At 35.4% G+C, this 72089-nt stretch overlaps 2 protein-coding genes and 1 non-coding gene across 5 annotated transcripts; 2 read left to right on the top strand and 1 right to left on the bottom strand.

Moving 5' to 3' along the window:
- Positions 1 to 3045: 3045 nt before the first annotated feature.
- Positions 3046 to 3152, bottom strand: LOC145580412 (small nucleolar RNA R71). Its single transcript, XR_014099460.1, has one exon. It is a non-coding gene; the product is annotated as a small nucleolar RNA R71 (small nucleolar RNA).
- A 23169-nt stretch (positions 3153 to 26321) lies between these two features.
- On the top strand, positions 26322 to 32018 carry LOC145579230 (uncharacterized). Of its 3 annotated transcripts, none has more exons than XR_014099095.1 (7): positions 26322 to 26460; positions 27137 to 27167; positions 28657 to 28938; positions 29976 to 30025; positions 30111 to 30163; positions 31107 to 31581; positions 31708 to 32018. XR_014099095.1 is itself a non-coding variant. In XM_081636476.1 (7 exons), the coding sequence occupies exons 3-7, from the start codon at positions 28697 to 28699 to the stop codon at positions 31733 to 31735; spliced, it is 726 nt and encodes a 241-aa protein (XP_081492602.1). In that variant the 5' UTR covers positions 26322 to 26460; positions 27137 to 27167; positions 28657 to 28696; the 3' UTR covers positions 31736 to 32016. The 3 variants fall into 3 exon arrangements, 2 of the variants coding, with proteins under 2 accessions (XP_081492602.1, XP_081492603.1); XM_081636476.1 differs by having other exon boundaries at positions 31107 to 31459; positions 31708 to 32016; XM_081636477.1 differs by having other exon boundaries at positions 26335 to 26460; positions 27059 to 27167; positions 31107 to 31459; positions 31708 to 32017.
- A 3827-nt stretch (positions 32019 to 35845) lies between these two features.
- Positions 35846 to 46569, top strand: LOC145580233 (uncharacterized). Its single transcript, XM_081637654.1, has 10 exons — positions 35846 to 36311; positions 37318 to 37361; positions 37685 to 37802; positions 37892 to 38009; positions 39470 to 40080; positions 40994 to 41279; positions 41361 to 41640; positions 43964 to 44128; positions 45105 to 45581; positions 46018 to 46569. The coding sequence occupies exons 1-10, from the start codon at positions 36134 to 36136 to the stop codon at positions 46282 to 46284; spliced, it is 2544 nt and encodes an 847-aa protein (XP_081493780.1). The 5' UTR covers positions 35846 to 36133; the 3' UTR covers positions 46285 to 46569.
- The last annotated feature ends 25520 nt before the right edge of the window (positions 46570 to 72089 follow it).

The raw sequence follows: 72089 nt of genomic DNA, 5'->3' as shown, positions 1-72089 counted from the left end.
ATATTCCTCAAATTTTGGGACAATTCAATCATTTATTACACCAACCCTACATTCTCTCACATTTGAAAAACACCTGATCTCGGAATCCGAGAAGATCTCATTTCATTTTCCGCACCTTCTCCTACTCACATTCAACTACTAACTTGATCGTCGGAGGCGGAGCTCCTACCACCCGGAGTCTCCGTTGTTTTGCAGGTACAGACCGAGTGCAACCAGTCTTCGATCCGTAACTCTCCCAAGGGACAAAACACCTAAAACAGATGGGTTTGTTGTAGTTTATTGTACTAGCCAAGAACCTAACACTGTTCAACCCACCCAAAACATTCAAAGTAAAGTTGTTAAGCCCACTGAAGTTAGGAGAAACCCTAGGTTTAAGCAACAAGTGGCAAATAAACACAAGGATGAGACAGAACACACAAAAAGGGGGTGATAAGGTTGTAGAGCATACTGAGAAAACAACAAGAAAGAAATTGTTCTCATGGAGTGTGAAAGGGAAGAAGAAGCAAGGTGAAGAGGAAGGTACATCTGGGAGAAGTAAGGTGAAGGGAAAGGGACAGGATCTAGATAAAGAAATTGTTCTCATGAGAAGTGGATAGTGGAAAGTGGAAAACAAAGGGTAAAAGGAAGAAGAAGATAAAGAGAGATGTTGAGTTGGAGTCAGAATCTAGATCTGGCTCCTCCAGCTTTGACTGCTATGAAACTGAAATAGAGTGGGAAGTAGGGGAAGAGGAGGGGGTAGATGAGGATGCTGATTTTAGGGAAGATTTGGACAGCACTGTTAAGAACATACTATAAGAAGTGAATGTAAGTTTACAGGGTGTACAAGATAAGAGTGAACATGAAGTGCAGAACCATGAGTTTATGCTTCAAAGTGAACTGTTGAGCAAAGAAGTTATTCTAAAGAGAGAGTTCACTTCTGATTCTGAGGAGTTGGATAGCTGATAAGTCTATTTTATATATATATTTATTCCCCGTTCCACGGTCATATTTGTGCTTATTTGAGCTCTGCGGAGCTATTTTTATTACTAATATACGTTTTCTAATGTTTTTGTAGAGTTGGTATTATTTTGTAGGAATTTGCAGATTTATGACGATTCCCGAGCTTATTAAGCCACACTATAAAGACATTGGAGTCGGATCGTATTTTATGACCAAATATTATTTGCCCAAGATTAAGCTAATTAAGTTTAGTTTGATGATTAAGGGCTCGATCAAGTGAGATCCAAAGTTTCAATATTAAAGTATTATCACAGATCAAACTAGTGTTGTCGATCAAGTGAGAAAGAATGAAGATTTGGGCCCAAGAAAAAGAAGCTGTCAAGATCCATCTCATTACTCAGCTAACCGGGCCCAATCGAGAGAAGGAGGCCACGAGTTTAGATAGGCCCGATTGACGTTAGGCTGCTTCAACGAATGGGCTGCCTACCTTGGGCTCGCTAATTTCGGGTTTTGTTTTGTTGATGTTTGTCGGTTTAGGAGTAGTAATTTATGGGGAATCAAACTCCATAATTTCCTTATAAAAGGAGGTAGTAGTACCGTAGGTTAGGGAGTTAGTTTTTTTTCCTTTTAATTTTCTTTTATTCTTACTTTCATATTTCCGTAACTTGCTTAGTTAGGATTTTCTTGAGTTTTTGTTTTATCTGGCTTTTCGTCTATTTTGTCTTTAATACTAATTACTTTTGCTTCAAGTTAGTTTTATGATTATATTTTTTATTTTACTTGGTAGTTTTCTTGAATATTGTTTATTATTATTATTATTGTTTTTATTATGCTTTCTTAATTGCTTTATTTAATTGCTTATTGATTTTAATTATGCTTTGTTTAATCGCTTTGATTAGTTTAGTTTTAATCATGCACGAGTAGTTTAATTCTAGGGTTCTTGGGGATCCATAATTAATATGAAGGGATAAGTTATTATTGTTGATTGTTAATGTTTTGGGTTAATTTCCTATTGATTGATTTAATGTTATGCAATTAGATTAGCGCTGGTTTAATTGTATGAGTTACGCAACATTGGTTCGAGATTCGAGAGATGAGAATTGATGTTTAGGCTTAGTGTCAATAGGCAGGTTAATTTATAAATGGTTAGGTCGAGATTCGAGAGATGAGATTTAATACCGGTAAATTAACTCTGTGATTGTAATACGTAGCGAAAGCCCTTTATGATCTGGTTAATTGATGCATTGATAATTGATTGTTATGTTTTATCCTAGAGTATTACTTATTGGTGAACCTATGCCCTAGGTCTTTTATTCATTGTTTTTCTCCTACTTTTATTTCTCCCTACTTTTATTCTTCGTAGTATAATTCCTTTAAATAACAACAATTTGGTTACTTAATAATTTAGATTATAATTAATTAATTAGGAATAAAAAGATTTGTTTCCCTATGGATTCGACCCTACTTCCCTATCTACATTAGTTAGAGGACTTAGGTAATTACTTTTGATTAGGTGATACGACTTTAGCCTGTCAAAATTTGGCGCCGTTGCCGGGGAAACGGTTTTATTTTTATTTCTGATTATTTTTGTAGTCTAGATTATTTTTTTATTTTTTTTTTTTTTATTTTTTTTTTTCTCGTCTCAGAGAACGCAAGTTCTTTGAGATAGTTTCTCATATTTGTTTGTTTAGTACAGATCAGGAATCAAGCATGAATCCACCACCACCACCTCCACCTCGCAAGCTTAGCGATTATTCGCAGCCGTCCCTGACGGATTTTCCACATCTATCTCCTACACCAAATCTCGAGGGAGTACAATTCGAGATCAAACCCCAGTTTATTACTATGATTGAAAGAAAGCAATTTAGCGGAGCTAAAGGTGAAGACCCAAATCTTCATATTGCAGATTTCTGTCAATATTGCAACACCATTAGGCAAGCTGGGGTCACACAAGACCAAATCAGGGAGATTCTTTTTCCTTTTTCTTTGTGTGGTAAAGCTAAATTATGGTATAATGGATTGAATAGAACTGCACTTGGTATTACTGACTGGGATACTCTTGTTTTGAATTTCTATAATAAATATTACCCTGCAGAGAGGACAGCTTTGTTAAGGAGTTCAATCCTAAATTTTTCCCAAGAAGCGGATGAATCTTTATATGAAGCTTGGGAAAGATTTAAGGATTTGCAGAGAGAATGTCCCCATCATAAACTAGAACAGTGGCAGATAATCCAAGCTTTCTACAATGGGCTTGGATATAATTCAAGAATGATTTTGGACTCTGCAGCTAACGGAAGATTTATGAATTTGGATGTGAATATATCGAGCAATGTTGTCGAAGAGATGGCTATTCATAACTCCCAATATGGGAATCCCAGAGGATTTGCAAATAAGGGAAAACATCAAGTCGATTCTATATCCTTTTTGCAAGCACAATTGACTTCTATTAGCCAGAAATTAGACAATATTAATAATTCTAATTCATCTTCCGTTGCTAATGTTTCTGCTATTGGTACTAACCCTGTAATATTTTGTGAAAATTGTGGTCTTGTAGGTCATTGGGCGCAGAATTGTAGGAGCTCACTTGAGAAGGTTAATGCTTTTCAGGCATATAAGCAAATTAGTCCATACTCCAACACCTACAATGCAGGGTTGAAAAATAACCAAAATATGTCGTACAATAGTACGAATGTGCCTAACCCCCCACCACAGGTACAACAACCACAGCAGAGGTACTACCAACCTCCACATCAGAGACCACAACAGGTTGTTACTCCTCCATTTGATTCTGACCTATCAGACATCAAAACGATGTTAGCTACTATGCAGAAGCAGATGCAAAGTAGAGATGCGCAAATTGACTCATTGATAGCACATAATAAAATGATAGATACTCAGATTGCGCAACTTTCCTCTACTCTGCAAACTCGCCAGCAGGGAGCCCTACCATCACAGCCAGTACAACCTACAGAATATGCGAATGCAATTACCCTGAGGAGTGGTTCACACTATAATGGGCCTCCTATGCCCAAAGATGATGAACCTGTTATAACAAAAATTGCTAATCCTGATTCCGTTATACCAAATGATGTTGTTACTAGCCCTGCAGGGCTCCAGGGTAGCACTAATATTTCTGGTAATTCTTTGCAGGGTAAACCCCAGGATAAGAGTGGTGATGTACAGAAACCAGTTATCAAACTTCCATTCCCTAATAGGCATTTAAAGAGTAAGTTGGATAAGCAATTTAGTAAGTTTCTGGAGATCGTGAAGAATTTGCAGGTAACGGTTCCTTTTACAGAATTAATTACTCAAGTTCCTGCATATTCTAAATTTATGAAAGAAATTTTGACTAGAAAAAGATCTATTAGTGAGGTAGAGACAGTTGCTTTTACCGCAGAATGTAGTGCTATATTACAGAATAAATCTCCACCTAAACTAAAAGATCCGGGTAGTTTTTCTATTCCATGTCATATTGGTAATCTGATGATTGATAAAGCTTTATGTGATTTGGGTGCTAGTGTAAGTGTTATGCCATTATCTGTGAGCTCTAAATTAAATATAGGTAAATTAAAATCTACCAATATTACTCTGCAAATGGCCGACCGTTCTGTTAAATATCCTTTAGGTATTTTAGAGGATGTTCCTGTTAGAGTAGGTAAATTTTATATACCTGTTGATTTTGTTGTTCTTGATATGAAGGAAGATTTGCAAATTCCGATTATTTTGGGTAGACCATTCCTTCATACTGCAGGGGCAATAATTGATGTGAAAAGTGGTAAACTTACATTATGTGTAGGGGATGATAATATTACTTTTAATTTAAATAATGTTCCTAAAAGCCCCATGTTAGAGGAAAAGTGCTATAGTGTTGATGTGGTTGATGTAAATAATTTTTCTAATAAGCCCCAAGCTCTCGTTAGAGATCCCTTGGAGGCGGTATTTTGTGTTGCATCTTCCGCAGGAAAAACTATAGAAAGAGCTCTAAATTGTGTAGGACTTGGGTTTGAGGATGAACAAGTGGAGAAAGAGAAGCAAGTTGTAGAGTTTGAGGCCGTAGTGAAAGTCTCACCCGATTGGGTGGCATTTGCTCAAACAAGCAAAAATACGAAGGAAATTAAGGCCAAGAAGAATTCTCGTGCAGCAAGTCGTAAAACACGACCTGGTCGTAGCTTGGAGGCGGGCCCGGTCGGGCCACGCTCGCCCGGTCGGGCGCGAGACTGCGGCAGCAAAACTGGGCAACTTCAAACAGCCATAACTTTTGCGTTTCTTAACGAAATTTTGCGTGTGACCTATCATTGGAAAGATTTTCAAGTCTACTTTCCAATGCAATTGGAATCACGTCATTATCATTTGTATAAAAAACGTTATGAGCAAAATAGTGGACCTGACTCGTTTTTGCCTCTTCTCTTACTAACACTTTGTTTCTATTTTGTCCAAAATTGTACCAAGGTGATGCATTGCAATGTTTGGGATGGTGGAGACAAGTTTGATGATGAAGGGTAGTCACTTGGATTACAAGCTTCCCTTTAAGCCAATGAGGACATTGTCTGATTTAGCTTGGGGGGATTTCTTGTATATTTAGGTACTCTTTCTTTCCCTTTTCTTTTTATTTTTCTTTGGTGTGCTTAGTTTAGCTTTTAATGCTTTCTTAGTACAGTTTTATTGCTTTCTAGTATAGTTTTATTGCTTTCCTATATGAGAAAAATACAAAAAAATTAAAAAATTAAAAAATCCAAAAATACGTTCCAATGAATTGTAAATCATGCTTCCCTGTGCCCCATACTTGAGAAAAACTTGTTTTGATTCTTGGTTTTTGATGATAAATATTGAGGATTAGTTGATCATGATTTGATATTTGATTGCTTGGATTCCTAAACTTGCGTCAATTTTGTCCAACTACATGTGAATATAGTGCTTGACTAGTTGATTTGGTTAGGAATGCGTGATTAGTTCCTGGTATGTCAATGAATTTGAGTATTGGTTTGCAACTATGAGTAGTGTTTCATAACTCACTATTATGCACATGTGGAGGACGAAGGCATTTGTTCTTTTAGGTAGCCTTTAGATTTATTTAGATACATTTGTTCCCTTCTTGCTACCCACGTTGTTGCCTTGACTTTTTATTGTTTATTAGCCACATTACAAGCCTATTTAGCCCCATTGATTACTAGTCCCAAGCTTGGCTTGGGGGAGCTATTAGTGAGTGAGGTGAGGGAGTTTGTATTGTGCACATTATTTGCACAATTTGGGTGGGTTTGAGAAGTTATTTGTTCTTGATCATATTTTTGTTTTGATGAGTTTTATTGTGTATATATTTGAAAAATAAAAGTGTGATGGAAAAGAAAAAAAGAGAAGTTCAAGAAAAAAAAATGAGAAAATAAAAAAGAAAGTGAACTTCTAGAAAAAAATGAAAAAAAGAGCAAAAAGAAAAAAAAGGTTTGATGTTCAAATTGTCTAAGTGAAGGTTTATCAAAAGAAAGAAAGAAAAAAATTGAGTTTCATTGTAAATATTTGAGTTTGATGTTTAAAGTTTGTTTATTCACTCTAGTTTATATTATTATATTTTTTATGAGTGAAATTTTGTAAGTATTGGGTTGGTTTATATTGTTTGGAGTATATTTGGTGGTTTGTGTTGGAGTTAGTTTTGTTGGAGATGTGTATGATCATTATATTTGGTCATGGGTTTATTAGGATATGGCTCCCTTTTAGCATAGCTTTTCTCTCACATATTCCCAAATTTATCCTACCCTTTTACCCTAGCCTTACATTACAAGCTTAAAAGACCTTTTGACCTTGTGCATAGAGTTGTGTGGATGTGAAAGTGTTGTTTATCAATGCAAGTTATGACTTGACATATTCCGAGCCGACTATTAGGTTGAGTGTATGTCTTTTTAAACACACGAGTGTGTGAGTTTGGGAGGGCATTGTTCACATAAAGGGGTTGGGATGGAGAGCGATCGAGTACATCTTTTACTCGCCACATAAATGAGAGTTGAGTGTGTGAGCACTAGTCTTGAATTCTATATGCTCTTGTGGTTTGCTCTATTTGACAATTGTTAGGGAAGCTTGGTAATTGAATGGATTTGATTGGTTGACTTTGATACATATTTATCGGATTTACCTTGAATTATATTTATTGATTTTAATTGTATTTGGGGTGAAGTATTGATTTATTTATTCATTGCTTTGCTTAGGGACAAGCAAAGGTTTGGCTTGGGGGAGTTTGATAAGTCTATTTTATATATATATTTATTCCCCGTTCCACGGTCATATTTGTGCTTATTTGAGCTCTGCGGAGCTATTTTTATTACTAATATACGTTTTCTAATGTTTTTGTAGAGTTGGTATTATTTTGTAGGAATTTGCAGATTTATGACGATTCCCAAGCTTATTAAGCCACACTATAAATACATTGGAGTCGGATCGTATTTTATGACCAAATATTATTTGCCCAAGATTAAGCTAATTAAGTTTAGTTTGATGATTAAGGGCTCGATCAAGTGAGATCCAAAGTTTCAATATTAAAGTATTATCACAGATCAAACTAGTGTTGTCGATCAAGTGAGAAAGAATGAAGATTTGGGCCCAAGAAAAAGAAGCTGTCAAGATCCATCTCATTACTCAGCTAACCGGGCCCAATCGAGAGAAGGAGGCCACGAGTTTAGATAGGCCCGATTGACGTTAGGCTGCTTCAACGAATGGGCTGCCTACCTTGGGCTCGCTAATTTCGGGTTTTGTTTTGTTGATGTTTGTCGGTTTAGGAGTAGTAATTTATGGGGAATCAAACTCCATAATTTCCTTATAAAAGGAGGTAGTAGTACCGTAGGTTAGGGAGTTAGTTTTTTTTCCTTTTAATTTTCTTTTATTCTTACTTTCATATTTCCGTAACTTGCTTAGTTAGGATTTTCCTGAGTTTTTGTTTTATCTCGCTTTTCGTCTATTTTGTCTTTAATACTAATTACTTTTGCTTCAAGTTAGTTTTATGATTATATTTTTTATTTTACTTGGTAGTTTTCTTGAATATTGTTTATTATTATTATTATTATTGTTTTTATTATGCTTTCTTAATTGCTTTATTTAATTGCTTATTGATTTTAATTATGCTTTGTTTAATCGCTTTGATTAGTTTAGTTTTAATCATGCACGAGTAGTTTAATTCTAGGGTTCTTGGGGATCCATAATTAATATGAAGGGATAAGTTATTATTGTTGATTGTTAATGTTTTGGGTTAATTTCCTATTGATTGATTTAATGTTATGCAATTAGATTAGCGCTGGTTTAATTGTATGAGTTACGCAACATTGGTTCGAGATTCGAGAGATGAGAATTGATGTTTAGGCTTAGTGTCAATAGGCAGGTTAATTTATAAATGGTTAGGTCGAGATTCGAGAGATGAGATTTAATACCGGTAAATTAACTCTGTGATTGTAATACGTAGCGAAAGCCCTTTATGATCTGGTTAATTGATGCATTGATAATTGATTGTTATGTTTTATCCTGGAGTATTATTTATTGGTGAACCTATGCCCTAGGTCTTTTATTCATTGTTTTTCTCCTACTTTTATTTCTCCCTACTTTTATTCTTCGTAGTATAATTCCTTTAAATAACAACAATTTGGTTACTTAATAATTTAGATTATAATTAATTAATTAGGAATAAAAAGATTTTTTTCCCTGTGGATTCGACCCTACTTCCCTATCTACATTAGTTAGAGGACTTAGGTAATTACTTTTGATTAGGTGATACGACTTTAGCCTGTCAATAGCCCTAGAGGTTCTGATGATGAGCAAGACAATTGTCCATGGTTTCGTGCTAATAGACTTCAAAAAAACCCATTCAATTGCTTAAAGGGTAGAAGCTCCTTAATAACAAATTGTTGAGGAAAGCTTTAAGGGTTCATGCCATTGAGAATAGGTATGTGTAGACACCTAAAAATGTCTCCCCAAAACCAAACCCGATGATGAACAACCTTTCACCACCATTATTGTTAGGGTTGAGTATTTAACATTTGGATTTCTTAATCCATGTTTCCATTCAATACATTTCATAAACCAATCCAATTCATAGCTCATTTCCCTAAACCATAACTTACTTTCCACTTTTTGTATCCACATCACAAAACCGAGAGAACCTGATTTTGTGGCCCTATAATTTTGATCCAATTATTATTTGGTTGGATAGTCCTTGAAATAATCTTTCCAACAATATATCATAAGCCCAATTCCGATTTAAAACGAAGAAGATATGAGCAAAATACTAAACTCGACCCAAAACCGACACCCTTTCACTAAAATTGTCATATCTTAAAATCTACAATTTATTTTGACCTGATTCTAATTTTCTTGGAAATAATACTTGATAAGCATTCCAATGATATATTATATGTCTTATTCAGAGTTATGGATCAAAAGTTATAGTAAATTTAAAAATGCGTAAAAAACTGGAATTGTCGCGCAACAGCAAAATTGCCGCGTTACGGCAATATCTGACGTGGCACGGCAGCTGGTACCGTGTCACAGCAGTCTGTACCGTGTCGCGGTACACTTACCATGACATGGTGCACTGTACCGTGCCACGGTGGACACTACCGCGTCGCGGTGCCCTGTGCCGTGTCACGGTACATGTTTCGTGTCACGAGATGATCCCGTGTTTTCCCCGTGTGCTAGACTTCACGCGCTTTATCCTCCGTAGGTTAAATCTTTCCCGCGTCACACCAAAGTACCCCGCGTCACACTAAAGTATACCGTGTCACGGCATTTCTTGCCGTGTCGCGGCATACTGCTGATGTGTCGCGGCAACCTTTTTTAGGGTTTTTATCTTTTTAGGGTTCCGTATGTTCCCTCTGCTCATTTTCCCTATAAATACCCCCCTCCTTTCTACAGTTCGGGGCACCAAATCATTCTCTCTTCCTCTCTTTTACACTAAAAATCATTCCCTCAATCTCTCATATTCTAAACCTTAAACCTATATTTCTAATTACATCATTCTTCCCTTAAGCACTCTAAGGAGTCCATACTTAACCCGAGGTTCCGTCCTTAAACCAAGGCGTGAAAGGTAAAATTGACTGAGGGTTTGGACCAAATCAACTCTACTTTTTATTTAATTTAATTTCAATTTGATTTATACTTTTATTGAAGTTACTAACAATTTATTCATGATGTAGCAATTTTAAAGGAACGCGTGTAATGTGAGTAATTAATTATTTTAATTACTTATTTTATTTTTATATTGCTAGTATCATGATTAGGTTAATTTATATTTAATTTGACTAACAATTTATTGTTAAATTGCTTTCAATATTAATGTTTATTCTATTATTATTAATTGATCACCATATTGCATGTTTAAAAGGAATATGTAACTGAAAATCACGCCTAATAAGATAATTTGGATGACTGATTTAGGTTCCTTTTTAATCTTGTTATTAAATCAAGTGATCACTAATATTTTAGAATTATGTGTTGCATTAATATTCAACCAATTTAGCCTAATAATAGTTTGAAGAAAATTGAATATTTTGTTTGCATGCCTTTGAGATCGCAGGAATCATTTTTCACTATAAGAATCGAGTAGAGGCCAATACGAGCGAATCTGACTCCATGACTCACTTCGTACCATCATCCTTGATCCTCCTTTCGTGGTTCCGAACCATATGGAGTTAGTAATCTCATGGATTATGAATGGGGTGTAACCTTTAGGGGTCAACTGTTGTTGCCTATCGTTGTCCCTTAAACGTGGTTGCCTTTTATGATCCGTGAACGGTTTACAAGTTCCTTAAAAACTTATTGGCGGCTCCCTACTATCGTTGTCCCTAATCGTATATGTTAATTCCCACTTCCTAAGAGTGCCAAGCATATTCACACATGCTTAACGTAGGCGCACTTCAAACGCCGCCTACAGTATGATATTGGTGTTTGCACAATGATAGTAGCAAATTAACCATCCAGTGTAGGAGGAGGTGTCTATAACACCCCAATAATTCTCCCTTTTCCAAACCACTTACTTTAAATAAAAATAGAGGAGAACCATTGACATGTTACCGCCACGTGTTAAAACGTTAAAGCTTTATCAAAGTATCGCAGCGAAAATCCAAGTTAAATCTTAAAATAATATAATTTAGAAAACCAATAAGTCAAAGCTTACAAATTGGAACCATAAAGGCCCTTATTAAAACCAAACCAATATTCAAAATCCCAAAACATAATTAAAATAGTGAAACATAAATAAGTTCAACACAAAGAACGAATACTCTCAATCACACCAATCCCTTGACAATGCGTATGTCAAATCCCCGAACTTCACATCATCAAGCTAACCTGTGCAATACGCTCCCCAATAATACAAGTGTAATAATTGGATCATCACAGGGTCATTGAAAGGCGAAGGCCATGACCAAAAGAAACACATACAAAAGCACGCAATCAGCAAAGCTGAGTACATACAAGCTACAACGTACAAAACCTAGCATGCTCAATTAATTAAAGTAAATAAACATACAACACGAATTCATTAATCAAGACTCCATACTTGAACAATTCAATTGACTCAACATACTTACTAACCAATTCCAAACACTTGACTCTTTATATTTAATTTGATTAATTTAATTTGGAGTAAGCAATAGACGAGGTTGTCCAACCCACCAAATCATTTTGGTCCCAATTGACCATTTAAAATAAAATTTTAGCGCAATGCAAGAATGGGCGCGACTCCATTCTCACAAAGTTAGTCTAGGATCCATCTAACTTTCATTATAAAATAAAAATGTAAATACCAAAAGAGAAAAGGACATGTTGATCAAACAAGCCTCGAAAAGCCACGGGCTACCACCGTGTACCCCAACCCATAATTGTCAATACTCTAGAAGTGCACACTTTCCAGAGTTTTATTGCTCATCCATGTTTCACTTTACGTGATTACAAATTTAATTAATAGCCGACTCATTCAACCATACATAACAATCATACATCAATTCACTTTTTGTCTTATTTAGGACAACGGTGATCACATCACAAATTGACCTTTAATTCTATTAAACTTCCAAATTATCCAAAATTGTTGAACATAGTCAACCCACCTAGCCATTTCGGCTTAATTCACTTTTACTCAACATACTAACAAGTCATGCTTGAGTAATAAATAAAATAATAATAAACTTGTGGAATAATTAATAAATTCATTCCACTTAAACCATTTGATTCCAATCATTCAATAATCAAAACATGGTTAACAAACCAAAACAATAAAAATATGCTTGTATCAACATTCCATACAAACAATTAATCCAATATAATTCAACATGCTTCCATTGATGAGTGTCATTTATGGCACTCATAGGGTAGTCTTTTAGGTTATTTCTTTCCCTTTTTCATGCTTTTTTCTCTTAGTTTTGGTCCTTTTTCCTTTAGTTTCTCCTTTTTCCTCTTTTCTTTATGATCCTCGTGTTTTTATCGTGTTTTCCTTTATTTTGCTCTTTTTCCCTTTTATTTCCTTCCTTTATTTACTTGTGTAGGTATTGTGAGATTCACCTTTGCAAAGGATGCAATTCGGGACCTCAATGATCAAGCAAGGAAGAAGCATTTGGCTAGAGAGGGCTTAGAGAGGTCTCCAAGATATTTCCAGCAGGCCGCGGGCGCGGGCCATCTTGCCGCGGGCGCGGGCCCAAAATGCTCAAAAATGTCAAAATGAGGCAGGAACTCGCCGCGGTTGCCCCGAGGGCTTCCCGCGGGCGCGGGCAAAATGGAGAGGCCTCTCCACTCAGAGAGACCGCGGCCCCTGATCAGCCTTTGGGAGCAGAGGATCGTCCCGCGGGCGCGGGTCCCTGATGCCGCGGGCGCGGGTGCTGCCCAGATAGCCCGCGGAGGGTTCCGTACCCATTTCTCCGCGGGCGCGGGAGCTGCCGTTTTCTTCTTAGATTATAAATAGAATTGTATTTCCTTTTTGAATCCAACTTTTTGATAATATTTCATTAGCTTAGTTTTAGAGAGAGAATCTAGAGAGAAGTTAGAGAGAAGTTCTTGGTTTTGGATTTGTAACTCAACATTTGATCAATCAAGTTTGGATTTCTTCATTTTCAATCATCAATATTAGTGAGAATCTCTTCCTTCTTTCATCTCTTACTTACTTGCTATTTGATTTTTGCTTTATGCTTGTTTTTTTCTTGGATTTGAGTTTGATATTATTGAATACTTTGATTTCTATTAGATTTTGATATAGAATGATGATCAATACAATTTCTAGTTATTTGTTTTTTAATTCCACCATGATTAGTGAGTAGATTAGTTGCTAGGGAAAGGGGGAAGCATGTTTGATTAATGGAATTGCTAGTTGATGCTCTTTGATTGGTTGATTTGTTGCAATTAAATTGGTTGACATAGTTTTGCATGAGATTGATTAGATTAGGATTGATCACCCTATAAGATTAATCTAGATTGCATTGCAACTCTTAATGACATGACCAATTGATTTGAAGGTTGCTCTAATTGATTGAGTTTGCTTGTGATTCTTCTTGGTTTGCCTTTCATAGTGACCACTAGATTGGCATATAGGAGATAGCATTTGAACTCTCTTGATTGCTACTATTGTTTGTCCATTGCAATACTTGAATTAATTGATTGAGCTTTAAACTAGCATTATCATTGATCTTGCATGTGGAACCCATATCCCTAGTGTTTCGACCCTTGATTACTTGTTAAATTTGATCTAGTTCACTTTAGTACCAACCATGATCTCATTTTCGACTTCGAGGTAGCTTGACTTAGACTTTAGTTTTCATCATTGCATTCCCTTGGATCGACCTTTAACTTGCCCTATATTCATATAAGGTTGGTTAGGTGTTTACAAATTTAGTTTGACTTGGGGAAAGGGTAGATAACGACATGCATTTTCCTCTTGTCATGCATCCATAATTCCATACAAACATAATCAATTCACCAAAACATGTCTCATAAACATAAGCACATGAATTAATTAAATGTATAACCAAACAATTCCATCAAAGTGTTCTCTAAACATGAAACTAAGTAGTGGTCGGCAACCTACAGGCGGCGCCGGCAGGTTTGGGCAGTGGTTGTCTTAGGCGGTAGGGAGCTTGCTCACGTAGGAAGTAGGAAAGAAAAAAGAAAGAAAAAAAAGAAATAAAAAGGAAAAAAGAAAAGAAAAATAAAGGAAAATAAATAAAAGAAAATAAAGAGAAAAGAAAATAGACTAACCTTTTATGTGGGGAAAAATTTTGGGGATGTATGGGGTATTTATAGGAGAGAGAGTTGTAGGGTAAGTAGGAATATTAGGCCCATAAAATTAATGGGCCAATTAGGTAAATGAAATGGACTAGGCTTTATTTGTATGACATAAATTGTAGAATGAAGGCTCATAAAATAATTTGTACTAAAATAATTTTCGACCCAAATTAATAATTTGAAACTTTTGAAATTAAATTCCGAAAAAATACAAATACATATTATAAATAAAATAAAATTTCATTTATAAAATATTTAAAAAAATACGGGGGATTACAGTGTCAGTGCAAATGGAATTCTAAAAAGTGTAGGCTGCCTAAGTGTACTTGTGTAGGGGGCAGAAGATGCCATTTTAGGGTGGTCGCAAGGAGGTCTGTTGTAGGGAATATTTCAAGCATTATAATAACCCCAAACTTGAACCCCACTGTGATCATACACTAAAGTACGGTGGCGTTCCAAAGGGAAAGACAAAGAGCAAAAAGAGTCGCCAACAAGTTTTAAGGAACTTGTAAACCCAAAAGACAATCCAAAAGGACCATCAACTACTCCATAAGGTCTTGAACCAAACAGGGTTCGGGGATGAAGGTACGAATCCAATCTACAAAAGAAAGGACCCGCCCTATAAAATAGGCCTCTACTTTGTTCTGCTCGTATTCATGCGCGCTTTTCGAATAACATACAAACATTATATTAATCCTACCCTGTTTATCTATGTTGGTTGAATATTAATGCACAAATAAGACTATTATTGGCGATCACTTGAATTAAAATCACATTAGCCTAAACCAAATTATTAATTATCTTATTAAGCGTGATTTCAAGTACAAATTCCCTTTAAACCTGCATAAAAGGCGTGATCAAGCAATAACAATAAAACAATATAATATCAAGCAACATAATAATAAACAATAAATAATAATCATGATAACCATAACGATGATAATAGTATGATAAGGCATAATAAAGCTTGATAATAATAGCAAGATCCTAGGCATGATACTAACAAGATTAATAACCAATCCTAGCATGTCACTAACAATAAAGATCAAAGCTTTAAACCTAACATGGTACTAACATGATATTAGAAATAATAAAGGCATCATAAACATGACACTAGAAAGCAATAAAAACATCCTAACATGATACTAGGAATTAAAATAATAATAAGCATGACATCTACATTATGAAAGAAATAGGGAGTAAGCTAATCTACTTACTTTGAAGCCTCGTACCTCTTTCTAATAACAAAATACACAAGTTAGTAAACTTCAATGAAAATAATAAACAATAATTAAAGAATCAAATTAAAATCAAATTAAATAAAGTTTAGACTAGTTTTGGACCAAACCCTCAGAAAATATCAACCTTGCACGTCTAGGGCGAAGGCAACTTCGAACTTGACTAGATGACTCTAAGTCTAATGTATGCGGAATATTGTAAAACTAGAAAAGAGAGAAAGAAAGCATAAAGTGCTCAAGAGAGAAAAGAGAATTAATTGTTGATGATTGATAATTCATCCTTCTGAAAACAGGAATCCGGACGCTATTTATAATGAAAATAATCCGGAAAAACACGGAATTTGATAAGGAATAAAACTCCACGCTGTCGCCAGGAATGGACTCTGTCGCGACGCGACAATGTCTGTCGCGAGGCGACAGGGTCTGTCGCGCGGCGACAGAGTCTGTCGCGTGGCGACAGACTTGTCGTCTGGCGACAGCCTGTATAAGCGCGTTTTTATCTTTACACGGAATCCGATCTTTAATCAACTTGATCTACGGAATCCGTACAGAAGATAAAATACGTATTTAAGATAATAAAACAATATTTTATTCCAAATAAAAAAAACCTTTAAAGATAATTAATTATTAATCCTATCAATATTAGAATTAAAAAGAACTTTCTAGAAACTTCTAGAAAACTATAATTAATCCTAATAACTTTAGGAATAACAATTAATATTGGGCCCTCCTCTAGATCATTGGGCCGTATTAAAATAAAGCACCGGGCCCAGTTTAGTATTTTGGCCATAACTTCCTCAATATTCATCGGAATTGGGCTTATAATATATCGTTGGAAAGGTCTTTTCAAGCCCCATCCAACTACACTATTATTGGACCCTTATCAAGGACCAAAATAAACTGAAATGGATATTTTCAAATAAATAAAGCCATTTTCAAAAACAGAGAGAAAAGAAATTAATTAAAACTAAACCGCGACACTTGACTTTCGAATCACTTTCACCTAATTCGATTATGTTTCGACGCACAAGGCATTCATCACTGGGTTTGGTTTTGGGGAGACACAAATGGGTGTCTACATCTGTGAACCAAGATTTTTGGCAGATTAAGAATTTGAATTTGAAGCACAAGTGTATAAGGGTAAGAAGAAATCTCAATCTTACTGTTGAGTTTTTAGTTGACAAGTACATTGAGAATGGAAAACTGACCTAGGGTGAAAGTTAAAAGGATTCGAAAGAAGGGTTTTGGTTGATCTTGGCATTGAAATTACATATAGCAAATCTTGGATGGAAAGGGCAAGGGCTAAGCTAATGATTTATGGATTAGTAGCAGAACAGTATGCAAGAGTGTGGGACTATGGGAAGGCTCTCGTGAAGTATAACCATGGAACACAATGTAATGTGGTAGTTGATGGGATAGATCAGATTGAGCCCCCATTATTCTTGAGAATGTTTGTTTGCCTTGCACCTATGGCAAAAGGCTTTCTCTCTAGCTGCAGACCACTAATTGGGGTTGATGGATGCCATCTCAAAGGTCCATATCTAGGTTAGATAATTGTTGCAGTTGGTAAGGATGGCAACAATAACATACATTTTCCCTATTGCGTGGGCTACAACTGAAATAGAGAACACGGAGACATGGGTTTGTATTCCTTGATAGTCTAATAAAGGCCATAAAAGATGAAAATCAAGGCTTGGGTTTTACCTTTATGTTAGATAGGCAAAAGGTAAATATATGAACCCTATCCTACATATTATGTCACCTAGATATTTCATACTTTGTTCAGTTGACTGATTTAGTGTTTACTCTATGTCAACAGGGCTTGTTAGAAGCTTTGCAGCAGGTTGTTCCTTATGCAAACACAAGGTATTATGTGAGACATATATGGGCTAACTTCAAGTTACAATTTAGTGGAGCAACTTTCAAGGAGCTATTCTGGTCAGTAGCAAGGGCTACAACATTGATATGCCTTGATTATTGTATTCACTTGGGTTTATGAACTTCTATGTCATTTTGTTTGTTTCATGTATGTGAATTTGTGGGACTGTGTGGTTTCTGATGTGTTAGTGAATTTGTTGTTTTCTAATGTGTTAGTGAATGTGTGTGAGTGTGTGTGACTGTGTGTGACTGTGTGTTGTCTGATCTGCCTCTGTATGTGTTTGGATGTGTGTGAGAGTGTGTGACTGTGTGTTGTCTGATTTGCCTCTATATGTGTTTGAATGTGTGTGAGTGTGTGTTGTCTGATCTGTGTCTGTATGTGTTTGAATGTTTATATTTCTTTTGTAGTTTGACTTTGAAGTAGTAATGGAGTCAATAAGGTTCTTGTTTGAAGATGCATTTGAATATCTTGGTGACATCCCACATGAGCATTGGTCTAGACATGCCTTCAGTACCTTCCTAAAGTCAAATATGTTGCTCAACAACATTTGTGAGACTTTTAATGCTGTAATCAAAGAAGCTAGGGATAAGTCCATTTTGACTCAAATGGAGTGGCTAGAAGGTATATGATGAAAAGAAACAACGACAAATGGGAAAGTTTTCAGAAAATGGAAGGAAAGGTAGCTCCATACGTCAAGAAGGCATTCCAGAGGATAGAACCAGCTGCAAGGCATTGCATTGTGCAGGTTTCTAGAGGTGACAGCTATGAGGTGGAGCTTAACTCTGATATAGTAACAGTTGACCTAAGCAAGGCAACATGCACTTGCTATCATTGGGACCTAATTGGTATCCCTTGTGTCCATGCATATGCATGCATCATGGACAAAAGGGCCGACCCAGAGGATTATGTAGACAGTGCTTACCTTGTGTCAACATATATGTTGGCATATAGGTTTGAAGTAGCACCTATGCCAGGTCCACATCATTAGGAAAAGGTGAAGTTGAGGCAACCACTCCCACCAGCCATCAAAGTACAGCCTGGGAGGCCTAAGTCCAAGAAGAGGAAGTTGGAGCAGGGAGAACAAGGTGGGCAGAACCAACAAGTCCAACATCCATTGAAAAGGAGGAGCACATGTAAGAATTGTGGCTAGCTTAGACACTATACTAAGACATGCAAAAATGCTTCTGTCACACCAGTAGCTATGTCTTCCCCAAAGAAAGAAGGTGGTAGACCACATTTGAACACTTCTTGGGTGAATGACCAGAGACAAAAGAAAGCAGAGAGAGATATAAAAAAAGGTAAGAAAAAGGGTGATACATGAAGTATGTGCTATTTTGAGTTTTGACAAAAAAAAATAATAAATTATGTGTGTTTTGCTTTATAGAGTGCACTTGGTGGTACCCCTTGACCAAATAGTATTGAGTGTAAGAGGTTCCCTCAAGAAGAGCAGCAGAAGAAGCAGCAGCAGCAGAGTCAACAGCAGAGTTAGAAGCAGAATCAGCAGCAGACTCAGCAGTAGAACCAGCAGCAGACTCATCAGCAGAATCAGCATCAAACTTAGCAGAGTCAAGCTTCATCTGTAATACCCCGTATTTTCATACGTATTTTCCTAATTAGTTAATTAATTATTATTTTCTAAAAAGGTTATTTTAGTAATCCAACTTACTATTTAAATCTTGGAGCCAAAATGATATTTGAATTTTGGCGCCAAAAGTATTTTAAAAACAAATTATTATTTTGGATAAGATTTATTATCCATTTATTTATTTTAAAAACCTGATTATTTATATATTTCGGATATTTTAATTAAGGCAAAAGCTATATTTTATTATTATTTTAATAAGGTCCGAAAATCCCATTTAATGGACTAATAATATCGGATTTCCTAGTGTGCAAATCTGATTTTATTGGTTAAATTATTTGGTGAATAATTGGTATTTTATTAATTAATTATTTTATACAATAAATATTATTTACACAATTATTTTTAATTCCTTAAAACTAGCAACATAATTTCCTAAATACTAAAGATGAGGGCCGAAAATATGAGCTTAGGAAAGCTCAAAAATTTCGGCCACCCCAAGTGGATTTTCTCAAAATTGTTTTGGTAATTTGTATTTTTAATTATTCCCTTAAAATCTTTTATTTTCCTTAATCCTATTTTTCCATCTCTTAAATCTTTAGCCATCTTATTTTCCTACCTTATATCCCCCTTGATTATTCTCCAAGTAATCCCTCTTACCATATTAATTTTCATGACATACATACCTTCCACATTCAATTAAACACAATCACCCTAATATTAAAACTTTCCTTAATTCTTTTATTCACTTCTCCAAGTAATCTCTTAAACCCTGCTTACCATAATTCTTCCTACATTTTCCTACCATAACTCATACACATGCTAGCCTATAAATACCCCTTTATTTCATGATCAAACACTCACACAATTCTCATAATTTTCTCTCAAATTCTCTCATCATTTTCTCTTATTTTCTTTTCTCCTTTTCTTATTTTCTTTCTCCTCCCTTGCGCCACCATCGAGCACCACCCCAGTCACCACTCCGGCGCCACCTGTCGCCGCCTCCGACCACCACCAGTCGCGGCAGCCACCTGCTACCGCCACCCCTCCTTGCTCTTCTCTTCTTCGATTTTTATTTTCTTTTCTCCTTTCTTCTTATTTAATTAATTATTTATATTATGGGGAATTTATAAAATTATAATAAATGGTTTTAATTAAATAAAAATTAGATTTTTATTATGTTCTTGAGAAAATAATTTTAAGGTTCATGTACATATAGTTGGGAGGTTTTAATTTAAATATTTGTGATTATTTGTTAACCTTATATTAATTAAGGTTATATTTATTTGTAGGGTGTTTTTTATCAAGCTACTTGAGGGTTCTTTTGAGGTGTTTTGCAAGGATCAAGGTACGTTAGGTGGTTAGATACCTTGAAAAAGATTGGTTTGAATAAGCATGTTTGAATGATTTCTTGTGATGATTGAATTAAATTGAATAGAATTATGATAATGAAATAAAAGTATGTTTAAATAAATTGGTTTTGATAAATAAATTGGAGTATTGATTTTATATCATGCTTTAAATGATTAAAATTATTATTCATGTTTTAAAAAGGTTTGATATTGAAAGCATGTTGAATTTAATAAAGGAGTTTGAATTAGTTGGAATTATTGGATTTAAAGAGGATTTATTGAATTGTTATTATTAATGCTTTACAAGCATGTTAGTAATCCCACATGCGGATTTGGTTTATTGATAAGGCCTTGGACTTTGTATGACCGGGTCTTTCCTCAAGAATAGCCTTGTAACATAAGGAGACTAGCTTGGGGGGTGTGCACACTTGGGAGAGGAATTGGTTTAATTGGTTTCTATTTATAGTTATTATTAAATAAAGAAGAGTATTGAAGTTTTCCGCTGCAAAGTATTGGTTTTTTTAGTAAGTTTGAGTAGTCTTGCGTAATCACGCGACGGTAATACGCCTAAGTATATCTCTACAGTATAATTATACGTATTATACTAGTAATTCCATAGAGGGAGATTTGGGGGTGTTACATCATCCACAACAACTGTCACTTCCTCTACACCAGCTACTAGATCTAGGACCAAGTTGTAGCCCATTAGACTTAGGAAGTAAATGTATTTGCACCAAACTTGTATGTTAACAGAAGGTGTTGGTTGGGGGTATTATTTTGAGCATTTTGAAGAATATTAGATGTGACATGATGTAATTTGGATGGATTAGTTGTTATGCATTTGAGTGTTATGTTTTGGATATTTGGTCAAGTTGATGGAATGCAATTTACAGATTATTAGCCTCTCATATGTGTGTTGTGTTGTTTTTTTAAAAAAAAAAAAAGAAAAACACTGCTATCATTGACAAAAGGAAATATGCATCAATATATGAAACTCAAAGGTATGACAAATTCAAACCAATCAATGTGTACAAAAATAAATTGTTCATTTCATTACTGTATTATAATTAGCTCAACAAACGGTCATCCCATCACTCCACCTCCACACTAAACCAGTTTAGTCAGAACAACACAACCAAATACTAACAAAACAGAAAACATAACAACTACAACATCTAAAAGCTTGCTGTTAGAATTGCCATTGTTGCTAATCATCTTCTTCCTATCACCACTTAGGTCCTTGCATTTCAATTTCAAAGTGTCGACCTCATTCAGCAAACATCTTCTTTGACAACTCAAGCCATCAACCTCCCTCTTCAATGAGTTGACTTCAGCCTTTATCAGCTTTTTATCAAGCACAAGTTGGTTGATCACATCTCTCTGCCAATCTGTTCCATCATCAGTGTCAACCCCATTCAAAACACTTGCACCCCTAGTTTCAGTGTTAGGGTCATAGAATTTGCAAGCCCTAAATTTCCTCCCTAGGTTCTCCCTTGTCCAGATGTCAACTTTGCAAAAGGCAATCCACAATTGCATTTCTTTTGGTTGTGGGAGATGAGTTATTCCATGACATCTTCCAACCTGCAATAACTATAAACAGATGTCAATGCAACCCATTCCATTACAAAATCTATTATACACATCATACTTAACCACACCTACTCATTGTGGTGGCTGCCCCCCATAATGAGGATAACCAAGGGGTGGCCATGTCCCATTTTGTTTCATCCTGTACTCCAAGATACAGTCAGCCAAGAAACCAGGTTCATCTGCGCTCCCAACATGTATGGTATACATGTCCTTATTAGGTAATCTCCTAATCACCTTGAATAAATCACCATCATCTTCTAAAGTCCTATACTTCCCTTTATAGATATACTGAAATGAGGGGTGCAAGAGGTCAATAGATCCTTCTACTGGGTCTTTAATGTCACGAAGTTGATCTTCAAAATCTATTGATGTATCCAACAAGTTACTCTTGCCTACTTCATATTCAATGTCAATAACAACACTCAAATACTTAAATCTCAAAACCACCTTATATATTCTCCTCCATTTCTGCCACAAGAATTGCAACAACAAATAAACATAACAAGCTTACAATAGGATGCAATCAATCATAATAGTACATGATTAAACAAACTGAAAACACCATCACACAAAAGTTAACTAACAATCAATCACAATCAGTATGAGAAACCCCAATTCATTACTGTTTTGGACAAGAACCTAATTAACAATTCACTACTTAACTAATTATTCGTGCTTTAATCAATCACCCTAAATCAGAACTACTTCGTTGTTCGAACAAGAACCCTAATTAACAAATCCCCCAATTAAAGTGCGTAATTTAAACGGAAAAATGAGATTACCTAATTCGACTTCAGCTTCTTCTTGTGGATGCGTCTGCAATTAGGGGATGGTAAATCAGTGGGAATTTGGGAGAAAATGAAATAGAAATGGCTAATTGATTTAGGGGAAGAGTTTTATAAGAAAAAAATCGGGGCTAAATTCATTTAGAAAACAAAATATAGTCGTTATTAGCCGTTAAGTGGGCCCTACACAAGATATTTCCAACGGATTTTTAAAATGGATGGTAATATGAGTAGTTAATTAATTTAAGGGGTGGTAATTTAAAATAAAAAATTAAATGGGTGGTTATTTCGAAAATAGTTACATTTTTTTTGAGAAATAAAATAGTTACATTTTTGGGTGGTAATTTAAAATTTTTCCTTATAGAATATTATTTTTTAAGGTGAAATGAACCGGCCTAACAGATACTAAAGACTAGATCTGGCAATTGGGTCGTTTGAATCGGATATGGGTTGAGTCTTTTCAGGTCATAAGATGATCGGGTTGGGTTGATTCATGCCAACATAATGAATCTAGGGGCTTGTTTGGTTGACAAAGAAATTAATTTCTTATGAGCATTTGTATTTCACGGGAATTAAAATCCCACATCAAATTTCCTAGGAATTTACTAAACTTGTTTGGTTGTTATATGGGTATTTACAAATCATTGGAATTTTGAATTACTAAGGGGGTGCTTGGTAATTAAATTCCCATGTTTTGTGGGAATTGGAAATTCCCATGATTTTACACTTCCCATATTCTCACCTTTTATGGTCTACCAAACAAGCCTTTTATTTCCAAATTCATGCGAATTTTCAATTCGTCCATTTTTTGTGTGCAACCAAACAACCCCTAGGGGTGTTCAGAGTTTGGTCTAAACCGCACCAAACCGCAAAAGTTTAGTTTACGATTTCAAAATTATGGTTTGGTTTGTGAAAATTTTCAATACAAAGTATCACTAAGTATTAATCACCACCGACTCCATCAAGTAATACTTTGTATTGGTTACCAAATAAAGTTTGGTCTAGTGATAAAATTTGCATCTCACAACATGAGGTTGTGGGATCAAATCCCACTAAAGACACTTTAGGGTGGGGATTCCCTTACCCTTCTCCCCCACTCCCAAAGTGTCTAGCCCGCTAACCAAGGCCAGGAGGATCTGTGAGAGGTTCCAGCTCGGTAGGGCTCTTCTCCTTACCACAAAAAAAAAAAAAAAAAAAAAACTCCATATTGGTTAGTGTATTTAGAATAGTTTTTTTTAAGGTAAGATGAAGGACCCTACTGAACCGGCACCTCTCACACATTTACCCAGTCCAACGCTTGAAACTAAAGGAAGGAGGTAAGGGAATCCTCCTACTCCTAAGCATTTTGTAGTTAGTGGGATTCGAATTTAGGACCTTAAACTCTCAAAGTTACAAAATGAGTTCTCCAGCTTGGTAGTGTATTTAGAAGAGGCCACCTCCATTATTCACTCTGATATACAAGACATGTATATCAGGTGGAAATTTTGGTAATTTTATGCAACTTTGAAAAAAAACAAAACAAAACAAAAACTAAGGGATCGTTTGGCATCGTTGTGGTTTTCTTTTTTTGGTTTTTTGTTTTTCAAAGCCATATGATGATATATGGCATATAATGAATAAAAAATTAGTCTAACTTATTAAAATCCTAATAATTTTGAAAAGTGGAAACACTTTTTTCTTGTTTTCTGTCTTTGGATTTTGGTTTTCAAGAAAACAGAAAAATAAAAACAAAAAACGATGTCAAGCAAGCCCTTAATATTCCCAATTCCAAATCTACTCATAGCATCACCATCACAACAACCACTACCACCCGAAATCCATTACAGGTTGTGTCAAAAAAAAAAAAAAAATCCATTACAAGTACCACCCGAAATCCATCACCACCACAATCCACACTCTTTTGATCTTTTCTCTTTGTCTTGTTGATTTTTTCTTCTTCCTTCCTCTTCTTGTTCATCCTTTCTCAACCACAATGACCCACCGCCGCTTCACGGCGGTAATATAAAGACACCCTAGTAGCAAAGAGTGTAAAATTAAGGTCATAGTAACCCTTTAGGGAATTCATCTTCTTTGCGGTGACATCTTCATCTCAGCAACATTTTTTTTTTTTTTTTTTGACAAGGATCTCAACAATAATGATGTTGCGTTGTTGCTCATGGAGATGATGGAGGAAATTCGAGCAGCCAGATGTGAGAAAGAAGAAGAATGGGTTTCCAATTTATTTATACCTAATATTATTACTGAAATTACCAATATACCCCTGAGATACATAGTTTGTATTAGGGTTGAGCAAAACTACCCGAAAAACCGAAAACCTGAAAATCCGATCAATAACCGTTAAGAAAATTAGGGTACCCGATCTGATAACCATAACGGGTTCGGGTACCCGTTTCGATAATTTGTTATTGGGTATGGTTATTGGGTATCATTTTAAAATTAAGGATTGCCTGATCCGATCTGATAAAACATTTTTTTTAGCTTTTTTTCCCTTCTTAAATCTATTTTTTTAAAATCTAAACTCTTACTTTTCTTCATAATCACATTATCATATCAATGATTAGTAATATTATTAATAATTTGGTCAAGATCATATGATATTGTTGTTAATTAGTGGTAAATGATGTCATGATACTACATAATTAAGTTTAATTATCATTATTGGATATCTTATTGGGTACCCGATAACCGATCCGAAAATCCGGGTACCAAAACTTACCGGTAGGGCTTGCAATCCCTGACCCGACCCGAACCCGACTCGAAGTTAATAAGATAAACCCAAACCCAAACCCAACCTTAACCGAACCCAAACAACCCGAATTCGATCCGATTTGACCTAAATTTCATATTTCGTAATAATATTAAGTTTTACACTATTTTTGATAGTTTCTAAGCATAACCCAAAATCTAACCCGAATCCGACCCGAATTACCACCCCTACTTACCGGTTCGGGTTATGGTTATCACTTTTAGTGATTTTGGTTAACGGGTATCCGAACTGTTAGTACTAATGGTACGGATACCCGTCCCATGCTCACTCTTGAGTTGTATATCAACCTGGTTAACTTGTACTTGTATTGAAAAAAAAAAAAAAAAAAAAAAAACTTGTATTTTCTCGTACGTAGTATCAATAACTTCATACTAAAAGTAAAACCAGAAATGACACATGTCATTTACTGGTTAAAAATTTTCCCTCCATTTATCCTTTTTTTTTCCCCAAAAACTTCAAGAAAACTATTTATAACCCATAATATATTCTTTCCCGATTGACAACAATATTCTTTCCATTATCAAAATAATACCACTATCGAAGATTCATACCGGCTGTTAGCTTTCCTTTCTCACAATAGTTTCGGGGGGAGCACTAGTATAATATCATCAATTTTTTTTTTTTGTTTCACTTTACTATTTTTGAACTTTATTTCAATTTAAAAGAGAAAATTCATTTTATAACCTTATATATGCATATACTATATATATTCGTATTAATATATAATAGCACAAATATTAATAAAAATTTTCATTTTTTTTAATAAAAAAAATTTGTAGACCTTAAACTTTATTTAAAATAAATAAATTGTATACATTTATTTATATAAAGTATTATTGAATTAGCATTGTAATTTGTTACAATATGAAGTTAGTAACAACCATGCTTAAGTTTAGAATAGTAGAAATACGTTTGCATCAAAACAAAAAAATAAGTTACGGAGTACAAAATAACACAGAGTAGTCCAAAATTGTTGAACGAGCCTGTCAGTTTCCCGCTCTCTTTACCGGCTTCCAATTGAAGCGCACTCCACGCTCTCCATTGAGGCCACTTCTGTAATCTCTATCCTCCATTGAAGCAGCTCTTGAGGTAAAATGTTGTTTCTTTTTGTGTAAATCAAATATCGATTTCTCTATCTAGGTTTTATCGTTGATTTTATTGCTAGTATACTCAATTTAGGGTTTGATTATTCAACTATTGGTTATAACTAAGGTTATCAAATATCATAACCTGTGTTTTGTTGTTAGAGAAGAAATTTATGTGATTTTCCAGCCTGAATTGATAATTGAATAAATTTTGCCTTTAATATTAGGAATCTTAGAATTGAACTGTGAAATCGGACCCTTTCTATGTGATTTTTCGAGCCTAATTTGATGATTGAATCAAGTTTGGTTGCTGATGTGTTGCAGAACCTTTTAATGCTAGAATGGGATAATGATATTGGACCTTTTTTTTTATCTCAAATCATGTGAATTTTTTAGCCTAATTTGATAATCAAATCAAGTTTGGTTGCTATTGTGTTGTAGAACCCTTCAATGCTAGAATGTGACTATGAATTTTAGACCTTTTCTATCGCAAATCATGTGGTTTTTCCAGCCTTATTTGATAATTGAATCAAGGTTGTTAGTGTGTTGCAGAATCCTTTAATGCTAGAATGGATGATATTGGACCTTTTATTTCTTGCCAGGGTTGCCGCCCCTCCTGTGTCTCAGGGATGGGCCAGCTTGTGATTGAACTTTACTAACACATGAATGTCATTCTTTAGGTTATCACTTCCTCTTGAAGCCTACAAGGAGGTGAGTTTTGTCTGTTCTTTTGTTTGTTTGTCGTTAATTGACAATTTCTTTGTTATGTATGTGCAAAAGTAATATGCTAAAAGTTTTGATATATCTCTGAATGTGATTTGAGCATAGCTAGAAGGTAGTTTGAACCTAAAATTCTTAGTTGTTTGCCTGACATAATTAATGGTCCAAAACCTTTGGTATGTTGTCGAAAAGCTGCATAATATAGTGTATAGGTATGTTTTTAAGTATTTTTCTAATTATGTCAGTTGCTAAAAAGCCTTTTCTTGTAGTGTGTTTTTGGGAGTATTTAGATGGAAATAGACCTATACAATTGGACCTGATTAAGGGTGCGTTGTATTCACCTGATTTTCACTTATTAAAACTTATCATAACTTATTAATCTTATTAAAATTTATTTTAGTTGTAATTTGTTATTGGGTTATACTTATCAAAACTTAAATAAGGTGAACTTATTAGATTAGAAATAAGTGAAAATAAGGTGAATAGAAAATTGATAGTTTAAAATTTGTACAAATCTAGGATATAGGGTTCATGTCTTGATTTTTTATGTAACACTTATAAAAATTAATGTTAACATACCATAGCTAGTTTGTGATAAGTGTGACGAAATTTCAAACCAAGCACACAATAGTATGATTCTGACACAACCTTTACATGCATTTTAGTACTTGATTACAAAAATTCCTTTTAATTTCGAGTTTTAACAAAGGTTGAAGTTTCATTTGTTAGATTATTACAAAATTTGGGATTAGTAGTAGATATGAGAAAATTAGAGATTAAGGTTGAGATTTATATAAAGGTGGGGAATGATCAAAGGGAATCTAGAAAATGAAGGCTGGTAATGATCCAAGAAAATGAATTGTTAGAGAAAATTGTGCACCAGTAGCTGTAGTGAATTGAGGAGAGAGAATATACTTATAAAAGGTGTATCTTTAGATTTTGGATGGTTTGCCTATTCATTTTGCTCGTCCAAACATTAATCTCTGTATTGAAAAGTAAAGTGTCCGGGCCGGGTGGGTCTAATGGATCTTGGTCCGACCCAACCCATTCCATTCAAAATTTAATGCAACCAAGCCCGAACCTGACTTGTTAAGTATTGACCTGTCCGCCCATGACCTGGCCCATTGAATAGGTCTATATGGAAAGAGAGAGGTAGTGAGGGAGAGCGACAATGGGTGACTTCCATTTGCTTGCCTACAAGTTTCAAAATTGCTAATTTTCTCTCCCAATTTGCTTCAATTGCATTCGGATTCAGCAGAACATTATAAGCATTCATTTGTGTAGATTCTCTATATTTTTAAGTTAGCTGAAGTTTGGGTTTCAGGTTTTCGATTTCATTAGTTGGGTGTTGGATTTTTGTTTTTGTATATATATAATAACATTGCGCTGTTTTATAGGTTTAGTGTTGTTAAGTTGCCTTGAAGATTATTGTACTTATTATTAAAATTTCTCTTATATATTTATTTTCTGGGAAACATAGGGGGTAATGTGACAGCGGCGTATAAGGGACTAAGGGAGACATGTTTGGCGGCAGAAGCAGTAGCAGTTGGGTCCGTCATTCAGTTCGTCTCTTTAAATTTCAGCATGCAACAACAACACGACCATTTTGCAATTCCACCCCTTCAAACAACAAATTGAAGCATCCGCCTTCTGACTCTGATGGTAGCAGCAGCATTAATTATTTAAGAGATTTGGACAACCTTAATTTTACCAAGGCTGCTAAGATCCTTTTCTCCACTCCTCACAAGAAGAAGAATTTTGGGTAATATGCTGCTGCTGTTGTTGTTCTCATTTTGTTGTTTTAGTGTTTTGGGTACCTTAGTTCTGTGCTGGCTTTAAATTTCAGTTCTTTGTTGAATTTGTAATGTTGTTGCCTTACCAATATCTCAAGGATAATAATGACTACACTATGATTAGCTAGCTATTTCACTCTCTGAAACAATCTAGATCTACAGACTGTTGCATTTATTATGAAGATTTTTAGGGTTGGAAACAGATTTACTGAAGTATGTCCATCATTGGTTGTTTGTGTACGGTATAGCAAAGGTTTTCCTTACATGAGAGCAATCTATTTCACCTCCTTGTTGCCCCCCCCCCCCAAGCCAGCAGCAACAATTCACGATACCCTCAATCTCTCATTTGTTTCCATTCCAGTTTATCAATTTACCCAATGGTTAATAAAAGTAATAGTTGTCAATCATAAACATTTTCCCCTTTTATTTGATACTATTTCATGGGATTAAGGCTTTGATTGATTGATTGATTTGATATCATTTCATTCTGTTTCCTCCAATTCTACCAAATGCACCCTCAAGTGTCTGGCTAACTGGGTTGGGAGCACAGTGGATGGTATGGCCTTAGCCCAGACCTGTTTCATTGCCTACCATAAGGTTGGGCATATAATATTATGCACTTGGCAGTTTGCATCTATCAAATTAAATACTGTATTTGCTTGCCTAGTATACATTCGTTCTTATAATTTCATGAGACATGTTGAGTGGTGGAGTCAGTTGGGAACTCACTTTGTGACTGGTCATGAATTCGAGCCCTACCAATTACATTTGCGTGGGAGTAGGGGATTTCCGTCCCCTCCCCTCCCCTCCCCCCCCCCCCCCCCCTCTCTTCTCTACTCTCAAGCGCTGACCTACATCATCGGATTGGCTTTACATGTGAGATATGCTGGTTCAGTAGGGTCAATGTTCAGTGTTGAGTTGAACAACTTAAGTTGAGTTTGTACTTTCTGTCTCAGGTTAAATAAAAAGTTGCTAAAAGATTTCACTAATTACTTTTCATGATCAGGCTCGATTTCCATCTGGTGCAGCTCTTTTTTGCCCTCATGCCATCACTGGGTACTGCGCTATTCTACCTTTTGTGTTTATTGTATCAAGTTGCAAATTTCAACTGCAATGTTTACAAGAATGTTGTCTGTTTCAGCTGTTTATCTCGTGGCTCAATATGCTCGTTATGATATGAGAAAAATGGAGGCGGTAATGAACTGTTTATAAACTTTCTTCATCTATACTGTTACTTTTTGTTCAATTTGTGTTATTTGAAAAAGACCTTAATTGCAAGGGCAATAATGCTTGTTATCTCAAACTAGTAGTCAATGGATTTCAACGTTACATCTTGAATTTTAGAAATCAATTCTCTGCAATGTAAGTATGACTGTATGAGTCTACATACATCTGAAACTATTGAGGAACTAGCATTACAGAATACAAACCTTTCTATGCTTAATTGGCACTTCTTTATCTTGCCCCCACCCCACCCCACCCCAGCCTTTTATTTATTTATTTATTTATTTTTTTTTTTTTTTTTTGTTTGTTGGATAGGACTCATAATTTTATACCAAAGTGCATCAGGTGTAGTTGTCTTCCAAAAGGATGATAATCTGGTAATTTATCCAGTTGGTCTCAGGAGGCCCATTTTGGCACTTGAAGAGTTGAAGAACCTCTTGTAAACTCGCTTTTTTTCATTCTGATTTCCCCCTTATTCATGTATCTATCCTAGAATACTACTTTTCATGTTTTGTGAGCGTCAAATTACTTATGACATTGTTGTGGCAAACTTTCAAAAAATCATATTCTCTGAACGTACAAAGAATATCACTTTAAAGTTTAGACCATTGCTTTTAAATGCAGTTTCCTATAATCTTCCATATGCTGAGGACTGTAATCATTACTCGTATGAACAATAAAGTAAGATTGAATTTATCTGTCTCCTCTAAATTGTAAGAGACTGTATGATCTGGCACAAGCATACTTACGATTTGCCTTGCTGACGGTAGTGTTGCCCTTAATTTAGTTAAAGTAGGCAGTTAAGTTGATCTGGGATGAACAAGTTAGGCAATTATATATTTTCAGAGTATGATGGAAATTTTCATCCTTATTTTTTGCTAAATTTCTCAAAGTAGGTCCATTTTCATGTTAGGAGCTGGAACTGAAAAAGAAAGCAGAGGAAGAACAAAAGGCAAAAGAGATGAAAGCTGCTGCTGCAGAGGAAAAAGAAGCAGAGTCTACAAGTCCGGAGCTTTTAAAGGTCAAAGAGAGGTTAGAAGCACTCGAGGAAACTTTGAAGGAAATTGTGGTGGAAACAAAGAAACGACCAAGTGAGGAAAAGAGCAAAAATGCAGATCAATATCAAGAGAGAGTAGGTCCTAATAACAGATCAGATGATAGCCATACTCCTGACAAAAAAAAACCCACAATCCAGGAGGCAGCATCACAACAGCCACAGAAGCAATGTGATAGCGAAAAGAAAGGGTCTCAAGAAGATGATAAAAAGTGAGTTAAACATTTTTAAAAAGCTAGTTTCTTGCTGCAAGTTTTTTGAACACACATCCTGTTCGTCGTGCTGAGAGTTTGTCCCCCCCACCCCCCAGCCGGGAAGTACAAAGCAGTTGCCAGTATGTGTTTTACACCTGTTAACATATTGATGGTGGAATATCAAATCAATCAAAAAATTTATTAGTGAAATAAAAGTGTAGTTGTGCTTATGCTTGGTCTTAATTTTCTTTCATATTCTGTAACAGGAATCAACATAGGGATCCTACTGTGTAAGAGCTTAAATTGCATTCTGCAGGAATCAGGACAGAGAAGCTTACCCAAAATTAATCAACAAATGGTTACCCTGGCCTTATTTTCCCTTTACACTTATATACTCTTACCATCTTGATAATCCTTGTAATTTTGCACACCTCAATTGGTGTAGGTTACAACTGTTCTTCCTTAATACCCCGTGGGAAGCTGAAGAATGGTAGGTTTGTTAATTTGGGGGCTTAAGAGGCCCAGATATTGAGGCCACCTAGCTTTGGGACTCCTTTGTGAATATTGTGATACTTCCCAAGCCAAAGACTATTCTTTTTTTTTTTTTTTTTTTTTTTTTTTTTTTTTTTTTTTGGGGTGGGTGGGCGTAAATTTGAGGTGGATAAGGGTTGTATTTGGATGAGTAGCGGTGGTTTTGGGGTGACGGTGATGGTGGGGGTGGTTTCAGTGTAAGAATCGGTGGTGATGAGGTGGTGATGAGGTGGTGGTGGTGAGGTGTTGGTTTAGGTGGAGGTGGTGGATGTGCATGAATGTTGCATAGTGAAGTGGATATAAAATCCTCTTACTAATTGTTAATTGCCAGTATAGCAAAACATATATTATCATTAATGTGAAGATGAGTTAGAATTCGAATTCCTAGTACAGAAATTGGAATAGATGAGGAAAGAAGTTGAAAATTCATGTTCATAGGTGAGTTGGATATGCAATGTAAACACCTTTGATGTATCAGGTTTGGAAGGTAGAGATGATGATCAACAATGCAGTCTGCTTGCCGAAAAAACTACGGATTTGGGCAAGCACAAAACATAGTATTTTTAGTTCAAACCTCGAGCTCGACCAAAACTAAAAACACAAAAAGGTTGTTTCGCTTGATAAACTCAATATTATTGTACGTGTTTGCGCACTAGATTTTATACAAAAGTTTGGTATGGCGAGACCCAATTTTTTTATATCACCAACATCACATTCCATAATGCCGTTGTGCCTTATCCAAAACATGTTTACAAATGCATCAAAAGAGAGATGTGGAAGAAAAACAAATATAGGACCTGTTTTCTTCAGCTTATTTTCATTTCAGTTCAGTTCTTAATTTCCTTCTCTCATAAAACATTCAGTTTAGCTCCAATCAGTTCAGTTTAGTAAATCAGAACAGACTCATAGATTGGGTTGATGCTCTTAAAAATGATTTATAGTATTTCTTGGTGATTTATTTGATTTAGGCTACGTGAAGGGTGAGGATCTTGTTTTGTGATAAAGGTTGGTTGATTTCTATTGTATGTAGGGAAAGTATGCCTCCTAATAGCTTGTACATTTGGTGAAATGATACATTGCATAATTTACTTGTCGTAACGAAATTGAATATTAAAACATGAGAAAATACAAGTTAACTTGTAATTAATGGCATGATTTTACGTTTTTCAAAGGTTAAACACTAACATCACTAGTGTTTTTACACTAAAGTTGCTATTAATGGGTAAAAAAGCAAACAATGTTAACAATTTTACCCTAAGATATTACACCTTTTGTCATTTAATAAATAACAAGGTGATTAATGATAAACCTAGGCACCCTTCAAAAAACATAGATCAATATTTGCAAAAGTAAAATAAAAACATAGGAGGAGAATGATCTGGAATAATGATTTTGATATACGTAGTAAATTTAATTAGTCAAATCTGCATATGCTACAACTTGAGGAATATGATTGCATTCCCCTTGCATAGTATCAAAATATATGCATTAATAATACCGAAAATGAAATAGTGGCGTGTGCATGTGTATGAAGAATTGAAGGTTATATCATTTGAAAGATTATTATGTGCAAGAGATCACATTCAGGTCATTGAATTTGCTTTATATGAACAGTGCAAAAAGATATGAAAATAAAATGCTTTTATATTATACTTAATGCAATTAAATTTGGTGGATTTTTGCATAAATGAAACAATAACTATTGTTATGTTAAATTAGAATAAATAGGGTCATTTTTATACACAAACGCCACTTGGAGACCGTGCACAGAGAGAGTTGATATCATTTTTACCCACTGTTAAAAGAGTAACCGAGGATCAGAAGTGTAGTTATTTGAAACCTAAACAGTTATTTGAAACTTGGCAGAATACTACACTCCCTAAAAGCTTCCATGACTAGCACTTGGTATCCATGCAACGATTGAGATGGTCAAAAGTGTTGTGGATGTATAACATTTGTTTCACTGAATTAATTAAAGAGAGTAACTGATCAAAGTTTTAAACCAACTTCTGTTTTAAATGAAACATAACTATTGTTATGTTAAATTAAGATAAATAGGGTGATTCTTATACACAAAAGCCACTTGGAGATTGTGCACCAAGAGAGTTGATATCATCTTTACTCATAGTCAAAAGAGTAATTGAGGATCAGAAGTGTAGTTATCTAAAACCTAAAGTGTAGTTATTTGAAATCTGGCAATATATTACACTCCCTAAAAGCTTCTATGACTAGCACTTGGTATCCACGCAAATATGCAACAATTGAGAGGGTCAAAAGTGTTATGGATGTGTAACATGTTTTTTTACTGAATTAATTAAGGAGAGTAACTGATTACTATTTTAAACCGACTGTAACAAAATACGTAAAGGACTCTATGTAATACCTTTTAAAAGAGTGAGATTAACAAAAAAAAGATAAAATAGATTTTAGATCTATTTTATTTTATTTTTAATTTATAGAAATAGAAATCCCCCTTATAGTGTAAATTTTTTGTTGGTTTAGATAAAAACATACCATACAACTTTTTCAATAAAAACTTTTGCATGCCCCCGATTTACAATAATTTTATTGTACATCAAACATTTTGCGAAAAGTGACCTTTTTTTTTTTACAAAAGTGACCCATATTTTCACAAAAGTGACCATTTTTTCTTACAAAATTGACCCTTTTTTTCTTACAAAAGTGACCCTTTTTTTTTCCTTACAAAAGTGATTTATATTTTCACAAAAGTTACCCTTTTTTTCACAGAAGTGACCCTTTTTTTTTTTACAAAGTGACCCCCTTTTTTTTCACAAAAGTGACTTTTTTTCACAAAAACAGAGTATCAAAATCAACAAAAATAAACACAAAATTCAAAAGTTTTTGTTCTATAAATATGCTTGATCACTAATCTTACATTCATACTTCTCAATTTGATTTTTACGCTCTACTCGTCAAAAATAATCACACTTTCCAATTTAATTTTACGCCCTTCTCGTCGGAAATACAAATTGAGATTGTTGAATCAACACATATATTCATACTAACCAATTCTAAAATGTCGATTTCCCAAGTTGACTCCTTTCGTATTACTTCATACCCTGCTGATATCAACCTCACTAATCAACAATGGCAACTGCTATGCCTTTGTTTGATTTGCAGGTTTCGAAGAGTTGTGTGGGTGTTTGAGGTTGCTGTGCTGAGGTTGGTTCTGGTGTTTGCTTCACTATGTTCACCCAACATGGTGCGGCTGATTCCGGTGGTGGTGGCGGTGGTGCGGCTGATGATTTTGACGATGGTGCGGCTGATTTCGGCTGTGACTCCATTGCTTAGAGTTCAAAAAAAGAGAGAGAAAATTGAAGTTGCCCAGCCCGATTTACACTAATTTATTTAGTGTAAATCGGATGTTATTAAATATTTGTGCTTTTTTAATACAACTTAAGTGAGGAGAACATGTGTATTGGTGTTTTGATTGTGAACAATTGCACATTACTAGGTGTTTAATTTTAGAAAGTAGAAACGTATGTCCAAAGTTTATATTACTTACCATAATCTATGTTACATCAATATTGTGCAAGCACCATATTCTAATAGAGTAATGAAAAGAAGAATATGATTAGAAAAATAAAATTTCTTACTTCTTTTTAATTTCAAAACCAATAAAAATATTCTTTACTACATATTTTTGGATAATACTAAAATATGATTCCTTGTTACTTTCCCCTTTAGAAACCCTACCATCCCATATTCATATCCAGCCTCTTTCCTTCCCTCTCAACAAAGAGTTAAAAAAAAATAAAAATAAAAATAAAAAATCTGCCTACTTCTCACTAATTATTCGCTCTTCTCTCAAACAAACCAAAAAAAAAAAAAAAAAAAAAAAATCTATAAAAAAGCAAACAAAATCCACAAAAATAAAAAAATACCAATCTTAGAGAGAGAAACAGAAAGAGGGTTTTCTTCTGTGTAATCTTAGAGAGAGAAAGAAAGAAAGGGCCTTTTATTTTAACCCCCATTTCATAATCTTGTTCTTCTTTAGTTTCGGCGGATTCTTGAGCGAGTAGCAGCCAAGAAGAGAGAGAAAGAAAGAAGAGAGAGAAAGAAAAATTGTAACCCAGAAAACCCAGAAACTGAAACTGCCCAGAATTTGTTTGTTCAGATCCTTTGAATTAATTTAAAGAGATGGGTGTTGGAAGAGGTGGGAATAATAATAACAATGGTGGGGGTGTTCCAACTTCATCAAAGAAGATGATACAGAGTTTAAAAGAGATTGTCAACTGCCCTGAAGCTGAGATCTATGCTATGCTTAAAGAATGTAACATGGACCCTAATGAAGCGGTTAATCGCCTCCTTTCTCAAGGTTTTTTTTTTTTTTTTTTTTTTTTTTTTGGGATTTTTTTTTATTTTTGAATGAGTTAGATTTGAATTTATTGTGTTTTGTTTTGTGGGTTTTGGTTATTTTTGTTTAATTTTTGAATTTTTATGTTATCTTTTATGTGGGTTTTTTTTTAAATTTGTTTCTTTTCTTAGGTTTTGTTTCCTGTTTTGGAATTTTAATTCTATTTTGGGGGATTTTTAGGTTGGTTTGTGTTTTGTTTTTCTGGGTATTTTGGGTGAAGCATAATTCAATGTTTCATGTTGTCAGTTGGAGTTCAATTTGTGGCGTTTTTATTAGGTTTCTGAACTATGAAGTTTACTATCTTGTGTCTGTTTATGTTGATTTGAGGAATTTGATAGGTTTAATTTGTATTCTAATTCATTATTGGCTTTAATTCTGTAGTTTTATATGGTTTTTGAGTTCATGTACTCTTGAAAAGATCTGTCTTTATCTAAATCAGTGTTCTTTTTTATTGTGTTCCTTCCGCTTGTAGCCTTGATTAATCGTTGGCTCAAGCTCGATATTGTTACAGTAGATTTTGGGGAACTTTTATTGTTACTGAAGCTTTTGGAAAAATTTGGTCCTTTTTATCTCAAGGGTTAGCTTTTGTTTTTCATTAAATATGTTTTTGGAGGATTTCATGATACCCGTGAATGTCAATAGTGAAATTTGAGTTCATAGAATAATTTTATGTGATAAAGAATGTGCCACCTTCTTTGGCCTAAAAATTTCTTTTTGTAGCATTTTTTTTTTAAAAAATAAAAGTATAGCCGTGTTTATGTTGAGTGTAAGAGTGGATAAGTTGCTTGCTTTGTAATAATGGCTTGCCATTGGAGCATCTTATGTCTTAGTTTGCTTTCTCTCAAAATCACTTGCTAAGTTGCAATCGCCTTCGGAATTTATAAATTGTTCAGTGTATGTTCCAAATAGCCTTTTTAACCTTTGTTGGCCCTTGAACTTACTCTAATTGAAGTTATTGGTTATACAGATCCATTTCATGAGGTGAAGAGCAAACGTGAAAAGAAAAAAGAGGTGCGCTTGCAGATGAAACATTAATAGTCATTTTTTGCTGTAAATGTTGTTTTCTGTTTTTCACTACATTTTACACCGCATGTACTTTGCATTAAAATTATTTCGGTGCTATAATTTGTTTATGGGGGTACATGTTTGTGCATATGGCTATGCGTTGCTTGTTCTGTGGACTTTTTACATTTAAAGCTTGTATACTTAATTGATCATCCAAATCTAATGCAAGTTTCCTTGTATACACTATTTTTCTAGCCAAATGTGATCAACTCATCAGAGCTTTATTGTTTGTTTGTGTTATTATTAAAACAAATGTTTGCTTGCTTCAGACTAAAGACGTGGGGGATTCAAGGGTTCGTGGCACGAGTAGCACTTCCACTCGAGGTGGAAGGGGTGGTTCAGACCGTTATTCCAGTCGCAGTAGTACAGCCCAATATGGTACTTCTGGTAAGGTTTTGTTTTCCATTATTAAAGTTTTTGATGGTGATCACTGACATTCTTGAATTCATTCCTGATTGTTGGTTTCATTAATCCAGACTCTGGTGCTTCACGTGGTAAATCTGCGTACAAGAAGGAAAATGGACCAACTCCTTATATAAGTTCTACCATGGGTATGGCTGGACATAATGTAAACAGGCGGCAGCCACCTATCTTGTATGCCTCCCCCCTTCTCTTTCTCAACACTGTACCTTTTTTTTTTTTTTTTTTTTTTTTTTTTTTTGATATATAGCCAATCCTTTTGCTAACCTAGCTTATTTCATTAGGCTTGTTGCTGTAACTTTCTCTTTGTTATATATCCCTTTTCACTTAATGACTAGTAAATACCATTATGCATATCTTACAGGAAGTACTTTTGTATCCTTGTTTGCAAGTTATTATAAATTGAATCTAAAGCATCTTTGTAACCCCCTTATTAGTGTCCTTGGATAATAAAATTTGAATGGGTGGAGAAGGAGAGGAGGATAGAATCAGGTTTTACAATAGGGAAGGGTAGGAGAGGTAATAGAAGAATTTTCCTCTCCTTTTTTTCATTACGGTGGATAGAGTTGGAGGGAGAATATGCCTCCACTTCTCTATTCTCCTCCTCTCCATCCTTTTCCCTTTCTTTGCAATTTTGCTTTTTAAAGACATTGTTATAGGCTTTTTGTAGAGTCAGCAATTTATGAAACAGATTGGTATTTTTTAATGCATTGGCTGGGTCTATAACTTGAACGGCTACGGGCTACCTCCCTTTGTTGTTTCTTCATAGGTTTACTGGTGTTTCTATCCATTTGGGGTTAAGCATTGCAACCCTGTATTGTCTTTTATACTTGATCTCACGAGATTACAGCAGTTGGCATGTCTGCATGAGATAGCTGATCTTGTTTATGAAATACGACAGTCAAATCATAATGTATCAAATTCAAGTGAACATAGTTTATGCAAGCATAAGGTCCAAGATAATATAATGTTGGCATCTGTTAATGTTAGTATATGCTGGAATAATTTTGTTGGCCTGTTCTACATCTGGTTCTATTGTTATGATGTCTTTTTATGTAATCAAGAATTGTAATTGAGAATTCTGGAGATTACAGCAGTTGGCATGTCTGCATGAGATAGCTGATCTTGTTTATGAAATACGACAGTCAAATCATAATGTATCAAATTCAAGTGAACATAGTTTATGCAAGCATAAGGTCCAAGATAATATAATGTTGGCATCTGTTCATGTTAGTATATGCTGGAATAATTTTGTTGGCCTGTTCTACATCTGGTTCTATTGTTATGATGTCTTTTTATGTAATCAAGAATTGTAATTGAGAATTCTGGAGATTGGTTTAATGTGAAGTGCTATGTTTTGTTTTATTGTTTTCGTTATTAACCCTTTTTCTTATTTTGTCTGGGTTTGTCAATTTTTTTTCCCAATGTAATGTGTTTTTTTTTTCCAGTGGTGTCTGCACTTTTTTTCCTGGTCTCCCAGCATATCAGCTATGACTTTATAACTTTATTGTTTGTATGTGAAACAGTTGTTTAGAATATGATACTGTGATAGTCAATTAGTGTATATTGATATAAGAATTGCACTCGTGGATTGTCTTGTTACTCATTCTGGGAAGCTATTGTCTTTGCTGCAGTGATACTACAACGGATAATGCATTCTCATATAATGCAGCTGAAACATTAGTAGTTGCACCGTCTTCTGGCTTTCAGTCTGCCTGGTCAGGCATGCCTGGTCAAGTGTCAATGGCTGACATTGTTAAGATGGGAAGGCCACAGGGAAAAGTCAGCAGCTCTGTGAACCCATGTCAACAGCATGTTAATGATCAACACCGCTTGGAATCTCCTGCAGTATGTGCACCTCGTGATTTGCATCCATCACAAAATTATGCTGCCAAAGTTTTAGAAGGGAACTCAGACTCAGGGGCTTCTGGACATGTACCTCCTAATGATGACTGGATCCTAGAGGAAGAGCCACCTGCTGCTAGTGTATCTGCCATTGTGGAGCCCTCTGTAGATTCTGAACGATATGGTGATCCATATGACAGCACAAATCAGCAGTTTAGACCTCAATCTGATGAGGTTCGATTTGAGGAGGATGATAATGTTGACAACGCACATGCAAGCTATGCTCGATCTGTTCCAGGATCTAATCAAAATATGCAGGAGGATAACTCTGGTAGTGCTTCTGGTTTCGAAAACGAGTTGTACCAAAACAACAGTGCATACCAGGTTCACCATCAAGAAGGTACATACTGCATATAATGCTGTAAAATTGAAAATGAACTGCTGCTTGAACTTTATTGAAGTCTTTTGGTTAAAGTATATAGTAGTCTCTTGTTTATGTTAATCGTTTTATTGCTTTTTGGGATTACTTTTTTCATTCCTTCCTTAATGTAGTTAGATCTCAGGCTTTTCCACTACTGATTTTCTTAGCACATTTTTTCAAATTTTTTCTTATGAACGAAGAATCCTGAATCCCAAATGGACCCTAAGTTGTTATAATTCCTCATGAACAAAGAATCTTAAAATCATGTTAGAGTAAGTATCATTGTGCTGGAATGTGTTTTTGTTCTGAAACCCTATTTTTTACTCAAGATTGAGATACTATATCAATAAATCAATAATGGGTGTGTTCTCAACTTACTTTGATTTATTGTACATTAGCCAAATTTAGATAATGTATGTCTAGACAAAATAAGTTTCAATTAGTTTAAATACTCTCACAAGTTTAAATGACGTAAGTTTAGATGAAAGCTTAGATGCTCATATTAGCTCAAATAAGTTACTACCTCTTTTTTTTTTTTTTTTTTTTTTTTTTTTTTTTTTGTTTATTATGTGTAACAAAGGGGTATTATTTTGGAGATATAAATTATTTCTTTGTTGCACATAATAAGAAACCGAGGTAGTATGATAAATTCAAGGTAAGTCCAAACAAGTTGAAAAGAATACACCTTAAGGTATCAAGGGATTGTATGGATATGGGTTTTGTTGTGAACCTACTCTAAAATTACATGTAGTTGATCTTTTTAAATGAATTGATTATTGGGTAATATATTTTAGCGTTTTCTCCTGAATCATTCATTAATGTCTGTACATCTCTTCTATATCTTGCACATGCTACTATCTTATACTGTCTTTGATTTATTATCGTACCACAGTTGAAGATGCCAGTGCATCAGTATCAGATGTGGCCAACAATTTTCAGAGTTTATCTTTGCCGAAGGAGGAGGAGGATACCCCGTCTGAAGAAGATGGTCCTGCTGTGAAAATTCCCGATCACCTGCAAGTTCAGTCTGCTGAATGCTCTCATTTGAGCTTTGGTAGTTTTGGGACTGGAATAAATGCTCCATATTCTGGTTCTTTTGGCTCAAGAGCTGTGGCTAATAATGAAGAGGATGCTTCTTTATCTGCTGATGCTCCATCTGCTGTGCATTCTCAAGCTAGGTATGCCAACTTTTGTAACTTAATCTTTCATCTTATATGTGCTGCAATGATATCTCATATATATTCTTGTTTTCTCCTTAGAAATCCTGAATACTACGAGGATGAACATCTTAGAACTGCATCAGATGTTAGTTCTTCTCAAAGAATGGGTGGTAGCTCTGGCAATTTTGACACTCCTTCAGCTCCACAGCCGGATATGTTGAAACATGAGGCTCCTGAACTTGCACAAGCCAACCAGTATTCTTTTCCTTCGTCCACTACTAATTATGGTTTTGAAAACAGCCAACAGTTGAATTCATCCTTTGAGAATTCACAAGCTAGCTCTCAGATGCAAGGTCTGCCTTCTTTGTCAGGTGTAATGGTGAGGATACTTCAACCTCTGTGCTTCTTTTGTTCTTTTGTTTTTATATGTAGCGCCATTCTCATAGTCATAGCGGGGGACTTTGAGTTAGCGAAGCCCTGTAGGCTGAAGCCCTATGTGAGAAAATACTGAGCCAAGAATGCTCCGTCTTATCTATAGAGGCGGTCGACCGAGTCCTGGTGCCTTCTGTCGATCTAGCGCTTATTCAATTAGTTGCCCTGCTCTTCTTTCTATTAAGAATGTGATTGCCAGATCTATTGTCTATTGTCTATTGTCTGTTATTTACTATAGTTTACAAGTTCTATATGCTGCCTCAGGGTCTGACCTTGTTTCCTTTTGTGCTGTTCTGGTTTTATAACTCCAGAAACATATGCTACATTATAAGTTGACAACTTTGTTTGCTTGGCATTATGAAATATATCATCCATTGAATGCTTTTATTTTTTGAGATTATTTGAAATAGTCAAAACCTCAAACTAGGCCTGCCAAATGATCGCTACCAATCCTTATGCTTTTGTTATGTTTTATTATTGGTATTTGTCTCATTGAGTCTGTTGGGAGGCTTGGTGTGTGTGTTGGGGGGATGGGGGGTTTCTCCTCTTAACAATCATTTCTAATGCAATTAAAGCTTGCATTTAGATGAATGAACTGATGCTGCTTCTGAAATGGTTGAAGTTCTATATGATATTGAAAATGTAGTTCGAGAAGTTTGTCTGATTGTATGCATTGGTTAGGTGGGGTTTTGCAGGAGCAATTACATAATTAGGAGATGCTCTGATCTATATGTACATTTCTTTGAAATAGTCATTTAATTCTGTATAGATGTCTTACGACTCTTAACTAAAATCTCCAGCTCATATATTACAATGTTGTAAATATGGTCTATGGTCTTCATCATGATGTAGGATTTGTTTGGTTTAGGGATGTTGTTGAGTATGTGATTTGTTAATGGTATGTAGGTTTATCCGGCAAAACTAAAATTTGGTGATTCACTTTTGAGGATAAGGCCTTTTTGTTATTCTAGTGTATGGAATATGCAAAAGTATAGGATCAGGTGTTCTTTGCTTAGGTCACCATAGTAATTTTATTTATTGCAGTGCCTATACTTTAAATTAATATCACTGGCATAGCAGTTTCCATGAGAAATTTGTGAATAATGTCCTACGTTCAGAATGTCCTAAAATGTTGTGATTTTGTATTGCGCACTGCAGAAGCTATAGATAGTTTGTCAATCTTGAGCAACCTAGTATATCCTATGAATAGCTTATACTATTTGTACTTAGGATATTTTTGGTGGCTAGACTTTGTATGTAATCCTGCGCAATACAAAATGACAGTTATTGAATCCTCCGTTTTTTTTGGTGTTAATTTGAACTCAAAGGTTTGCTATTTTTTTTTTGGGACATAGAGGCCTTGACTTGAAGGAACTTAGCCTTGATATAATTTCCTTTTTGTGGTGTTCTCTAGTTTATCATGATACAAATACTTGACCTTTCTCTTCTATTTTCTGGTAGGTGTTGGGCTTAACATGATCTGTCTTTGGTTTAGCAAAACTTGTACTCCATCTCATTTCTAGCTGTCCCAAATAACGTTTTATGGTCTCTAAGACACAACTGTGATGATTAATTTTTTTAATTAAGTAGCAATAATTAGTACTTTTATATATAGATATTTTGAAAATTTTACCATGAAAAGGAAACAGAGCAGTGGGATGGAGAGAGTAAATTTGCTATTGTGGACATCCCAATAGACTTTAGGCCTTGTAGGTAAAATTATATACTCCACAGTTGTGTTTAATTATGTTTTCTTACTTCTTGAAACTCTGGAATATCAAAATGCTGTTTATTTATTTATATTTTTTTTAGATTCTACTTTATTGTTTATGATGATCGCACATCTTGTTTTTGTCTCTGATGCATCTTTCCAACCATCTTTGCTTAATTGAAGAAAGAGATAATATCTAGATAATTCCTTCCCTTTTCCCCCTTCTTTCTCCCCGACTATCAAGTCGACTGAACTCTCAGCCATTGGCGGGAATTTTGCCCAGCCGTAGTAGCCCTTTGGCTGGGTATTGGAGCAACTCCTGAGCGAACTCCTCCTGTCAAAAGCAAAAAAGAAAGAGCCCAGGGGTTCCATATTCTAGGAGCCCACACTAGCAGGGTGGAGTGAGTAGGCGCCAGTCATTTACCCTTTTCATATCTTAAATACTTAGTGTCAATGCGCCTTTAATATTTTTATGTATCTTCCTTGTTCCTCGCTCATTTTGTCTTCTTGTGCATGTTGTCAAATTATATTTTCCTTTCATATTTTTCTTTTTTTGCAGCCGTATTCTAACACTTTGCCCAGCACACTCTTGGCATCAAATGTACAACAGCCCCTTAGGGAGGCTGATCTTTCATATTCACCTTTCCCCATTTCACAATCTATGGCATCGAAGTATAGCAACTCGGTCTCATCTATTAGTGGTCCAACTGCTTCAATGGCTGAGGTAATTTTCTTTGCCTCTTTTTTCCTTGCATCATTGTAAATAATACAATTTTTATAGCTGGTAATGCTTTGGTATTGCACTCATTGCGGATTTACTTATTCAACCAATCTCCCACAATATCCAAGCAACATTCAGTTTCTCATATGGCAAGATCAATCAAACAAAATAGGCTCAAGAGAAAAACCTGCTTTCTTCTTTTGTTCAGATAAAAAGTTTCCTTTTCCTGAAATGCTTGATTTTGTCACTTTACATTTTTTTCGAGGCCTTAACTCTTCTGTGTTGTAGCATGGTGGTTCTAAGGTCTTGGCCCTCCTATTTCTCAAAGTCTTCAAACCTGTTTGTTTTATTAATATAAAAAATCAAAGTTGAAGATTTTAATTAGCTTTGGGCTTATATATATATATATATATATATATATATATATATATATATATATATACTACCTCCATTTTTTTTAGTTGATACGTTTTGACTTTAGCACTATTCACACACTTCCTTTTGACCGTGTTTTGTGCTTTATATATAATGAAAATTATAGTCATGTGGGATCTTGTTAGATTTGTCACGATAAATATTTTCAAAATATCAACTTTTTATAATTTTTGCTTATCGGTGATTTAAGATATGAATGATTGAATTTGTGCATTGGCAAACGTGACTAAAAAAACGTGTCAACTAAAAAAAAAAAGGAAGTATGTGACTATTTTCTTTATATTAACATTTTGTTGGGTACTTTTTACCTCTAAATTCCGTTTGTGGCTATAGACTTTTCAAAAATGCTGTGCCTCTAGGGACTTTAAAGTTATTTGTCCTTGTTCTTGAAATAAATTACCTTTTCCTCTTTTGTTCTTTGTTTGCTTGATAATCTAGATTAACAAGGAAAGTTTTTCACAAATATTATAGAGGCGGGCTTACCAAATGCTGTAATTTTGAAATCTATCTGGATGACTTACTCTAAAAATTGATCTACATTCAGGCAATGAAAACCGGAAACTTCTCAGCTGCCCAGCCAACTCAGAATCTACCAGGTGGCAGCAGCATCTCTGGTGGAGCTGCTCTTCCGCAACATTTGGCTGTGCATCCATACTCTCAACCTTCAGTGCCTATGGGCCACTTTGCTGCTGCTAATATGATTGGTTATCCATTTTTGCCTCAGAGCTACACATACATGCCATCGGCGTTCCAGCAAGCATTTGCCGCGGGTAATAACGCATATCCTCAATCCCTAGCTGCAGCAGTGCTTCCCCAATACAAAAACAGTGTTTCCGTCAGTAGTTTACCCCAAGCTGCTGCTGTTGCCTCGGGATATGGAGCGTTTGGGAATTCAAATAGCATCCCAAATAACTTCCCACTGAATCCTCCAAGTGCTCCCGCTGGCACGTCTATGAATTACGAAGAACTTTTAAGTTCGCAATACAAAGATGCTAGTCATCTTCTCTCGCTGCAGCAGCAGGTATTCTTTTCTTTTGTACTTTTAAGTTTTTCTTTCCTTTCGGATGTTCATTATTTTTTTGAAATATCTGGAAGTGGGGTATGCGATTTTTTATTATATTGTTTCAAAGCATATGCAAATGGAAGTGCGGATTGGGTTAAGTGTTCATGAACAAGATTATTATTTCACTGTGAATTGTGAAAACTTTTCTTTCTTCAAGTAACTTTTCTTTTTACAGTAATATTTTTGTTATTGTAATTTTTAATTTTTTATATGTACTTTTCCAAACAAATGAAGTCACCATCCCCACCATTGGATGCATGTTGAAAATTAAAGGATAAAAATCAAGTGATCTGATACTGTAAAAATTTGTTTTATGGTCATATATATTCTTATCCTATGAAATTGCTCAGTATCATCGGTCAGATCTCAGAATTTAACTTCTGTATGGTTTCAGGGTGCTGGTTCCAGAACAATGTCGGGGGTTCCAGGGAGCACATATTACAATAGCTTCCAGGGGCAAAACCAGCAACCTGCTGGATTCCGGCAAAGCCAGCAACCATCACAGCACTACGGACCTCTTTCTGGGTATCCCAATTTCTACCATTCTCAAAGTGGGCTCTCTCTTGATCACCAGCAGCAAATGTCGAGGGATGGATCCCTTAGCGGTTCTCAGGGACAACCGCCTAAGCAAAATCAACAGATATGGCAAAACGGCTACTAATTAAAAATCCCCTCGTGCCCTCCAGGTTTTTCAGGGTCTTTGTAGTAGTAGTACTTTTTAAGTCCAGAAATTCGGCCAAAATATTAGGGGCTTAAATCTGTACTGGAGGACTGGACTTCTCTACTGTTTCCTGTGCCTGGAGGTTGTACTTTACCCTTTTCTCTCCCTATTTTCCAGTTTGTCTAACATAGGAACGGTTTCGATGTGTTAATCCGTGGTAGTCAACCTTCGTGTTCTCAAGCTCCTAGTTTCATCATCCAATAGTGAAAAGTTTATGTTTCTCTCTTTATTGTCTCCATATGTGTGCTGTTAGTCTCTAACCTAAAGCTGTTTTAACTTTCAGGGCAATTTTTGTTGTATGATATCATTACAAGGGAACAGAATAATGGAAGAGCAACCCAGAACATAGAAAACTTCCAATTGCACAAACCTAGAAAAAACCTAAATAATCGTACAAACAGGCTGGAACAGATTCAACTCCAAAGTTGAAATGATTCGAACTGATAACCTTGAAAATTTTAATCAACCAAGAAAAACTTGAACTCTAAACTATGAGAAATTTTAACGAAAACCAATTAATTCTACGATGGTTCATATATGTGTATTATATGGTGATGAACTGATGATACACTATGAGCATGTTTTGGACTTTTGGTAGGAGTTTTTTAGGGTTGTAAACTATTACCATTACGATATTATCAAGGGTTTGGTAAGGAAGTTTGTATGAACATTACCAACATTAGGGTAATAGTGTTCACCTATACCCTTCTCAAACACAAAGAAAGGGAGTTAGGTTTAAGGGGCCATTTGGTTTGCACAAAGTGAATAGAATGGAATGAACAAAGGGAAAGAAAAAGAATGGAATGAAAAACCCCCAAATTTACTATGTTGGTTGTTTTGTATAACAAAGGGAAACAAGCCACCACTTCCACTACCACACCACCACCACACAATAGCTATTTCATACCTTCTCCAACCACCACACCACTTGCCGGAGCTCCCCTGTCCCTCGCTGAGTCGCTGCTCCTCCCCTCCAAAAAACTCCCCTACCCCGCAAAACCCTATAAACTCCTCCCCTTCCCCGTAAAATAGCTGGCCGCCCCTCCCCCGACCCTTGAAACCCTAGCTGCTATGGATGGGGGAGCTACGAGGAGGGATGGTGGAGGTGCGACTAGGGTGGCTGGGTGGTGGGGGTAGGGTGGGATGGTGGTGGTTGGTCTGGGTATATATGGTAACTAAGGAAAGGGAATGTAAAAATCTAGGGGTTGGAAAACTTTGGGGGTATGGGGAGGGTAAAGAGAATGGAAAAAAATGCCTAACAAACAACATCAAAGGGAACGATGGTAGTTGATTCCCTTTCTCTTTGATGAATACCCCCAACCAAACGACCCCTAAGTGGATTATTTTCATGGTTAAATCAAAAAAATGAAAAGGTGATTGTTGAATGTTTCCTCGCTCTTATTTGTTTCCTTTTCACCAATATTTATACCACACACCCCAAAGATTATGGAACAATTTCCTTCCAAATTTTGTAAGGGCTCATCTTACTCAAACAGAGACTATTGAGAAACATTATAGGGTAGATGATGATGTTATAATGTATGCATAATTGAAGTTCGGTAGAAGTTCCCTGTGATACAATTTTCAATTTTCTCCTGATTTTTTTCTTCCTATTTTTAAATATGCTTGTGATAGCTACTAATGTTATTACTTGGGGAATTATTTAGGTTTTCTTTAGGTTTATAAAAGGAACCATTTGGTGGACAACAAAGTGCGTGTGTGAGAAGTTGCTAAGCCAATTCAAGCCAATATGTATTTATGCTTTTGAGAGAGATTGTGTGTGAGAAAAATATTATCTTCTCAATGTATCTCTTCTTTTATCCTCTATGAAAGCTAATAAGAAAATGTTATCCTTTGCCCATAAAATAGGTTTCGCTAACCTAATCATGTATATCTATTTTCAATCTTCTCTACTTTTATTTTTGATATCTATGTTTTATATTATCTATATTCTTTCATGTTATACTCAATTACTATATATAGAATATAGATACACAATTTAAGTAATTGTTAAATAATGTGAGTGGGTGTAAGATAAACTAAAAGAGAGTATAACAATGCATGTTTGTATAAGAAAAGAGTAAATATACTAGAATTAAGAGAGAGAGAGAGAGTATAAAAGGCTAGGCTAGTATGTCATAAGGTCCTGCTTGATTTGAAGGTAATAAATTAGGGGGTATTCATAGTCAAACTAGGAAAAACATAAGTGATTAAAGGTGTTATTGTAGGAAGATCAGATAACATGTTTATAAATGATATAAGTTATTTGTGACATGAGGAAAAGAGAGTGGTGGAGGAATCATTACCCTCATAATGAGGGTAATAGTTACCCACCCTCCCCCTAGTGTAACTATTATCCTACCACCATTACATAAATTTTATTGCAATACACCATCATCATCTCCTTCTCCTTGTATTTAGTTTTGTTTTATTTAGTTTGACTTTTATTACCCTAGTAAAACATCACTCTCAATTCAAGCATCAATAACTTAATACTAAAAGCGAAACTATTGATGACACATGTCATGATTGTCATGATTCAAAAATTTCCCTCCACTTTACTTTTTATTTTATTTTATTTTTTGTCCATTATTCATAAAAAGTATTTATAGCCACTAATATTCACCTTCCACTTTAGTAATTATATTTTTTTCATATACACACAAACGGTTTTATATCTATATATTTTACATTAAGTAATTTTGTTATGAATGAGCATAATAACTAGTATATTGGGATACTAAAATTCATTTTGGTAAATTCTCGCTAGTAATCACGAATTTTTATTTTTTCTCAGTGGTAAAGTCTGAATTTTTTTATTACTAGTGGGTCCAACGCGTGGATGCGTGCGAAACGACTAGCTCTTAAGAGAGAAGTACAGAAGTTGGCGCTAATGTTTAGGGTCGTTCATGCAAAACAGCTAGCTCTTTAGAGAGAGTTACAGTAGGCGCTAATGTCTTAGGGTTGTGTCCATTATATTGTATTTTGGTACAACAATTTGCGTATCAATGCAATGTTTGGAGTTTCGATAAAAGAATATTATGTCTTGAGAGAACTGTAAAATAGTTACCTTAATATAGAAAATCCTAAATATGTAGGTGCTGAATAAACATTCTCATTACCATAAAATCATGTATAACACGGTACACCAATGTAGAAATTCCACAGAGTAATTTACAAAAATTCTCGACATAGCTACTGCAATTAATAACTATAACCTCGTCTTATAGTTAGATTTAAGTTACAAATATCTAATTTCTTCAGAAGGTATTGAAATATACGGATCAAGGTGGTTTCAATCAAGATTTAAAAATAATGCATAAAAGTTATCCAACAAATTTGTATGGAGTATGATTATACTTTAATACCCCTTCTACTCATAATAAGTGGTCTTATTGGAGAATATCTCTGATAGTTTTGACCTGTCAAAAATACTTCGCAAAAAATACCTCGACATTAGTACAAAATAGTGAAAATACATAAGTCAATGACTACATTCGAGCATAAAACACATTAAAACAAATTGGAAAATTTGTTCAGAAAAACCTTTTAAAGTGACCTTTTTGTTTAGAAAAACCTTTTAAAAATTTTTTGGCCAAGAGAAACCAATTTAAAATTTTTTTTTTCCGTTCAAGACAGCCAAGTCCCACTTTCCAACGTTGACTGATGTTTTTCCGGTGTTGACAACTTATTTTCCCACATGTGCGTGTCACGTGATTATTAATTTCCTAATGACACCCCCCTTTTCCTAAATCAACTCTCTTTTCCTTCCAATTAAACCTCAAATTAAACACTCTCTCTCCTACTCTCTCTCTCCTTCTTTCTGTGAGCGAGCATCGAGGCCATAACTCTTCTCTGCCATGGCTGCAACATAATCAATGAGGAATTGAAGCTGCATTGAATTTACACCAACACAAAACAGTAAGTTTTATTTTAAAAAATCGATTCTTTAATTTGTTTCTTTAAACAAAGCATTCAAAGTTTTCTCTTTTTCTCTGCCATGGCTAAGGACAAATCAAATCATCCATTAAGTCCTCTTTGCAACAGGAAAGCCACACTCACACCTCATAACACCTCCTCGAGCCATAATTGTTGCATAATTGAGAAACTACAAAAAGGGGGAAAACCCTAATTTTTAATCAAGTATCGAAAAACTCAAAGATGGACAAATTAAACACGTACCTCTAGTCAAAACTTGTTGGGAAAGCCTTTTATTGCTTCAAATTAACTAAACCCTAACAATGGCGTGAGAACACAGAGCAGAGAAAGAGGAGAAATAGGATAGAGAGAAGGAGAGAGAGAGTAGGATAGAAAGTGTTTATTAGGAGGTTTAATTGGAGGGAAAAGAGAGTTAATTTATGAAAAAGGGGGTGTAATTAGAAAATTAGAAGTCACATGACACGCACATGTGGGAAAACAGGTGGTCAACACTAGAAAAACATTAGTCAACGTCGGAAAGTGGGACTTGGCTGCCTTGAACAAAAAATTTTAAAAACCGGTTTCTCTTGGCCAAAAAATTTTTAAAAGGTTTTTCTGAACAAAAAGGTCACTTTAAAAGGTTTTTCTAAACAAATTTTCCAAACAAATTGTACCTTCTTTATAATCTTAAATAACCCTCAATTGACTTCTTAAAACTCATCCGTCAATTGACAAGCATTAAACAAATGAACAACAGAAAGCCAATACTAATCTCATATTAAACCCTAAGGGCTTGTTCTGATTTACTGAACTGAACTGAAATGATTGGAGTTGAACTGAACTGAAAATGAATATTTTATGAGAGAAGGAAATTAGGAACTGAACTGAATTGGTTGGAGCCGAACTGAACTGAACTAAAATTAAGCTGAAGAAAACATGCCCTAAATACCAATCAAATTTCCCCATCTCAAGATTTTTCCCAATTTCATAAACAATCCTATCAATCCAAGAAATGAATAATTTAAAACCTAGAAGCATCAATTAAAAAAATCATAATATCATCCAATTCAAATTTCTGTAATTTCACCATAAACCTAATCATTTCCCCCAAATCAACACTTCCTCAATTATTTTATGTACAACTACTCCATATCATTGTTTTAAAAATTTCAAATTTTAGAGGTCAAAGGACTTAATTGCTCGTCTAATATCAAGCTAAAGAAAGAGGTGGTCAGGCAGTTGACCGTACTTGCAATATAAATTTTCATAAACCTAAAATTGAAGGTTGGGTAGTTAACATTTTATTGATTCGGCAACGCCTATACCACCTAATCAACATTTTCATAAATTAATCGGAATAGAAAAATTACATTTACCACCAGTCCACCATCACCAACAAGAACAAGATTGAAGCTTGGGTAATTAACATTTTACTTATTCGGCAACGCATAAACCAAAAATAAAAACCAACATCAGGAATTAAAATGAAATTCAACCGATTGTTATCAAAATATCATTTTAACAAATACTTTATTTAACACTCGCATGAATTACAAACTTGTACACCAAAAGTCTTTCGATTGTTAAATTCGATGAGCACGGTTGATTGTTCAAACGATTTGGACCCAAATTCAACATTCGGATCATCTTCTAGAATATCTGAAATAAAAAATTAAAATTAAAAATCAAAGTCGAAATTCTAGGGTAGAAAATGACCAAAGTGAAGGATAAGATAATGAAAGATGAGGAGATGTGCCAGGATATTAGAGAATAGAGAGAGGAAGAAAAACTTATAAACTTTATTGAGACTTGAATGGAGAAGTTGAACCTGACAATTCCAAAGGATAAAGAACGTATCAGAATTTTAAGAGGGGCAAATATGTAACTTAACATTTTTAGGGGTATAATGGTCTTCACACTATTCATAAGAGCATTCTTCCACTTTTTATAAGGTAGGGATCAATAGTAAATTAGTAATCATGAATTAATATTATTAAGAAAATGGTAACTTAAGTAAAATAATTTATTAATTCTTCAACCATGATTTAACTACAGGACTACGAAAAGACACAACTACCCCTAAAAACAACTTCCCTGATTTTCTTCCTTTCTCTTTCCTCCTTCCAACATCAATGGCGGTCTCCCTTCTCCTTGATTTTCTTCCTTTCTCTTTCCTCCTTCCAACATCAATCAATAGAAGTGTACTAAAAGCAATTGCAACAAAAGACCGAACATAATCAACAAAAGTAATCACAACATCGGAGAAACTCTTACGCATAGGGCTAACCAAAGGAAACCGCCACCAAACACGGAGGTGACTTCGACCAAAAAAGTTAATCAACGAGGGCATTAGTAGGACGAAATCATCTTCAACCTCCCTTTTCATTTTTCTACAAAACCCAAATTTTTGGTTGATTAATTAATTTCTACAGATCTTATTTAAACCTGGAAGAAGATAACAATGGATGATTTGAAAGTTCAGCAATTCGTTGATCTCTGCAAATCCTATCCTTTCATTCTTGAGTGCGCGACGAAATTGATCAAAATTGGATCGAAATTGCCGAATAGGGGTTGCTTGATTGTTTGCAAATTGGTGAAGGGTGGTGGCTGAAATTGGGTATTGTTAAATAATTGTATAATTAAATTCAATAATTACGTTAATGGAGGATTACGTATTGTTCATTAATGGTGGTAGCCAGAATTGGTAATTGGGTTCTTGTTCTATTGCTTGATTGTTTGCGTATTGTTCGTTAATGGAGGTGGTTTGGGTGGTCTTTACGGTGGTGGTTCAGGTCGGTGGTGTTGGTGGTAGTTGGGGCAGCGCGGAGGAGAGTGAAAGAAATAAGGGCTGGGGGAGATAAAGAAGGGAAACAGGGGAAGGGATTTCTTAGGTGTGCAACGACACAAGGCTACGGTGGTCAGAGGTGTATGTCTCCGGCGGAGGAGGAGGTTGAGATGCCATCTCCGACAAGGGGAGGGGCTGGCGGTTGGCTGGTGATTGGGTGGTTGGGGAGAGGTTTGAATTTTTTTTGTTTTTTTAAATAATTTGAAGGGTACTTGATGCATATTTAAAAATCTTTTATTATCATTAATGTTACCATTTTCTTAGTAATATTAATTCGCGATTACCATTGATAATAAAAAATTTCAAACTTTACCACTGAGAAAAAATAAAAGTTTGTAATTACCAGTGAGAATTTTCCATTCATTTTTTAGTATATAATTGTTAAATTAAATGTAGTACTTCTATTTTTTAACACACACCTAGGATAAAATTATTGATTAGGCCTAAAGGCCATTAATCAGCATATTGCTATTCAGTACAATAAGACAGGAAAGAAAAAAGGGAATGCTATTAAAACAAGCACCAGCACTCCTAAACATTAGATACAAAGCATAAAAGGAAGTAGAGCTAGCCGACATAATTGGTGAAAATTCAGAGTGAGCAAGCGAGTTCCTAGAAGCTTGACTCCTCAAGGTTGTACCACTAGTTTCATTTTGGATCCCTTGCAAAGACATCTGCAACAGGTTTGGGTGGGTAATAGTAGTACTTCAGATCATCCTTAGTCATTTGAGCTCCCATCTTATCCAATCCATGAGCTACTGCATTTGCTGGTCTTTTTGCGTGAAGGATATTACGATCCAATCCTCTTCTAAGGTTCTCTTGATGTCTTGGATTATCAACCCAAGTTCATGATGAAGAGAATCCTCGGCATTCACAAGCATTTTCTGCAAGGCTTCGGCATCAGTTTCGAGTTCAAGATGGTGGAGATTGAACTTCTTTGCAGCAACAAGGCCCATCTTGATTGCATGTAATCAGCTCTGCCGCTTCTGGAGTTACTGCCCTTAACTTCAAGGTAAAACCCACCAGCCATGAGCCATCATCATTTCTGATTACTCCCCCGCCCCCATCATTTTGTTCTCCTTTCCAGCTTCCGTCTATATTCAGCTTTTTGTACCCCATTTGAGGAAATTTCTATTCTTGTGGAGGTGCGTTATTCATTGGCATTTCATTTCTAGTCTGGAAAATATTGTTGTTATAATGAATATCATTGCTGAATTTTGCAAATAGATGTTGAATTCTTGTCATTGACCTCTCAAAGACTGCTGTGTTCTTGTAATTCCACAAGTGCCACATACCAATTGCAAAAATAAATTTCCAATCGCTATTTTGATTGAGATTATAACAAACCCAATCCCACCATTGATTATTTTGGAATTGATTCATATCAATTTTTCCAGCAGCCCTGATTTTTTCAAAAACCATATTCCAGAATCCCGATAAAGAGGGGCAATCTCTAAAGAGATAAAGACGATCTTCATCTGCCCCTCCACACCGAGCACAAATGGGGTCAAAATTAGGGATTTTGCATTTTAAACGAGTTCCAACTGGTAAAATAGAGTGAACCACATTCCAAATTAGCATTTTGTATTTAAAAGGGATCGCAATATGCCAAATTTTCTTTCAATCAAAATTGTGAGAGGAGGTAGAAAGAGAAGTAGGAGCAGTGATAGCATAGGCAGATTTTATAGTAAAGACCCCATTTTTGGTGCGTTTCCCTCTAATTCGGTCAGGGGGCAAGCAATGGTGGAAAGGGGGGAAGCAAGATTTTTTTTGTTGGATATGGAGAGGGAGTAGATAAGCAATGTCAGTTAATACCCACTTGCCTTGCTTAATAATACTGTTGACACACCAATGGGCAAGGTGGGGAGGAATAGGAAGGATGGTGTAATTGCATAGGGGCCTGTCCCCGACCCAAGTGTGATACCAAAGAGAAGTGGTGGTGCCATTACCAATGGTACTAATCAGCCCTTGTTTTAGGATATGCCTCCCTTTTAAAATATCTTTCCAAATGGTAAAAGAAGAGTCAGGAGGGATAATGTCCATGAAATTTGATTTGGTTAGGTACTTGCTAGCTAGGATTTTAACCCACAATTTGTCCAGTTGATTGAGCATCTTCCACCCTAACTTGGCCATGAAAGTTTCATTCCATCTTCTAAGAGATCGAATACCCAATCCACCAAGAGCCATTGGTTTACAAACAATATCCCACTTAGTTCTAGGAACATAACGAGATCTATCCATTCTATTCCAAAGGAACTTCCTACCCCACCTCTCAAGCTCACTAATCACCCCAATAAGAAGAAGATTGGTTTGCATGACATAAAGAGGGTAGGTATTTAGGACAGAGTTGAGCAAGGTAGTCCTTCCTACCATGTTTAACAGTCTAGCTTTCCATCCCCTGATTCTTTCCTTAGTTTTATCAAGCAAATCGAAATACTCCCCCTTTTTGAGCTTATTAGGACGGATCATAACTCCTAGATTTTTACCAAAGGAAGAGGAGGTTTTGATGCAAGCTATAGAGGAGATACTATTCCTAACAATATGGGACATTTTAGAAGGAAAAATGATGGTGGATTTGGCTAGGTTAATGCATAGGCCCGAAGCTTTGCCAAAGTCCTGGTGTAGACACCTAATTGTGTCTCCCCAAAAACCAAACCCAGTGATGAATATCTTTCACTTCATTGATTATCAAACAAGGTGAAATATGAAAGAGTCTCGTGATGCGTCTTGTTTTTAATAAAAATAATTCATTTCTGTTTTCGAAAATCTTTCTTTTTGTACCCTATTTATGAAAAACGTTCGGTCCAGTTTAGTTTGGTCCATGATAAGGGTCCAATAATGGTGTATTTGGATGGAGCTCGAAAAGAAATTTCCAATGATATATTATAAGACCAATTCCGATGAATAATGAGGAAGTTATGGCCAAAATACTAAACTGGGCTCAAACCGGATTTTACCTACGGCCTTATGATCATGTGGAGGGTCCAAAAGTTTATCCCATTCCTAAAATAATTAGGATTAATTAGAAGATTCTATAAGTTTCTAAAATATCTTAATTATCCTTTTTGAAAAGATAAGATCAAAGAGTTTGAAATTGGATAAAACTTTCCTTTTTTTAAGTCCTAATTCTATTCGAAATGAAAGACGTTCAAAGAAAGTCAGATATTATTTTTGGGCCTCATAAATTTTATCCAAATATTATATGGTTGAATATATCTTGAAATTATATTTCCAATGATATATTATAATATTAATTCCGAGCTATAACGAAAAAGATATGAAAGAAATACGAAACTCTATCCAAAACTGAAACCTTTCCACTATTTCGGCCATATATTTTTATCTACAAAATATTTTAATCTGATTCCAATTGGGTTGGAAAGTAGACTTCAATAGCTTTCCAACAAAATATTGTATGACTTATTTAGACTTCTGGATCAAAAGATATGATAAAAATAAAATTCGCAAAAAACTGTCTATTCGCGCCGCGATGGACTCTGTCGCTCTGCGACAGAACCAATTTTATTCTGGTTCGAATTCTGACTCTTTTATATCGTTTTTGGACTATTTTCTCTATAAATAGGGTTGATATTCTCCATTTTTAAACCAACAAACAATCATCAACAATCATGTAATTCTATTCTCTTCTCTCTTTTAAGCAATAGCTTATTCTTTCTCCCTCTTTCTAAGCCTTCCCTTTTTAAATAAAATACCGCGTTCACGAGTTCTAGACACACCTAACCAAGCTCGAAGTTGCCTTCGTCCTAGACGTGAAAGGTTGATAATTTCTGAGGGTTTGGTCCCAAATCCCTATTTCAATTATTTAAATTAATTGTTTGATTTAATATTTTCCTTGAGGTTACTAACGTGTGTATTTTGTTATTAGAAAGAGATACGAGGCATCAAAGTAAGTAATTTAATTGCTTAATTATTCTTTTGATATAGAAATCATGCTTAAATTATTTTAATTCCTAGTTGTAAGGAATATTTCAAGAATTAACCCCAAACTTGAACCCCACTGTGATCATACACTTAAGCATGGTTGCGTCCAAAGGGAAGGAAGCTAGAGCAAAAGAGTCGCCAACAAGTTTTAGGAACTTGTAAACCGTTCACAAGGTGAAGATTACAACCCTTAACGATCCAGGAGATCGTCAACTCCAAAAGGTCTTGAACCAAATAGGGTTCGGGGATGAGGGTACAAATCCAACCTAAAAGAGATTGAACCTGCCCTAATAATAGGCCTCTACTTCATTCTTCTCGTATTCATGTGCGCTTTCTGACTAACATGTAATCAATAGGTTAACCCTAAACCTGTTTATCTATGTTGGTTGAATTTAATGCACAAATAAAACTATTATTGGCGATCACTTGAATTATAATCATATTAGCCCTAAACAAGATTATTAATTATCTTATTAAGCGTGATTACAAGTACAAATTCCCTTTAGGAATGCATAAAAGGCGTGATCAAGCAATAACAATAATAATCATCAAGCAACATAATAACAATCATCATAATTATAATCATAATCATAATAACAATCATAATAATCATAATTATCATAATCATGTTAAAGCATAATATTAATAGCAAAATCCTAGGCATGATACTAACAAGATTAATAACAAACCCTAGCATGTCACTAAGCATTAAAGATCAAAGCTTTAAACCTAACATGGTACTAACATGATATTAGAAAAGAGTAAAAGGCACCCTAAACATGATACTAGAAAGCAATAATAACATCCTAACATGATACTAGGAATTAAACAAATTTAAACATGCTTTCTACAAGAATAGAGCAATAAGATTACATACTTTGATGCCTCGTACCTCTTTCTAATAACAAAATACATGCGTTAGTAACTTCAAGGAAAAGAATAAATCAAACAATTAAATTAAATAATTGGAATAGAGATTAGGGGCCAAACCCTCAGAAATTATAACCTTTCACGTCTAGGGCGAAGGCAACTTCGAACTTGGCTAGGTGTTTCTAGATCTTGTGAATGCGGAATTTTGTTAGAGGGAAGGTTTAGAAAAAGAATAGAGAGAGAAAGCTTCTAGCTTTAGAGAGAGATGATGATTGTTGAATTGTTGATGATTGAAAACGGAGGTTCGAGACCCTATTTATAAGAAAACAGTCCGGAAATAGGTAGAATTTGATAAGGAATAAAACTCCACTCTGTCGCTGCAAAACCGACCTTGTAGCTAGGTGACAGGGTCTGTCGCGTGGCGACAGCCTGGATTCCTACGCGCTTTTAAACACGGAGTCCACTTATCAATCAAAATCGATTTGTAAAGTCCGTATGAAAATCGAAATCGTATTTTCCATAAAATAATATTTTATTCCAGATAAACTTATCAAAATATAATTATTAATTCTAATTTTATTAGGACTTAAAAGAACCTTCTAGAGAATTCTAGAAGACTATAATTAATTCTAATAACTTTAGGAATAATAATTAACATTGGGCCCTCCCCTAGATCCTTGGGCCGCATGTAAGGATCAAACCGGGCCCAGTTTAGTGTTTTGGCCATAACTTCTTCATTATTCATCGGAATTGGGCTTATAATATATCGTTGGAAAGCTCTTTGCAAGCCCCATCCAACTACACTATTATTAGACCCTTGTCGTGGAACAAACTAAACTGGATCAGCTATTTTCATAAAATAGAGTTGTTTTCGAAAACAGAAAGAAAGAATTTTTAATAAAAACCAACTGCAACACTTGACTTTTCACACTTTCACCTTATTCGATAATCATTCGACGCAAAAGGTATTCATCACTGGGTTTGGTTTTGGGGAGACACATTTGGGTGTCTACACTAGTATCATTTTAGGATGCTTTTATTGCTTTCTAGTATCATGTTTAGGTTGCTTTCCATTTCTTATATCATGTTAAGGATGAAGATTTGATTTTTATTGTTCGTGACATGCTAGGATTTGTTATTAATCTTGTTAGTATCATGCCTAGGATCTTGCTATTATTATTATGCTTTGATGAGATTGAATATTATGATGATGATGATTTGTGGTATCAATATATTATTATGTTGCTTAATATATTATTGTTATTGCTTGATCATGCCCTCTCTTGCAGGATTAAAGGGAATTTGTACTTGAGATCACGCTTAATAAGATAATTAATAATTTTATTTAGGCTAATATGATTATAATTCAAGTGATCGCCAATAATAAATTTGTTTGTGCATTAATATTCAACCAACATAGATTAAACAGGTTTAGGATTAATATATTGATTGTATGTTAGTCAGAAAGCGCACATGAATACGAGAAGAATGAAGTAGAGGCCTATTATTAGGGCAGGTTCAATCTCTTTTAGGTTGGATTTGTACCCTCATCCCCGAATATCCAGTCATGGTTCTAGACCACTATGGAGTTAGCGATCTCATGGATCGTGAAGGGGTGTAACCTTCACCTTGTGAATGGTTTACAAGTTCCTAAAACTTGTTGGCGACTCTTTTGCTCTAGCTTCCTTTCCTTTGGGCCACCATGCTTAAGTGTATGATCACAGTGGGGCTCAAGTGTGGGATGCTTGAAATTATTCCCCATAGTTTTTTGGCAACTCCACCGGGGAGGATTTCTATATTAATTCCTAAAATTTATTTTGGCAATAATTTAAAATGAGTGGATGAGACTCGCGTAATTTTGATTGACATTATTGGCATATGTATAAAAAGGTCTGCATTAGATAGACCATCCGTAATGCGTAAAAAACATAGGATTTTTACACGTAGGAAATTTGGGAAATATCTTTCACAACTAGAATTGAAATAACGCTACGAAAAACTGGAAAATTCTAAGAACAGAAAGCTGCTGAGGGATGTAGGAACTAGCGCTGAGAAAACAGTGCCCGTTGCAGTGCAATTGCATTGTTGCTGTACGACAGCAATGTCGCGTGGTGACAAGGTCATCGTCTCGCGACGGTCCCTATTGTCTCACGCTAAGTTCTTATAATACCGAGCCAGATATCTACCTTCTTGCTTTAACCAGTTCTAGTACTGTTTGCTCGATTTTACTTCCTGATTGAGTTTTTCTCATTTTTCTGAACCCATATGTGTTCTACATATGGCTATAAACCTCTGGGAATTCACGCTCCATCTACCCAATTGAACGCTTATTGCAACGACGGGTACATCCGAGTTTGTGAATTCACCAAACCATGGAAGCAAGTTTAACTTGCGGGGTCCCATCCATACGCGCCAACCCTTCCAAAGGTCAGGCTTCCGCGCGATACATCCGGACTCATAACCATGGATCCTCTTCGACTAACCCATCCTTGAACTTTAGAGAACTAGAGCCATGGTCAGGTTGCAAACTCATTGCATCATATTGTGACTATTTGACTACTTGTGCATTATTTACTTGTGCATATTTATATGTGATTAAACTAACCGTTTGGTTTGACTTGTAATTATAAATATGCTTAAATAAATAACCAATGACTAAAAGACTTTGCTTAATTAATTGATTAATTAATTTGAGCTAATAAATATGTCTAAAATCGAGTCATAGTTCCTTTGAGTCAACTCGGATTTTTATTCCGGTATACTGCACAACGTCAACTTGTTTTGGTCATAGCCGGAGTTCTAAGAAGAGTTATGAGTTGTAAAACCTATGGATCTGTAGCCCCGAGTTTTATCTTTCATTTGGCGTTGGTTTTGTCCAATTCAGAGTCATGGATAAAAAGTTATGACTAAAATACTACAGCCTGTCCAGTTTAGTGCACATACGTGAAGTCTTAACTTAGTCTTTGTTTGAGTCTAGTCACATGGTCATGACAGGAGTCTTGAACATATCACTTACACTCACAAGTATTCACACACTTTGTACATACTCTTTTCACACCCTGACCATGTCTTAAGTTCATGCATGAGTCGTCCTTTTCGTCATTCAAGTCGAGGGTCCGTCCTATTCCGGAAATTTCCATATCTCTCCATCTACATCACCTTTTCATACATTACATATCTCACACTTTCCTTCTTAAACACTTTCTACATTCACATTCCTTCACCTTACATGCTTCCTCCATATATCATTCACCTCACTACACTCTTTTCCCATCCATGCATGTTGAATCGAGTTTGAGTCATGTGATTGACAAACAAAGAAAAAAGGGTAATGATGAAACAAATGCACAAGGCAAGCTTCTCACCAAGATTTCATGCTTTCTTATTCTTTTTTCAAACCCTTCCCCAAGAAGTCTAGCTTAGGCACCCTTTATCATCCTTAGATTTATTTCTTAGAGTTTGATTTTTTACCGTTCACCTTTTAAATAAAATGAGCATTTCTTTCCTTGCATATGATCATTGCATTTTTTTTATTAAAAAAAAAAAAAATTCATGCCCGACTAAGCACAAGGTATACTAATGATTCGAGGCACCCTTCTAGCCATATCATATCACTTTTACCCTTTAAAAATATAAATCGTTTCTTGATAAACCACTTTGAGCCTCGTCTAACGATAGACCTTTCTTTTTTCAACCCACATCTACCTAACCTTGGGATGGGATAGTGTGCAACTTATGTAAGTTCTAAATACAAAAACTTGAGTGATTTTACCTAGATCTCAAAAATTCAAAAAAGCAAAAAAATAATAAAATTATACAAAAGGGCAAGTGTTCCAATGTCATTGATATGAACATATATTTGATAAGAACACGTCTCAGATTGCGTTTCTTATCGAGTGCTCGGTATCGTGCCTGAGAAACATGAATGCCAAGTGAGTGATAGATCACATGATTGGGATTGCCCACATTTATCGAAAAATGCAAAAGTAAAAAAGAAAGAGATCAGAAAAATAAACAAAAGAAAGAGAGTTCAAAAGTGAGAAACCTCGAGCATACAAATAAAAAGATTCAAATGCAAGGTTGCACACTTGGGGGCTTATCTAGGGTCTTAAGCCTTTTATCCCCTTCTTCTTCAACCTTTAGCCTAACCACATTACAACCCTTAAAAGACCTCTTTGAGGTGTACACACATTTGTGCGAGGTTCGGCTAAAGCTACGTTCGACCTGATTCCTAACAAATACGTAGGCTACCTCACATTGAGGTGCGGCCGTAATAAAAATGCATTCACATTCATATTTATATTCACACATGATCATATCAAAGGATCTCCAATGCTCATCCCTATCCACTTAGAGATAGATTTGAGGGCTTGATCCCCACATCATTAGCCTATCCAGCCTAAGAATCACCATTATTTAAGTCTTTTCAAAATACTTTTCCACACACTTAGCCCTTACGGCCAAACTTTAGTGTCACTTTCACACACATCACAGACTCATGACCAAATAATCCTTCCTCTAGGAGCCATTTTTCATGAAATCTTAACACAACGATGAAGCACGCCTTGTCATATCAAAATCATTCATCACTTGCAATCATCATTGCATCACAAAGTATGAAGTGCTTAGCCTCCGTGCCTAAGTTACCTAAATACTTTCATCATCGAGTCAACAATTGAGATAGAGTAGGCGTCGTTCGAAGTGCGCCTACGTTAAGCATGTTGTGAATATGCTTGGCACTCATAGGAAGTGGGAATTGACATATACGATTAGGGACAACAATTAGGGACAAAGCAAAGTAGGGAGCCGCCAACAAGTTTTTAAGGAACTTGTAAACCATTCACAGATCATAAAAGGCAACCACGATAAGGGATAACGATAGGCAACAACGATTGACCCGTGAAGGTTACACCCCATTCATAATCTATGAGATTATTAACTCCATATGGTTCGGAACCACGAAAGGAGGATTGGGGATGATGGTACGAAGTGAGTCATGGAGTCACATTCGCCCGTATTGGCCTCTACTCGATTCTTATAGTGAAAAGTGATTCCTGCGATCTCAAAGGCATGAAAACAAAAATTCAATTTGCTCCAAACTACAATTATGCTAAATTGGTTTGAATATTAATGCAACATATAATTCTAAACTACTAGCGATCACTTTAATTAATTACAAGATTAAAAAGGAACCTAAACCGGTTGTCCAAATTATCTTATTAGTCGTGATTTTTAATTACATATTCCCTTTAAACATACAATATGGTGATCAATAAATAATAATAGAATAAACATTAATTTTGGAAGCAATTTAAAAATAAATTGTTAGTTAAATCAAATAATAACAAACCCTAATCATGATACTAGCAATATAAAAATAAGTAATTAAATTAATTAATTACTCACATTCCGCGCGTTCCTTTAAATTGCTACATCATGAATAAATTGTTAGTAACTTCAATAAAAAATATAAATCAAATGGAAATTAAATTAAATTAAAAGTAGAGTTGATTTGGTCCAAACCCTCAGTTATTTGTACCTTTCACACCTTGGTTTAAGGACGAAACCTCGGGTTAAGTATGGACTCCTTGGAGCGCTTAGGGAAGGAATAATGTAATTAGAAATACAGGTTTAAGGTTTAGAATATAAGAGAGAGAGGAGAATGATTTTTGGTGTAAAAGAGAGGGAGAGAATGAACAGAGGGAACACACGGAACCCTAAAAAGATAAAACCCTAGTTTTGGGGTGCCGTGACACGGCAAAAAGTGCCGTGACACGGAAAAATATGCCGTGACGCGCGGAAGTAGCTGCCCTAAAAAGATAAAGCGCGTTCAGGTTTTACGCGGAGAAAACACGGGAAAATCCCGTAACAAGGCACATGTACCGTGACACGGCAGAAAATGTCGTGACGCGGCAAAGTCCACCGTGACGCAGCATGTGGTGGCGTGTCACGGTGTACTTTTTTTTCGTGACACGGCACATGTACCGTGACACGGCAGAAAATGCCACGACGCGGCAAAGTCCACCGTGGCGCGACACGTGGCGCCGTGTCACGGTGTACTTTTTTTCGAAATACGTGAGGAAATGCGGGAAATACACGAAAAAGGCACCGTGAAACGGTGTAGAGTACCGTGTCACGTTATTATGCACCGTGCCACATCAGTTCTTGCCGCGTCGCGGCATTTTAGCTGCAGCGCAGTAATTCCAGTTTTTTACGCGTTTTTAAAACTACGATAACTTTTGATCCGTAACTCAGAATAAGACATATAACATATCATTGGAAAGCTTATCACATCTACTTTCCAATAAAATTGAAATAAGGTCAAAATCATTTGTATATTTTATGATATGGCTGTTTTAGTGAAAGGTTATCGGTTTTGGGCCGAGTTTAGTATTTTGCTCATATCTTCTTCGTTTTAAATCGGAATTGGGCTTATGTTATATTGTTGGAAAGCTTATTTCAAGGCCTATCCAACCAAATAATAATTCAATCAAAGTTATAGGGCCACAAAATCAGTTTCTCTCGGTTTTGTGATGTGGACACGAAAAGAGGAAAACAAGTTATGGTGTAGGGAAATGAGCTAGGAAATGGATTGGTTTATGAAATGTATTGAATGGACACATGGATTTAAGCACTCCAAAGATTAAATACTCAACCCGACCAATAATGACGGTGAAAGGTTGTTCATCATCGGGTTTGGTTTTGGGGAGACATTTTTAGGTGTCTACAGATAGTCTAGGATGTTACAATCCTTGCACCATGAGATATAACATCAGCACATACATTTGACTAAACTCATTCAATATGCACTCTCAAACACTTCTTCTTTTTCACGTCTTTCTTTTTCGGGAGAATGCGGTTAATAGTGTTTATATTTTTTAGAGTTAGCCCTCTCAAATAAAAACACATCATCAGCATAAAACAAATGGGAAATGCCCACATCCTTTGTAGTTTTGATAGGATCCTAGTTTGTTTTTTTTACCTCTTCCTCAATCAATTGAGTCAACCTTTCCATACATAGAACAAAAATATAAGGAGAAAGGGGGTCGCCTTGACGAATTCCCCTCGATGGTTGAAAAGGTTCAACAATCTCTCCATTCCAAAGAGTCGAGATGGAATTTGAGGTGATACAAGAGAGGATAAGATTGATAATCTTCTCAGGAAAGTTAAAGCCTAAAAGTGTTTCTTGAATGAAATCCAATTCAATGCTATCAAAGGCTTTTCTAAGGACAATCTTCAAGGCCATGATGTTTCTGCCTTTTTTCGCTTTGTTAAAGTAATGAGCCATCTCTTTAATAATGATGATATTTTCGTCTATGGTTCGATTTTTGACAAAAATGGATTGCAATGGACTAACAAGATTGGCTAAAAAAGGCCTTACTCGGTGGGTGATGGTTTTAGTGATGAGTTTGTAAATGGTGTTGCAGAGCCCTATAGGTTGAAAGTCTTTGAGGGTCAGCCCAATGGATCTGGACCCGACCTGGATCCGTGGATCCAGATCCATTTTTCACGGATATGGGTCTTCAAATTTTGGACCCGACGGATCCGGGTCGGATACGGGTCATTATGAAAAAACGGATCTGGATTCGGGTCCAACCCTCAGACCCGAACCCATATCCGTTTACCCGTTTTATAATGTATAATTTTTCTGAAAAAAAAACTAACAATTCTACTTATACATTTATCCCAGCCCAAATATACAACTCTAAAAGACACTTAGATCACTCACGAATTGAAAGTCAGATATTGTCTCCCCCTAGTACAAACTCTACTCCAAATTATACTTTCTCTCTCTACCCCTAATTCCCCTAAAGCCCATCAAGTCTGCAACCATGGCGAGCAAACCTCCATCTAGTCGGTGATCGATCCTCCCTTACAAAGCAAAAAGGAGCTTCTCCAAGCACCGACCAGCCTCCATTCATCAAGACTCATCCTTTCGTTGTTTTCCTCATATAATTTATAACATTAATTCATTTTTTGTTTTTGATTTTTCTGCAAATATTTTTGTTTGTTTAATGCTGCAGTTTTTTTTTTTTTTTAAAAAAAAAAAATTAATATTCTTTTATTTGTTTTAATTTTGTATTTTTTATTTAATATGCTTTTATTTGTTTTAATTATGAGTTGTTTTTTTTTTAATTATATAACCTACAACCTTCGAAACTTGATTTTTTTTTTAAAAAAAAATGTAGAGATAAGAATAAGCCATGTCTTCATATTCGAAGTATACTACAAGTCTGCAAGTTTACAAGCTATGATAATTGATTTGTTAAAAATTGAAAAGAAAGGAAAAGTTTGGCAAACATGTAGGATCCGTTTTGGACCCGGATCTGGTGGACCCGTCAGACCTTGATCTGGATCTCTAATTTCCAGACTTGATGGATCCGGGTCGGATCTGGATCCAAGGTTGAAAAACGGATCTAGATCCGTGTCCATCCGGACTCGGTCCAAATCCAACCCATTGCCATCCCTACCCTAGTCATGGGAGTGTCAACCTTTGGGATTAGGCAAAGATAAGAAACATTAATTTCAGCAGGAATACTGCCCTTATCAAAGCAAGAGGAGACGAAATCAGTTATAGGCTTACGTAAATTATCCCAAAAAATTTTTGTAAAAGATGGGCTGAATTCCATTAGGTCCATGGCTCTTTATAGGGGCCATAGAATCCAAAACATATTTTAGTTCCTGATTTGAAATAGGATCACAAAGGCAATGGGCCTGGGCCGCAGATAAGCAATTTGGGCTAAAGAAGATAGAAGTAGTATGGCTGCTAGAATGGTTAGAAGAGAAAATCCCTTTAAAGTAATCCCAAGCCATGTGTTTAAGCAATTTTTGGTCAAAAACCCACTCATCTGAATTATTTTTAGGGCAGTAATTTTGCCTCTTGATTTTTTTGCCTTGGCTAAAATATGATAATATTTTGTATTATAGTCCCCATATTTTCGCCAATCCACCCCGGCTTTTCGAGCCCAAATTACTTTCTCAGTATGGTGAATTTGATTTAATTCAGCAATAAGGTCAAGCTCTAATTGTGAAAGAAATCTAGAAGATCGATTTGCAAGATAAATTTGGATACCATCAAACCCAACCCTTATTCTTTTTTTTTTTTTTTGATAAGATAAATTACCAAAGATATTACTACTCCAGTATTGTATTATCTAAGAAAGATTTTCTACCCTTAATAAAATCCAAATTAGTCCAATTACTAATGAAATTTTTTTGGAAATCATGGTGAAGCAACCGGGATTCTTTGAAACAAAACGGAAAAGGGCCACCTTTACAACAATCATTCAAAAAAATCAATAAGGGATAATGATCCGAGTAAGAGTGAGGCAAATGAGTTACCTTAGTATTTGGAAATATGGTGAGCCAAGAAGGATTCGCAACTGCTCGATCAAGACGCTGCCTGATGAGATTAAGACCTTCTATCGCATTTTTCCATGTGTAAAGGTTACCATTGAACCCTAAGTCGGCCATTCCAGCACCATCCATCCAGTTGTTAAGATCGATGCATTGATTAGGCCGAAAAATTTTTCCACCCTTTTTCTCTGATTGATTTGTAACTTCATTAAGATCTCTCGTAACCATCTAAGGAGTATCACTAGGTGGATAGTTTTTTTGCCATTCCATCCACATTGCATGTCGCTCTTTAGCCATGCTAGGCGCATAAACCTCGGGAGAACCTTTGGCTAGTGGGGGCTGAAGTGGAAAAGAGCATGAAAGTATTGAGGAGTTGTACAGCTGATAAGATCAACCCATTTCTTCTAGAACATCCAAATCCCTCCTTTTTTTCTCACTAGGTTCCACCGTGATATGGTCATCAAAGCCTAGGAACTGAGAGACTTCCTTAGCTTGATCTTCCCCCACTTTTGTTTCCAAAAGAATGACAAATTTAAGGCGATGATCGCATAACACATCCATTGTATGAGGCATAAAATCATTCTAACAAGCACCACGAATATTCCAAAGCATGATATTCATATCTAAATTTGGCATACGATCACCGTGATTAAAACCCACAATATTCTTTCCTCTATATATCATTGGTGGTTGGAACTCCTCCCAATTGCTTCATTCTCCCAACATCTAGATTCCTCCACTTTCAGTGATGTCATTAGGGCATGGATTTCTTTCTTATACATAATCTCGTGTGAGTAACGAGGTTGGAGTTGAAGCCCTACCACTTCTCTTTGGATACTGAAGATCTTCATACGGTTTGCCAGAGTTCCCATATCTGCCCCTCGACTTTCTAATTGTAAAGGGATTGAGGTAAGTTTTATTGCGGTGAGATTAGGTGTGGTAAGTCCCATCCGGCACTCGTCCCACAAAGTGATTTAAAACCAATTGGTGTTAGTTGGATATTTCCTGCATGGTGACTTGTGGTGGTCGAACTCTCTCCACATTCGATGGTGATGGTAGGGAAGCACTCCATCTCGTCGGAGTTGGTCGGAACAGTGATCAAGTCGTGGATGGGATGACTTGGGCCATTTTGGGTGGGTTTTTCGGTATTCTCGGAAGAGGAATCGGCGACGGTGGTCTTGGGAATGGTGAGAACGGTTGTCTGTGACTGATTGATGAGCAGCTGGAAATCGGATTTTTCCTCTGATAGGTTTGTGCCTGGGTGATGGGTGGTGGAATGGATGTCGTTGTTGCTAGGGATAGGATTAGGGAGGGTGTTATTCTTGGTTTTTTTGGTGACGAAATTGGGTCCGGGCTGGGTGGATCCACCTCCATTTGGGCTGGTGATGGTGGTGTCACTGGTGTTATTGACATGGAAAGAGTGGTTAAGGGTTCCTGAATTTTTTTCTGCTCCATTGAAGAGAGTTAATTTTTTTCTGTTGGTATGGAATAGTAAGAAGTTAAAGGGGTTTCACGGATATAAGTATTGTCATGGGGGTTATTGCTTGTGTCAAGAGAGTTTTGGTATAAGTGAAGCTTACTATTGGCTGCATGGCTATGATGGAGAATGGGTGTCAATGGTTTTTTGGGGGAGATTGCACGCTTGTAGGGGTAAAGCTCATGGTTGCCTTGTCACTTCCAAATTTTGTAGTGACACTTCGTTTCTCCAATATTTAAATTTCTTTATTTTCTTGCAATAAGACCTTCCATTTATTACCTTGGGAATTGTTAACGGGGTTTTTATTTTGTTTTTGCTTATGAGCGTTTTCCGTATTTTGGTGTGTAGCTATTTGTTTCCCGTTTTTTGTGGCATGCTAGGCTCTCTTAGTTGGGTTTTTTTATTAACAACAATGGACCTTGGGCCAACTTCCGTCTGAGCTTGATCCTCATTTGTTTATCCATGTTGTTGTTGCTTTCATTGTTGCCCACTAAATTCTGAGAAGTAGGTGTAGCAGGTTGACTTATGGGCTTACTAGAGTCCAATAGTGCAATGCTTGACACTTGATTGCAATTTGCTTTAGCATGCCCAATTCTTCCACAAGCAAAATAAATGCTGTGAATTCACACTCAATTATTTGCCATTGATTACTAACCCAAACCTTAGAAATCAAGGGGGATTTAGCATCTAATTCAACACAAACTCTTGCATATCGAGCTCTTGCTATTTGATTTGTGGAAAAATCTAGACGAATTGGTTTTCCTACCACTTTGGCAATTTGGAAAAGCGCTTCTTTATCATAATATTCCACTGGTAACTCTGGAAAACGAATCCAAACCATAATTAGTTCAAAAGGATTCATAGATGACTTAAAATTAAGTATCCACTTAGTTATCATTAGGTAATGATCCTGAATGAACCAAGGCCCCCTAAACAAAGCTCTTTCATAGTCATCTTGGAGAGAAAATAGAAAAAGATAGACACCTTTTCCAATATCAATAACTTCAAGAGTACCTCTTGGTTTCCAAATGGCTCTAGCACATTGAGTCATGAATGATGGTCGAACGGTTATTCCCATGCATTTACCCGTTAGGGTTAGCTTTCAAGGGTTACGTAGATTCTCCAAAGTTTCCTTCGGAATTGGACCACATGATGACCACTTGGTGGATTGACCTCAGGGTCTTTCCAATCCATAGAAGTCCATAATTTTTCTTGCTTCATCAAACCATTGTGAAGACTTTGCCACCACCTCTCGAAAGGATAAGGCTAGTTTAGGCATGGCCTGGTTGTTATCAGTAGGCATAGCAACTGGAAGTAAGATAGAATCCTGCATGTCGGTGTCTTTTAGCTGTTGAGATATCAAAGACGTATCTAAGGGAGGCTCACTACTAGGAGATCCATCCTCCATAGTGGAATAGAAGATTCCTTCGCTACCAGTTGATTCCTAAAGCCCTACACGCCCAGGCGTGAAAAAAATTCCCGATTACCAAAAGGCAGCAGAAAGGAGTCTTAGGGAGTTTTGAGGAAAAAAAAAACTCAGGAGAGAATTCTTAGAGAGAGAATTCACTCAATTTTTAGGTAATTACTTCATTATATAATGTTGTACTTTAACTAGTAATAAATATATGTAATATACTATGAACCCCATAAATACACCACCAACCAAACTACGTATCATTTTAACTATTACAATTATGGGAACTTCGTGGAAGTTTTCAGGTATGTTTGGGTTGTATAATAGACCCTATGATCCAAAAACTATCGAAATCAGAATGACCGACGAAAAAATAAACGCCAATGCATAAATAAATTCAGGAGAGGATCTTCATTATGGCTCATAGAGATTTGAACCCTATAATTTTTGTAAGTGTTACTAGACGTACATGATTAAAATATTATGTCAAGTGGCAGATACAACAACTTTTTCAAGTGGGTTCAGATAAAAAAAAAATTAAAAATCTAATATAGATACTTTTACTACTTAATTTTAAAAAAAAAAAAAATTATTTTTGAAATTATTTTTATCAAGACCTTAAATTTTTTACGCTCGAATTATAACATACATTACAAATTTAATTCATAACTCAAAATTTATCAACTACAACCAAAATGGTACGTATTTTTTATTATATTATTTTTTTCACATATATTGTACATGTATCGTAATATATTGTTTTCATCTATTAGCCTATATAAGTGTGTGTAAATTAAATTTTTAGATCAAACTCGCATATTGTATCCTTATAATGATTAATTATTTTATTATCATATTTTAATTGTATTCAACAAGCTTTTATAAGAGTTAAGTAGGGTCGATTGACCTCATTTCTTTAAACTTGACTTCGGTCAGATTATTGTTTTTTTGTTAATATATTAGATATTTATAATTTTAATTAGGAGTTATTAAAGTTCAAAACTTAGTCCTCCATACTTTTAAGTCTAAGAACCGCCACTAAATAATGGCGAACCTAGCTGTAAAGAGCTCCGCTAATAAATGGACAAATTTGGGTGTTTGGTACGGCGGTAAGGAGGGGTGGTGGTGGTGACACCATAGGAGTGTGTATAGCGTAAATTTAGCTCGGAACGAATCTTTTCTACGCTTTCTTTTCTAAAAAAAATTTTTGAAAAAAAGAAATGTATTATGGTATAATGGTGTAATATAAGAGTATGAAATTAATTACGAGTACCAAGCAAACACCATTACAAAATGTAGGCTTTTTCATATAGATTGCTTCTTCAGATGAAGCTATCAATCATCATCAATAATCAATAACTATATACTAAAAGACCACACCAGTAATATTGGTATACATTTCCTTTTTAACAAAAAATTACAAATATATTATAAATTTATAATGATTAATTACCTTTTTTTTTTTTGAAACAAATATAATGATATATTTCCTTTTCTAAAAATAAAGTATAGTAACTATATATTACTCTAAAAATGATTTGACAAGTCTTTCTACAATTTTTTTGTGAAGTTTTCTTAAAAATTATGCCATATACCATATTATGTGTACATGTATATTACGTTCTATTTTTATTTCATCCTACTTTGTAATTATATTCCTTCCCTAAAATTTCAATTAAATATTGTTTTAAATGTATAACATCTATTTTATTGTGTGGAAGAGAATATATATGGAAAGAAATAATTTTAAAAAAATATTTGTTTAATTTGAGTGGATCGAACAACTATAACAATGTTTATAGGGAAGTTTTGAATGAAATTCAATTTATAATTTTCTTATTTTTCTGTATTAAGGAGACAAGATATAATGTTTTAAAAAAAAAAAATTGTTAAAATTCTTTTTTATGTTTTCTTAAAAAACA

The sequence above is a fragment of the Chenopodium album genome, chromosome 14 (assembly GCF_948465745.1).
Source record: "Chenopodium album chromosome 14, dcCheAlbu1.1, whole genome shotgun sequence".
Taxonomy (NCBI): Eukaryota; Viridiplantae; Streptophyta; class Magnoliopsida; order Caryophyllales; family Amaranthaceae; genus Chenopodium; species Chenopodium album.
Note: the sequence above shows the minus strand (reverse complement) of the source record. Positions and strands in the feature narration are given on the sequence as shown.

Bases quoted from the DNA above. Each gene is read 5' to 3' on its own strand.
- LOC145579230 (XM_081636477.1), top strand. From the start codon at position 28,697: ATGTTTGGCGGCAGAAGCAGTAGCAGTTGGGTCCGTCATTCAGTTCGT. The intron at 28,939-29,975 runs GTAATATGCTGC...TTTCATGATCAG, and splicing joins CACAAGAAGAAGAATTTTGG to GCTCGATTTCCATCTGGTGC. The intron at 30,164-31,106 runs GTAATGAACTGT...TTTTCATGTTAG, and splicing joins ATATGAGAAAAATGGAGGCG to GAGCTGGAACTGAAAAAGAA.
- LOC145580233 (XM_081637654.1), top strand. From the start codon at position 36,134: ATGGGTGTTGGAAGAGGTGGGAATAATAATAACAATGGTGGGGGTGTT. The intron at 37,803-37,891 runs GTAAGGTTTTGT...TCATTAATCCAG, and splicing joins AGCCCAATATGGTACTTCTG to ACTCTGGTGCTTCACGTGGT. The intron at 40,081-40,993 runs GTACATACTGCA...ATCGTACCACAG, and splicing joins CCAGGTTCACCATCAAGAAG to TTGAAGATGCCAGTGCATCA.